This window comes from Lytechinus variegatus, chromosome 1, assembly GCF_018143015.1.
Source record: "Lytechinus variegatus isolate NC3 chromosome 1, Lvar_3.0, whole genome shotgun sequence".
Classification (NCBI taxonomy): Eukaryota; Metazoa; Echinodermata; class Echinoidea; order Temnopleuroida; family Toxopneustidae; genus Lytechinus; species Lytechinus variegatus.
In genome coordinates this window covers 53606214-53678302 of record NC_054740.1, presented here as the reverse complement: position 1 = coordinate 53678302, position 72089 = coordinate 53606214, and the positions used below count along the sequence as shown (strand labels likewise).

The 72089-nt window shown below is 36.2% G+C and overlaps 2 protein-coding genes and 1 long non-coding RNA gene across 7 annotated transcripts in view; 2 read left to right on the top strand and 1 right to left on the bottom strand.

The window, feature by feature from the left end:
• LOC121416773 overlaps positions 1-4491 on the top strand; it is a 23965-nt gene extending 19474 nt beyond the window's left edge. For all 3 annotated transcript variants that reach the window (XM_041610262.1, XM_041610255.1, XM_041610248.1), the window contains 2 exons: positions 1632-1800; positions 3005-4491. In XM_041610262.1, coding sequence (XP_041466196.1) covers positions 1632-1800 — 169 coding nt within the window. In that variant the 3' untranslated portion in view covers positions 3005-4491. The remainder of the gene's footprint in view (positions 1-1631; positions 1801-3004) is intronic.
• A 4099-nt stretch (positions 4492-8590) lies between these two features.
• LOC121416769 lies at positions 8591-9518 on the top strand. Its single transcript, XR_005970250.1, has 2 exons — positions 8591-8632; positions 8703-9518. It is a non-coding gene; the product is annotated as an uncharacterized LOC121416769 (long non-coding RNA).
• A 3502-nt stretch (positions 9519-13020) lies between these two features.
• Positions 13021-51655, bottom strand: LOC121416754 (ras-related protein Ral-A-like). 3 transcript variants are annotated; one of them, XM_041610227.1, is made up of 5 exons: positions 51588-51655; positions 27237-27411; positions 20213-20421; positions 16029-16212; positions 13021-13796 (listed from the first exon to the last, which is right to left on the bottom strand). In XM_041610227.1, exons 1-5 carry the CDS (start codon positions 51638-51640, stop codon positions 13671-13673), a joined length of 747 nt encoding a protein of 248 aa, XP_041466161.1. In that variant the 5' UTR covers positions 51641-51655; the 3' UTR covers positions 13021-13670. The 3 variants fall into 3 exon arrangements, with proteins under 3 accessions (XP_041466161.1, XP_041466148.1, XP_041466155.1); XM_041610214.1 differs by lacking the exon at positions 51588-51655 and adding an exon at positions 35795-35904; XM_041610221.1 differs by lacking the exon at positions 51588-51655 and adding an exon at positions 27644-27687.
• Between the last annotated feature and the right edge of the window lie 20434 nt (positions 51656-72089).

Here is a 72089-nt window from a genome sequence, read left to right as displayed (position 1 = left end):
CCCATTGCACGCATACACATTCATTATTTGTATACCATTGTGTGTTGAATTAAAAAAAAAATCTTCTTCAAGGTCTCAAACATTCAGTCAGTGAAAGAAAGAAATGTTTGTGATGGAATATTTGGTAAGACTTCCTGCAGTAATATATCCTAATATACTTATTAGAAATTTATGAGTGAAAGAAACAAAAATATGTACAATAGCACGTAAGATGACAACTTGTATCCGAACAGCATCAAGGTTTTTTTTTTGCTTCTTCACATCCATTTTACCAGTCGGCATTGCATTGAAATTACATTCCTTTTAATCGTTGTAATCCATAAATGGCGCAAATTTCGGCAAAGTGTGACTTCTAATTTTACTGAAAATCCATTTTACCAGTCGGCATTGCATTGAAATTACATTCCTTTTAATCGTTGTAATCCATAAATGGCGCAAATTTCGGCAAAGTGTGACTTCTAATTTTACTGAAAATCATAGTATTCTACAGCTGAAGAGTATAGAGAAAGACTGAAGAATAGTTTCAGTCATTGAATAGAGTGATAAATAATGTTCTTAGAATCCCAATTTCATTTTGATAAATAAAAACATATGGAGTACCGAAGCGATGACATCAGTTGCCATGGTGTCATGGCAGCCTCAGGGGCAGTTTCATAAAGCTGTTCGCAAGTTAGGAGCGACCTCAAGAACGACTGGTGATCCTTTATTATACCACATGAAAGGTTTCCCAGTCGTTCCCAAAGTCGCTCCTAACCCACGAACAGCTTTACAAAATGGCCCCTGGGCTCCCTGTTCTGACTCTCAGAATGATGGTAACAACCAGGGACAAAACACACATCACCATTTTCGCAAGTACAAATGTGTATAGACGATCAGGCAGCTGTGGCTCAATTAAGAACCAGCCGGTTCGTTGTTTGGACATGACGTTACACTTCGGTACTCTATTAAAGGTAAAATAGATCCCGGGGGGGGGGGCACTTACATTACGATTGGCGGATTGGATACCATGGCATGCGCGACCAAAAAAACACGTAAAAAGGATGTCTTTTTCAAGATAGGGCACGTTATGTAATAAGGGTGTCAAATACACTTAAATAATAAAAAAAGGGTATCTATTTCGCTAGGAAATTTATGTGTTTAGGGTCAAATTTGCGAGAGTATAAACAATCAAGACTAAATTGTTTTATAAAGGATGTACTTTTTGCCCCAGGGGTCAACACTACGTGTTTAGAGTATACGATTAGTGCGAGTTGGGCTGTACTAAACCCAATGATGTAGGTAAAGGTAAAACCGTCGTCCGTGTTTGAAATATCACTGTACTTGTTTAGGGGTACAATTCAGGGAATATTTGCCAATAGTATCGTTTTGTTTCCAATACGTGTTAAGGGTAGGATTGTACATGCCAATCCTTGTTAAGGGGTGCATTTTCAGAATATGGAAAATACGTGTTTAGGGTACTTTTGGGGATCTCATGGTCGCGCATGGTATCCACTCTTGAATGGAAGTGCCATCCCCCCCCATAGGGTTAGGGTTAAGGGGCCCTGATCATTTTCCATGCAAACCAGCCATAAAGTATAAATCAAATCAAAGTGAGTGAATTTTCATTTCATGTCTCTCTTTCTGACTCATAGAAAAGAGGGTTTGCAAGCGAATGTGAACTTTGAAATACATTTCACCCAACTGGATAACGATAATAGCTCTCCACCCGATGCGCACTCGGTACTCTCTAACGCCCTCCAGTCTCCGCAGGAGTTTGGCCAGATTAGAATTCTCGGTGGAAATGTGGATTTCCAAACCTAAGTGAGTATTCCAGATTGAAGGGATGTGGGGAGGGGGAAAGGTAGTTTTAAGAAAGATTGCTCTTGAGCCATCTCCGAACTGTCTTCTCAGTTGGTGGGGTATGGGAAAAATTGTCATAGGCCTGGGGTCTGTTTCATAAAGCTGTTCGTAAGTTAAGAGCAACTTTAAGAATGACTGGTGATCCTTTTTACGCTTTAAACCATCGCCAATGAATCTACCATTTACCACAAGAAAGGATCACCAGTCGTTCTTAAAGTCGCTTTTAACTTTTAATACGAACAGCTTTATGAAACACTTACCTGTACTCTGGTTGAGCTATTTCAGACCAACATATACTCCTATATATAAGTGGGCAAGACACAAAATTGCTTTTGCCTCGTTTTAAAGTATTTAGCTTTCCATATCTTTAACAATGGTTTCGACAATGGTTTAAGTTAAACTAGACTTCAGATTACAGGCATTGTACTTTCAAGTAAAAGCTAATAATAGGACAAGGATTTTTTTGATGGAGCTGTGGACAAATGTATTACAATTTATGAGATTACAATTAGTGAACAGTCATATGATTTTTTTTCTTATTACTTGGGCTATTAATTAGGAGCATCTCTCTGACTCGAATCCCACCCCCAAGCTCCTCACCACAGCGGCGAATCCAGGTGTGAAGGGGACGCTTATCCCCTATACAGTTTGAAATTCACCAAGGAGTTTGCCAACATTTCCTCCATTTTCCGAAATTGCTCTTTTCACCCAATCGTTTTCAAAATCTCTCTGAGGGCATCATCTGATATCATGTTCTGTGTTGATTGTATCTTTAGCTTTTTGAAATCCACTCATCTCCCATTCGGTGGATTGGCTCTGGGTTAGGGATTTTCGGGAAATAGAGCCTTCTATGTCTGGCTACATGTAGAGCCGAAAGAGGGCATGTAGCATTTAAAATCTGAATATTATGCTGTAGGGTATTAGTGAAAGGAAATTAACGATTTTTCTACTTTTACATGCTAGAATATTTGATTTGATTTCTATATTTCTGGAAGAATCGTAATCATATGTTTCATTGAGATAGATAGATAGTTTATTTGGTAAAACTCATACAACATGGTGGCCAAGCCAAATAGTGTTGCATTTACATATAAATCAATACATTAAAAATGGAATACATGTCATTATATCTCATTGTATCTCTACCGCTCTTTCTCTTATGCAGCCTGTTCCTGAAAACCATCTGTGCCAGAATTATTTCATCAGTCCTCAATATGGAGAGTCCACCAAGAATAAAGCAGATGAAATGTAAATGTTCTAAAATATGCAGTGGTGGTAAAAAGTTAGTGAACCCCCCTAGAAAATGAACATATTTTAAGTGTTTAAGTTCTGCCATGATTTAGATATTTAATTGTGAAGAAATATTACATTCAATAAAGTTTGTTTCTCTGGGCTCTCTGAACATTGTAGTATTGTTGTCTCCATTCGATACTCAGCATGGAGGAGTGCTTTTTCCGTTGGAGTTTACTATTTGTTAGCACCACTGTAATTACCATTTGTTGAATAAGATCTGAAGGAATACAAAACCCAAGTTACAATATTTTTATATTGTAAAATTTTTAAATTCTCTGTTCATGATTTAATGACATCAGCGTCATCCACACGGCGGGAGAAAGGGAGAATGATCACTCAAAATCTATAAATTTGCACCCTTCATATCACTTTTCATCTGTTTCGTATAGATGGTTGGTTGGTTATCTATGGTCTATTTTTCAAATAAGGCCTGTTTGAGAATTAATCTCTGAGCCTACGTGTCACAGACATTTAAAAAAAATATGCAGTACAAATAAATGGGATGCCTTTCTTGCCTGTTAGTCTTTATGGTCCATGTTCTGAAGCCTGGCTTAATTTTAATACACCATGGGCTCTGTTGCACAAAAGTTATTATAATATTTACTTTGCCATCCGATGTTTATCCCCTGAAATCCTTGATTCTGATTGGCTGATACGCATCGTTACCATGGCAGTTACCATTGGATGGCAAAGTTACTGTAAAAGTAACTTTCATGCAACGTAGCCCAGTAGGGTGCTTCATAAAGCTGTTCGTAAAAGCGACTTTAAGAACGACTGGTGAACATTTCTTAGGCGCGAAGTAATCACCAATGAACATATTACCACAAGAAAGGATCACCAGTCGTCCTTAAAGTCGCTCTTAATGTACGAACAGCCTCATGAAACGGCCCGCTGGTCTAACTCTGTACTAACATTACAGGAAGCCAAAAGTGTCAATTTTTTTGGCTAACGATGTTTGTTTCTTATGTTCTCTTTGCTTTTTCATTATGCCTTAATGGTGAAGAAAACTAATTCCCTTTTTTATTATTCCCAGACATTTATGAATGATCTGAATAACTGATGAGCTGATAACTAAACCTGCACTGTTATAGATTTATGCCACTTTTGGCTAGCCATAGTTGAACTGCAACTTTAAACCAGGGATGAAATCAAAAGTTCTGAATGGCTCATACTCTCAAGTTCAGTTTTACTAATATTATGGGAAGCCAAAAATGTCAGAATAATGTTAACATTGTATGTTTCTTAAGTTTACTTTGCTCTTTCTAAAGTTTAGTTTGCTCTTTCAGGGCTCGAATTAAGAATTTAAAGGGGCAAGGCCATTTTTTAATAGGGCACTTAAGGGAAAGGGCAGGCAGTTTTCACTTTATGGGACATCCAAGGCCACCAAGAAAAGGGCATCAATAATAAATGCACTTTTCAATGGGGCACATGCACTGGATTACCGCAGGGCACCAAGGCCACAGCAAAAAAGGGCAGTTATTTTGGCCTTAAGTCTACAAATATTTGAAAGGGCATCAAGGCCATTTCTGAGGGCATCTAAGGCCATGGCCTTGGATTAATTCGAGCCCTGCTCTTTCCTATTAAGTTTACTTTGCTCTTTCCTAAAGTATTTCATGGTGAATACAACTATCTTTATGATTCCCAGACAGTTAAGATTGATTTAAGAGTCAAATGAGCTGATAAATTGAAACCTTACTGTCTAGATGAGTTTGTCACAATCAGCTCTCCATAATTAAACTAATGTTAGACCAGAGTTTAATTGAAACTCCAACTTCAGAATACCGGCCAATAAGACAACTCATTTATTTAAAAAAAATGCATCTCAAGTAGTAATAGTGATGTCACTAGGAGTACATTCTCCCGTATCAGACTTTACATGTAAAGTTAATTGTTATTAGGAATAGTATTAGATCATTATTGTGCAAGGTTTTTTTGTTTTCTTGTAGTTCAGTGCGCTTGTAAATAGCAGCTTATGGAATTGATCTATCCACCATTATCAGTAAAATATCATGTTTTCATAATTAATAATGATATTTAGGTATCATTGTAAGAGTTAATACTACTACATCAATGATAAAATGATATTTTCTAACATGTGCTGAAGATCATGGTGCAGTGGTTCTGTCTACTGCGTTTTGATCAGAGGGTCATGGATTCCAATCCTACTTTATTACCTGGATTTTTATTGACCCAAAATACATCCATTTCATTGTGCCAAATCCACAACTTGAATGTACTAAGTGAGGTATGTAGGAGGATGATGATGGGCTGAAACTGGTTAAAATATATACAGTCCTTTTAATGCTCAGAATTATTGCATCATGCGGAAATGTGATGTGAACAAGGTAGAAATTTTTTTTTCATTATCATTAATACAATATGTTTCGTATAGATATGAAACATTGATGTACATGTATGACAGGAAAATGATATTAGACGTGATGGCGCGGGTAATTTTCTTGCCTTTTTGTGCTGCGCTTGTGGTTAAAATGAAATTTGAATTCTTGGAAATGTGATATGCACAATGTAAAAATAATGATCTTTTTGTAATCATTAATGTAATTGATATGAAATATTAATGTATGACAGGAAATGATATTAGATGTGACTGCGCAGGTAATTTTCTTGCCTTTTTTTTCTGTGCTTGTGGTTAAAATAAAATTTGGATTCTTGGAAATGTGATATGCACAATGTAAAAAGGTTTTTTTTTTGTAGTCATTAATATAATTGATAGATATGAAATATTAATGTATGACAGGAAAATGATGTTAGATGTGACAGCGCAGGTAATTTACTTGCCTTTTTTTCTGTGCTTGAAATAAAATTTGAATTCTTGATGTGGAATATGCATTATCCAGCATAAAAGTGATGTCTCTACACTTGTACTGCTGTAAAAAAAATGCTCAAAATATGGTTAGATTTGCGATTGAGCTCTCTGAATATATATTGCTTTTATATTCATTTCTTTTCCATACAATCCCAAATTGGACTTTTGATAATCAAGACATTTTTTTTTGCATGAGAATTTACATTTTGAACACATGATTTGTTTGTGATGGCATTTATCATGTAAAGTTGATTTTAGAATAGAAAAATATGATCGCTGCATCGGCATAAATTGATATCTTTGTAGCATGTAACATTGAAATTCTGATTAACTCTTGATTTTTTCGAGGGAAAATCTGGCTTTATTTTTACTGTATAAGATCTTAAAATGTGGATGTGAGTGTATACAGGGCTTGGAGAATAGCTGCATGATGTACCTTACGTAATCATGTGGAACCATTTATAATAATTAATCTATCATTCATAATATTCAAGATAATGTATTTTCAAGTTTTGTTTTCATGTATTTGACTTTGATATTCATTTTTATCTTCCTTAATTGCTTTTATACAAAAACTATGTGTATTTGTTCATATACTGCATGTGCATGTATGAATTTTTATTTTGTTTGCTGATGCTATGTATGTATTGTTATGTGACCTTGAGGCAAAGAAATTGCATGTAGTTGTATAAGTGTAGTATCATACTTCAATGTATAATAAATTGTGTGGGGGGGGAGTGTGTATGATATAATTCATCAATGTAAAAACAAAGATATTTAGGGTGTTTGTAAGGTGTCCATGTTAACATTGTATTTATCAAAATTATTGCGAATTTTTAAACTCTTTTGCCTGAACAGAAATGATGGCACTTTAGGGAAAACACATTGAATTTTGTAATAGTTCAAGCAGCTTTAAATCACGATTTGAAACACTTACCAATTATATGTAATAGAAAATGCTAAAATGTCACAAACTGGATGCTCATTCAGCCCCCTTTCACCGTTAGAAAAGAATTGAAGTGCTGCAATTATTTGTTACTAAATTATTTTCGTAAACTTACTTATCATTTTGGTTAACTTAACATTAGCACTGTACATGCAGTTATCATTATAAATTGTTTGTATTTATTTTACATGTATATAATATTGAGTTCTGTTTCTAATGTAAGTGACAAAGTGTCATCACACAAATGATTGTAAAGAACTATTGATGATTATACTTTTTTTTAATGATATGGTTAGCAGCGGGAATGAAGACAATAGCTTAGAAAAATAAAGAAAAAATATGTATATTAATCTTAAATATAAATCTGTTCAAGAATTACATTTCTAAGATGTGTCAGGTAGTTTACGAGTTCAGAATGGTTAATTATTCACCATTATTTTCTTGACCGGAATTCAAGTTTAGATTTACAATACGCTTGTCTGAAATATTATAAAAAGGAAGTTTTTACTCATTTTGTTAGCGTGTTTGAATGCGAGAGGATTTTTTTTAGTGTAAGCAATTGTATTGTTTTTGTTTTGTACATTGTAAGACATACAATTCTTTGCATAGAAGTTTGTTACACTGTACTATCCACTTGAACAACATTCTGTAAACTATTGCTTCTTTATAGTCTTCAATCGTCTCTATGGAAGTCTATCACATTTTGAAGATATATATGCTCTATTATCAAAATAGGAAGAAAGAGACAATAATATTCAGTATACTCTCCCTGGTGGGTGTTTCATAAAGCCATTTGTAAGTTATGAACGACTTTACGGACAACTAGTGCTCCTTTTTTGAGGTAAATTTTGCGCACCACGTTTCATTGGTGTGGATTCAGCTCTTAACTCATAACTTAGTTTTATGAAACACCCACCAGGATCGTGTATCTTGTGCATGATATTATCATTAATCTTTAAGACTTGAAAAGTCAACTTGTGTACAATGTTAAAAGAAAGTTCATAGTAATGTTCATGGTCATCTAGCCCTGGGAAAGAAAAACTTCATATTTAGCTTGGAGCTAAATAAGCAACACCACAGGGCCCTGTCTTACAAAGGGTTGCAATTGATCCAACCAATCGTAACTCCATCGGTGTCATAATTTTTTCTCCATGAAACATGCAAAATGTCCTTTGTAAACAAAGGCAAACACAGAATTGTCGAGGCAACAGTGATTTTTATGTAAAAAACATATCTAGAAAATATTTCAAACAATCATGCATTTTAGATGTTGATCAGTCTTACAAAGGGTTACAATTGATCCAACTAATCGTAACTCTATGGAAATTCATTGGTGTCATAATTTTTTATCCATGAAATGTGCAAAATGTTCTTTGTAAACAAAGGCAAACGCAGAATTGTTGAGGGAACAATGTTTTTTATTTTGAACAATTATGCATTTTAGATGTTGATCAGATCGATCGCAACATTTTGTAAGACGTTTATATTCACTTTTCTACCACATGGGCTAAACCCATTGGCCCGTATTCTGAAGTCAGGTTTAACTTAAATGATTGTCTTCAACATTGATGAATCAGGGAAGAGCACAGTAAACATAAGAAATATACGACTTAATAAAAATGTTGACACTTTTTGCTTTCCATAATTTTAGCAGAGTTAGACCATGGTCTAAGTTATACCCGACTTCAGAATACGGGCCTCTGAGTTAATGATCAATATACATGTAGGTCTAATTGCAGTTTAGTCTACTTCTTAGATAATACCAAATGGGCTAACCCTTGGTCTATGATCAATAAGGTCTAATTGCAGTTTGGTCTGCTTCTTAGACAATCTTATACCACATTAAGTCTAAACTCTATGATGGACAAGGTCTAATTGCAGTTTAGTCTGCTTTGCTTCTTAGATAATCTTATACCACATTGGTTAAACCCATTTAGTCTATGATGGATAAGGTCCAATTGCAGTTTGGTCTACTTCTTAGATATTCTTATACCAAATAGACTTACCCTTAGTATATGATCAATAAGGTCTAATTGCAGTTTGGTCTGCTTCTTAGTCTTGTACCAAACGGGCTAAATCCATTCACTCTGTGATCAATGTGGATCTAATTGCAATTTGGTCTGCTTCATAGTCTTTATGGACTAACCATTCAGTCTATGATAAATAAGTTCTAATTGCAGTTTGGTGTAAACCATTTAGTGAAATTTTTATTTAGTCTTTCTGGTTGGTTTAATCTTTGTCTTATTTTTTACATTGTAAAATCAAAATTTGGCTCAGAAGGACATCTAACCACAGACTATTGTTTTTAGACTAGGTGGATATTAGACCAAATGAGTATAGTCCAAATGATATAGACAAAATGACAAATGATTAGTAGATGAACTGGTTGTTGACATAGCCGTTTGTCATGAGGAAGATCCAAAATAAAGTAATTGTACCCCCCCCCTCCCCCAAAAGAATTAAGTGTTAAAAACTAGAAATATATATATATTGTTTTGATGGGGGAAGAAATAAAAAGAAGACATATGACCATGGACAATACTATGAGCTTCCTTTGAAATAACTAGTATTGTGTGTTTTATTTGCATTATTAAAGTTTTAATTGGGCTAAGAGCTTTCTTGAAAATTATTTGTACATTTTTTTCTATTATGGTGATGGTGATAATAGTGGTAATGTTGGTGGTGGTGATGGTGGTGATGGTTGTAGTGGTGATGATGATGACGACAATGATGGTGATGATTATCCCATAGCCTAAAATTGCACACCACAAGACATCAAACTTTATGTTAACTTCTGTATTTTTGTTTATTTTTCTTCAAAATGATTAGCATATCACATTAGGATAGAATAATGAAAGAAATATTCCTAAATAATTCATAAATGCACATATTTGTATATCTTCAAAAGTATAATTACATGAACATTATTACAAAATATCAATAAGTGCATAATAATCAAGAGAGACCACCTGTTAAGATAATCATACAGTATACATAGGTTACTATTTCAAGACTCAGTATCTCAGTTCTTCTGTTAGAAAATCATTGATGAGTTTATTATACCTGAATTCTTGAATACTACTATTTCCTTCAAAGAAAAAAAAAGTTGCTTGATATAAAACATTGCCAGCCAAAATATAAAAATTGTACACAGAATTACTACAAAAGTGAAAATTGGTTATTATTGAGAAAGCGTTAAGTATTATTTGATTTTAGTGAAGAGTTAGTTGACGAACAATCTGTAACCAGGGGGAGGTTTCACAAAGAATTACGACTTATAGTCGCACTTAAACGCCTAGTTGCATGCGTAACAAAAGGCATGACCACATTGGTCAGATCATGCCAAGAGGACTCGCACCACTGCGTAATAACAAGATTGCGTGTTGAATATCATGTAGGCGTCAGCATTTAAATGCAACTCGTAAGTGACACTTAAATCTTTGTGAAACACCCCCCTGACCTTTCAATCACAATTGGACTTGGGTTTTCTGAAGTGAGCATGTTTGTAAAAGAGAGACAAAAAGCGGTAACCATTCTAAAAATCAAATGTGAACTCAAAGCCATTGTCACAACATGTATACACATACAGTCCTGACAATGAGTTGTATCGAGGAAGGCATCACAGGACATTAACATCACTTATTCAACTGCTATGACTTCCCAAAACCAGTATATGGCAGAGTTTTCCCTGTTGCATAAAAAAAAATCTTTCTGAAAAACAAAGAAAAAAACTTGGGTCAGATAGTGAAACTCTGCTTTTATAGAAAAATTCTGCCACTGACTTAAGCACATGAGAAAACTGAAAGGCTATCTGGAGTTTTCTTTTTAACCAAAAAAAAAAAACATTCTTGAATCTCATTCTAATTATTCACATATGCATGAATGATTGTGACTTGGAGGTGATGGATGAAAAGAATAACAAGTGTTTCATTTACAAATAAAAATAAGCGTGACCAGATGAAGCTCAATTATAAACCATTCTGTAAGCTTTCCGACAGAATGCAATGATCATGCAAGATAAGGCTATAATGAACTATTTACACAGATACATACAAGGAAATATAATAAACAAACACGGTAATTAACATGTGAAGGTATCAATTTATATAGAAAAACATATGAGCAACCTGACCTGAATATTCATAAGGTGTACAACGTGACATGAATATTCATAAGGTGTACCCCTGTGATACAAATTTCATGGAAGAAGGAAGCATGTTCCAATACATGTATAATCATAAAAAGTAAACAAAATTAAACTAAATACATATAAATGCATACATCAATACGTACGATGCTATTGACTAGCACAGGATTAAGTATCTACACCAAGTTCTTGCCTACAGAAAATATTGCGATCGTACTTCTTTTCCTAAAGATGAGCTTTTGATAACTACGGTCCAAGATTTAAAGAGCATATATAGAAGAAAAATACAAAAATGCAAAGCTAAAAAAAACCTGTATTTTATGTTGTGTATTCAAGACTGCATGTAGATGGTTAGAATTCAAAATTCACATTTTCATTCCAGAAAACAATAGGGTAAGAACAGAACAACTGTACCAACACTTAAAAAAAAGGGGTACTTTGGAACAATATTTCTGGCCTTGTTTTTCCCAGACAGAGGAACTATTGGTATAATAATGTGCATATCTATTTAAGATATATGAATAAAATAAATTACAAAATAAATACGTTATACAATTTGGGACTTGAACAGATTCTTTACAATGGACCTCCATAATTCCTATCTGAAGATTTTTCTTCTTTTTTAAATGTTAGAGTGTGTCAATGGGGTAAAACAACATACATATGGTAGACTATATGCATGTCCCACATACTGAAAATTGTGTATTGCTCATGAGAGTTGGTATGCAGCACTGCTTCTTATACTTGAACGCATCCATACACCATTCTACTGTATAAACTCTATTACTTCATAGATGGATTTAAAAATAAAAACTAAAAGTAAAACAATATTTAAAAAAAAAAAGAAAACACTTAGTTACTACATGTACATTGTCAAATTCCTAGATAACTCACAGACACAAAAATGTCTAGAATATTAAGGAAGGCCATTACACATACAACGGCCATTCTCTTTTAAATGATAGGTTTCACATACAAATGTATCACATACATGTACACAAAGTGAAACAAATTATTCAGATCTATTTCAACTATTTATATTTTATGTACATGAATATAATAATTGTCGGTATAACATAATTCTCCTCATTTAACACTCATGTTAGTATCATATCAATTAAATGAAAGTAAACCTTACATTGAGGTGTACTCACAGTTCTTCTTTTACCAATCGACATCTCCAAGTTCCACTGATGAATTGGGTAAAAAAGGTGGTTTCTTCATTTTCTTATCTGGGTAAGAAATATTCAGTTTATTTTATTTAAAATATTTTTCTAAAGGTCTGAAACATTAGTCCCCTGTACACAGAGATAAATCAATCCTGTAACTGATGGTAACACATAGACAATTAAACTTAAAACTTGAATGTGTGAGTCAGTCACTGTGGCACAGTGGTTAAGAAGTGTGTCCCACTTGTGAAGTCCATTCATGATCTTTTCACATTAAACGAGAGTCTCTGCACGGTCCGAGTTTCACAAAGCTGTTCACAAGTTACAAATGACTTTACAAGGGACCAGTGATCCTTTCTTAGAAACTAGATCACCACCGATGAAAGTATGAAGTGTATCATTTATTACAAGAAAGGAGCACCAGTCGTTTGAAAGTCAATCATAACACGCGAACAGCTTCATGAAATGCCCACTTGTACTATGATTGCTGTGAATATACCCTGATGTACGCTCTTATCACGGTCTATATCACAGGCAAGATGGATATTCATATTCTTAATAGGGATACTAGTAAAAGAAGAAAACAAGAGTCATACTATTAGAACAAGACCGGGGCCCCGTCTAACAAAGAGTTACGGTTGATCCGATCAATCCTAACTCTATGGAAATCCATCACTGTCATAATTTTTCATACAGGAAATTTGCACAATGTCCTTTGTAAACAAAGAGAGGCACAGTGAATTTTCAAGAAAACAATGAATGCATGAATATACATCACAGTTAGAAAATATTTTGAATAATAGATGTTGACATTGCTGGCCGTCCATAGTTGTGATTGATCGTATCAATCGCAACTCTTTGTAAGACGGGACCCAGGATATTGAGAGTATCAGTAGGGAAGTTATCGTGAAATTGGCAATAAGGGGCCCCTATATATTTCTCATCCTCTAGCAATTTCTATTGTAAAAAGGTTATACAGCAATACATACCCAGTATTTAGAAAATATCTGTTGCCTACAATGCATTCAAAGAGCTTTATACACCCTTATGATGAAATCTCATTCCTTATCTAGGGCCTGTTTCATAAAACTTGTTATAGTAAAAAAAATTGGATTAACAGTTGAAGTCCTGTTGCATAAAAAATCAGAGCTTGAAATGAAACTCCTTGAAAATCAATCATTAGTCCTACATGAACACTTCTGACTGGCTGATAATGAAGTTGCGCTTGATGTCCTCAATTTGCAATCAAATTTTAGTGTCATGCAACTCGCCCCTGATCCTTACTACACCACAACCCGACTTTCCCCATTGATGCCTGTGATATAGACCAGCTTCCACCATTTGCATTACATCATTAGACTGTATATATATATATAAAAAAGAGGCGAAATAAATAGACCATTACAAAAAATGGTCCGTTAGTTGTAAACGTCTACGTCTCTCGCAGTCTCACAATATGATACATTTTCTCTTTCTCCTGCCCTCTGATGTTTTCTTCTTGATCTTCTTTCCGTTTTGTTTCTGCGTCTCTAGTGCCTTTTGGTCCCGGATTTTCCTCATGAGATCGTAGAAGACCTGGAAGATGTGAGGGGGTGAGGGCAAAGAAAAATAAAAGGAAGGTTGTGATTACTGTCAAAGAAATCAACATTATACACTAGATATATAATATGAGGGGACTGCCCATATGTTGAGTTCAATGCAAAATGTAATTTGAAATTTTAAAAAAAGGTAGAAAATATAGCCACTTAAAGATTTTCATCTCCCCCCACCCATCAACATGATTCCGGACTTTAAATACATCAGCGGTATTCCATATTTCAATTCCATATTTTAACTCCTGTTCCCTGCATTATACATTGTCATGAGACCTGTATTTGGCAATCAGAGTTACCCTGACAGCCAAAGAATTATTCTCAAAAAACGGTTCTATTTTTACACTCTTAATTAGCAATCCAATTATCTCAAATCATCCTAGGATGTAGTGATCGCAAAGTGATTAATAGCCCTCAAATTAACCTCATTATGGTGGAGAATATGAGAATACATACATTGCTAGGCACATCCATAATAGTCTGCAATGCAAACCCTTCACTCTGGTTAAGGGGTCTGAATACGCAGCCTACAGAGTCTTGTGTACTGAAGGCCCTCTTCAAATAGTTTCATGTGCTAGTCTTATGTGAAGACCTACTTCTTGATCACAGGGTCTGTGCTTGCAGACTATATTCATATCAAACTTGAACCAGCAATTTGTGTATGGTATGGGTGAATATACAATGTAGCATATCCCGAAGCTTCATTTGCCCTGGTGCGTAGCCGTAATATTACATGTAATGTTCAACACATAAAGGGAGATCCATAATCCTAACTCTAACCCCCCATACACTGAATGTTTCATGAAACAAATGGTTCAGGGGGGCGTTTCATGAAAGGACTTGTCGGACGTTTTATCCGACAAGTCTAATTTTATCTGACAGTTACCATATAGGAACAGTGCCTCTCAGCCAATTAAAATCATGGAAAGATGTCAGATCTGACAACTTGTCGCATGAAAATATTGATGAAACGCTCCCCAGAACACCATTTGATAAAAACTTGTTGAATACCAAATGCTTCATTCGATGACAATGTCCTCCCTGATAAATCCAAATAGTGTGTTTGATTTATTTCCAATTCGTCTAATGGCAATTCATCCAACTGCCAACTTGTCTACTATCATTTAGTCTATCATCAGTTCGTCCACTCACCACATGGTCCACTTTCATTTAGTCTAATGCCATTCCATCCAATAACCAGTTGGTCCAATAGCCATTTAGTCCATATACCATTTGGCCTAATTGGACTCAAGTGTTAATTGTGCAAAATGAATGGAAATGAAATAGATATTAGACCAACTGGTTATGAGACGAAATGGTGATTAGACCAAATTATCATTGGACAATGGTTATTAGACGAAATGTTGATGGATGGAATGGCATTAGACTAAATGAAAGTAGACCATGTGGTGAGTGGACAAATTGGCAATTTACTGTGTTTCACATGCATGCCATTTGAGATCTTATCGTGATGTCACTCTTGGTTCAGGTAACACAAAGGTTAGTGCTTAATCACACGTTTAATTTCCACGATAACTGTACATTGGAGTCAATGCATGTACCGGTAATCATTCATGAACAAAAGAATAATCTAAGATGATTGTTAAACTTTGTATTCTGGGACCCTGGCCTGACGTGTCAATCTTGAGAGATTGGCTGACAACATGAAATCAACACCATGTTTTAATCAACATGTTCCTTTTTCTTGAGTGATTACAGATCCCACATACAAAACCACTACAGTTTTCCAGGAACTCACCATAGAACTGATTAAGGGTTACTATTCCTTAGGCTGTACAGGATTCATTGTTCAGTTTTTCTTTTTCCGATAGGCCATACAATAATGAGCATAAAAAAAATACAGATTGGAGCACGTCTGTAGCATGTAAAAGCTACCTATAGCATGCCATTGATATCGTGTCTTATGAGGAAATGCCTAAAACAATTGCGGTCAGAGATTTTGTCAGGTTCTAAAACCTCCACCAAGGTTTGTGAAAAAAAAAATTTACCCAGTTATTTGGGGGTTCAAATGTTTTTTTAACCATTTTAAGAACATTTTTTATCAATAAAAATCATGTTTAACTACGCGTTTAAAATATATTTAAAAATGCATTTCAAAACACCTTTTTAAAATGCATTTAAAACCGTTTTTTTTTTAAAGAACTGAATGTACAAATGCACCCACATCCCCTAGAGCTGTGGTGCCTGTTCTTACTTTATCAACATTTTCTCTCGTCTTGGCTGACGTTTCAACGTACGGCACGTTCCACGTCTTTGCTCTTTCCGATGCTTCCTCTTCGCTGACTTGCCTCTTGTCTGCCAAGTCTGATTTGTTGCCGACTAGTAAAAAGGGGATTTGGTCATCAGTTTTGTCGTGCTTCACTCGAAGAATCTGCTCCCTGGGGAAAATATGGGATGTAAGAAAGGTGGAGAAGATGGTATACCGGTAAATGAGAGTTCATATTAGACACATTCCAGTCAAGTTCAACCCAAACCAGCGACATATCCTCCAGCATCAGATCTTACAAAGCATTTCATGGGCCCAATTGTCTGGGGACAATAGTGACTATATTATGCTTGTGCATGGGCGCATACATTTCTTTGTCATAGTTGATGCAGGATACATGTACGCTATGCCTATGGCATACCAGGGAAGAAATTTTTCAAGATAGGAAATGATTTGCTCTGAAACCTTGTCAAATTGGCAATTATCATAAATGTTCTTACCCTGTTTACATAGGTTCAAATACATGCAAGTATGGACATCACACAGGTCAAAATTAACAATCAATTTTTAAAGTAAAAAAAGTTGCCAATTTGTCTTCTCAAAGATAAATGCCAGTTTGGGGAGTAATGATTTTAAATTGCGTTCGTACAAAATCCAATGAAACAACTACATGTAACCGAGTGTCTGACTCTGGCATATTGTGTTAAAAGATTCTGAAAGAGATCGAGTACAATATAATTGCTGAGAAATTGGCAAAATAAGCATGGGATTTGGGTCACAAGTCTGGTACTTTTCCAAGCAATAATAATACACTGTGGCCATACAGCTTATATATTTCAAGACCAAACACCTGGGGGGTGTTTCACAAAGATAATAAGTATGACTTAGAGTCACTTAAAGTGATTGGTTAACATTGGTTTGACTTTTAAAAAATCTGAGAAGGTCACACTTGTCACCTGTGCCTGTGATATGTTACAAAAATAAACCGTTCGAAAATCATTATCAAGTGCTTCAAAAATTGAAATACAAAGTGACCAGAAACACCATCTTAATTTCATCCCATACACTTATGTGTACTATTTAGGCGTCTATAAGACGCCTATTTACATTTACAGGGTATGCCTTGTAGTTTTAGCTTTCATTCTCAATAATGGTTGTTTTCAGGGTTTATTAGTTCTATTGAATACATGCACTTGTACGCATGTTTCATCTTTGTTTGAGAATTTTTTAAATTGGCTGCTCACAAAGTTAAACAATACCTTTAAATAACGAGTTGCATTCGGTATGAATGAAAGGCTTGACCACATTGGTCAGATCATGCCATGAGGACGTGCACTACTGCATATCTATCAATAAGATCGCGCGTTGCATATCATGTAATCGTCGGCATTTAAGTGCCACGTAAGTCATACCTAAATCTTTGTGAAACACCCCCAGTTTATATCTGTATCAACAATATTAGGCCTACATGTACAGTGTCAATTAATTTTAGTTTCACATACTTTCTTGTATTAAAAATCTTAGTGCAACTACTTTAAATTATCTTCAAATATTGGTTGATCACCGTTTTCATTGAAATGCCAATCAACGTCATAATAATCAGCACTATCTAGCTCCGATTCTGGAACAGCACAATGTACTGTAATGGAAATTGCATTTTTGTAAGTACATGCTTCCCTTCAAATAATATTTTACTAGCGTTCAGGCTGCATAATCCTCTCCAAAAGGAGATACTGATACTGTAATTAGAGAAAGAAATAGAGAGAGAAGGGGGGGGGAGGGGAGATATACATAAATGTAGGGGAATGTAGGACTGAAAGGGGAAAAGGAAGGATGCGATTAAAAGCTGATCGAAGAGAAAACTCATTCAAGGCAAATGAACGATACCAAATCAATCATTACAGCTCAATTAGAATGTAATACAAGTTTCTCTCATTACCTATCTTGCACCAGAGGGATCAATACGGAAAAATGAAAATCCATTCCCGTCTCCAGAGTTGGATATGAAATTAGAATACTGATGAGGATAGAAGTATCTCCCTGATGGAGTGCCCATTTTACCTTTCATCATCTCCTTGTATCAATGCTTGGATTCTCTATAAACACCCTTTAATTAGGGCATAACCACGGGGAGAAAGCCCTTCCCCATCATTTACATATATATTGGCTTTTTTCATGCTAGTGTTCACACAGCAAGCTTGCATAATCATGCTCAAATTCATATTTCTGAAATAGAGTCTAATACAAGCCTATACCAATTCATAACAAATATAAATTCCTTTCGCAAGGGCTGTTTTATAAGTTCACCTAATCTGTATTCAGTGATTCGATTGTGATTCTTTTATGCACTAAGACCAATGGGCAGAAACGGGTCGGAAAGTATGTTGGGCTATTTTTGTCACATTGGGGCATTTTTTAAAAATCAATTTATCTATTTTTTGGGGGGGAGGGGGGCATTTACATGTAAATTCCTTTCAAGTGCTTTCTTGCTCAATGAGCAATTACATGTAAAAGCATATATTTATCCTAATGTACAGGATGTAGAAAATGGATTTTCTAAACTTTCTGTAATATTTGTTTGAAGCAGATCTTGGGGCAATTTTATAAATGATTGACACACTTAACAGCCATCACTGAATCTCTCATTTCATTTTTATATCTGTGTACTGAAAAAACAAACCAAATCAAAATGTCATAACTGCCTTATTTTTGCTCGTTTGATTTTTCTATTTCCTTCGATCATTCCAATAATTTTTTGTAGGGCATACTCCTCCTTTAATCATTTTCCAATTGAAAACACAGGAACTGAGACACAGGGCTTAATCGAAAGTCCCATAATTGTGCAGATTCCCAACCCGACATAAATCCTTTCTAATGGGGGAAAAAACCTGCCATTGACACTGACTCAATGCTACCCAATCAAACGGGATGCCTGCTGCTTCAGAGCTTTAGGGGACATTCACTGTGGATAAGACAATTAATTAATCTCATCACACTGAATATTATACTGCATGCATTCAGGGAAGACACGGCACAGGAAGATGAAATCTGGAAAGCCAAATTATATCAAAGGGATAATCAAATCTCCTGTGATAAATTAATTTATAGATTTTCATTTCAATGGCAATAATATATATCCATAATTTCATTGCATTAGCTATGGTTATGCATCCATTATTTTTATTTTTATCTTTTTTATTATTTCTTTTTAATAGAAATCTGTTTAATAGATGAAATCTGGAAAGCCACACCAAATCAAAGAGATAATGTAACATTGAAGTGATCAAAAATAGATTTTTTTGGTTCATTTGCAAAAAAAATCCATAATTTTTATCAAAATTAAAAATAAGACTGTATAAGATGAAATCTTGCTGGCAAAACCACCTTACAGGAACAATCTAATTTTCAGGAATAAAATGATAACAGATTTTCACTATATTTGCAATATCATCTTGATAAAGAAAGTATGTTTTTCAAAGACAATAAATATGAAAGTGGACAAAACAGTGCAAGTTCTGTACAATATATATTCCAAGAATGCAGAAAAAATATGAATTATCAGAAATGGCTATGGAGCATGGAAATGCAAATTTGCTCTTGTTTTCATAATACAGGGATACTTCAACCACTTTGAAACAGAAATATCTGAACATGTACATCAGAGTGTCTATTAAGTGAATTACAAACAGTTACACTGTTAAGATACACTGTTCGGGACTATTACTAATAATACTTTACTTCAATGTAAACTCTATAGACTCCAAACGTGCATGTGACTTTTCTAATTAATTACTACCAATACTATATAACATGAAAATAAATGCCCAATTAACAGTTATGATGTGGTAGATGTATAAACATATGTTGTTACTATTTTAATTTGCAGCTTAAATGTTTGTAAATATGTGAAGTATAATGTCTTCAATATGTGAACTTATTGAAAATATAGAAAACCTCATATTAAAATATTCCTTTTAATAGGAAAAAAAAGGAATTGCTATTTCTCATGTGGATATTATCTACATGTTTTATTACATTTCAATTAGTGTTTTAAGAAACTTTTTATCTTTGATGAGCTTAAAATATTTCACTGCTTGCTCCAAGGGACAACTCCAAAAATATGAGAAAGGATGAGGAAAGAATTACAAGATACTTTCAGTGAGAGAACAAACCTGAATTCTGTTGTCGTAGCAAACGATTCTTGCTCTGTTATACTGAAGACACATAGAAATCCTTCCCCGGATCTGAAGTAGTTGTCCCTTATTGCAGCATAATCCTCCTGGCCCGCCGTGTCTAGAATATCTATTTGAACCTCCTCTCCATCTACCGTAACTTTCTTGCGGTAACTGTCTGCTTTCGTGGGTTCGTAGTCCTCTACAAACTGAGTGTGGTAAGGCAGAAAAGAGAAAGAAACTCTCATCTAGCTATCAATCAAGATGTCTGTTTTCATGATTAATTAACATACATGTACTGGCGACATCATGCTCTCTTAATGTCTTTAGTGAGAATTTTTAAAATCTATTATAAATAATGATGATGATGAGGATCATGATGAATTTTGATGATGATGATGAAGATGATGATGATGATGAAGATGATGATGATCATGATCATGATGGAAATGATGATGATGACGATAAAAGTCTGATATTTTCTGATTTTACTTAATTAAAATAATAATAAACAACTGGCACTGGAATACACAGTCAGATTAGTACACTGTACTAGTACTTTACAGTCCTACTTTAACACTTGAGTGTATTTGACCATTTACATGTAGAATGAATATAAAATGACATTTTTTTACAATCCTACACAATCAGAAATTACAAATCAAATTAATATTATAATAATCATCAATGGCAAAGATGGAAGGTGGTACTGATGGTATTACCAATATCATTCCATTACCACTTTTTGTAGGGTGTGTAATGGTGAACAAAATAACAGATTAAAATATGATGGATCATCTCCTTGGAAAATGTATTTCCAATTAAAAAAAAGATGCTTGATTCATTTAATTTTCCCATGCAGTTGTCAATTTTGGCAAGGTTACATACATGGGATGGAACAATTTAAAGAAAGGGGGATGGAACAATTTAAAGAAAGGGGGGGGGGGCAAATGAATTACGGGGCTCTTTCTTATCCAACACCAAAATAGAGTGTGTGTGTGTGTGTGATCCAATGTGACTTCACATCAATTTCAACTTCAAGCCATCCTCTCAAGCAGCTACGGAAATCAATTGAGGGTCGAAGAGAGAGAGCTGACATCACGATCTTCAAGGAGGGGAAAACACTCTGCAAGAATTCACTTTGAAAGAAAGAAAAAACCCAGCTCAGATCATATTTCCATGTGAGGCTTTCAAGATTATTCGGTTCTCCTTAAAACGTCTTCATATACAGTCATGTAGATTAAGACTTGTTTACGCCTTTTGAAGGTGTTGTTGGCAGAGCATCAAGAGATTGTGATGACAGTTAATATTTTACAATAAAAAGGTATCCACACGATACCGTTAATAAATTGTAGGTCTCTTCAGATGGTGAAGGAGGAAAATGCATTTCATAATTTCAAGATGCATTCTTTTGCACCTCTTCCTCTGCTTTTTCTTCCCTTCCTCCAAAATTCATCTATCCATTCTTCTTCCTCTTTATCTAGGCCAAGGGCCTATAACGCAAAGCTTAGCAACCACTAGAGCATTTTTTTTTTACAAATGATTGCATGACTACAATGTACAATTCCATCGTTAAAAATTAGGCGAAAAATTAATCGCTAACCTTTGTGTTATGATTACGATTGATCGAACAGCTCATTTTTACTGATAATTCACAGTAATCAGTGCAATCAATGGTAGAAATCAACCAAATGATTACCGGTAATCATTAAAGGGATGGTCCAGGCTGGAGATATTTATATCTCAATAAATAGAGTAAAATTCACAGAGCAGTATGCTGAAAATTTGGTAAAAAATCGGATATCAAATATTGAATTTCAAAGATTTGCATTATTCCAGTGAAACAGTTCTTGGCATGTCTTCATGAATATTCATTATGCCGGCTAATGATGTCATATCCCCACTTGTTCTTTTTCATTTTATTAGGCCTATATGACATCAGTTTTATTCAGAATTCTTCTACCAAAAACAAATGGATTGACAACTGATTAAGTGCATTAGTTATTTATTGCCGCAACTTATTTCACCATAATGGAGACACATCATTTTTAATATGAAAACAATTATGATTTCATGTAATAACATAAGAAAAAGGAAAGTGGGGATGTGACATCATCAGCTCACCTATTGAATATTCATGACGATGTGCATATAACTGTTTTAGAAAATATGGATAAACTGAAAAATCCAAAATCTTTGTTATTTGTTATTCGATTTTAATGAAACTTTCAGCATGTTGCTTTGTGAATTTTACTCTATTTATATTTTTAGCCCAGACCATCCCTTAAAGTTTTATGCCACAGGGCCTAGGTCACTTTTCCACCATATCAATCTCAATATTTGAATGATTTTAAAAAGCATTGGAGGAGTCACAGATACCCTACTCCCTCCTCCATAGGCAAATACTATGAGTGATTGAATGCCCTATCTGATGGTCCTCTCTCTACCTATTTTCAACCCTCATTCAGATAGGATAGGGTAATACCATTTAAATGAAAACCTTGCACTGTGGACCACTTTACATGCAACTGAATGACTAGTGCTCGGTGAAAAAAGTGAGAAAAGAAAGGAATCCTGTACTAGTGTACATGTACATTATGAAAACTTCCTTGGTTTCTCTACAATTCACTTGCTGTGATATGAATTTCTATTGAACATTTCTTGTCCAGGGTTAAAGTTTGAGCTCCCCAGTTAAAAAATACTACATGTACCTTTCATTACATTTATTACTTTTTTTTTAACGTAACATGCTATATATGAGATCTTTTTTTGTCGGGGGGGTGGCTTTTCCCCCAGGCAGGGTTTTGGAAAACTTAAAAGGCAAATTTGCCTTGGGTGACTGCGTCCCCATTATTATTATTTTTTCCTGCTATTCAGTATCGGTTCTCCATCTAAACAAAAAAGATAGTTTGCTTGGACTATCTTCATGCCTTTAATGCTTTGCTGAATTGGACAATACCTGGAAAGAAGACTTTCACATCTGTAGTCAAAGACTGCATGGTATCTGATGCTGTTCAATCAGAGGAAAATACTACTGACTGCAATGTATTTTGTTGAACCTAAGAACTACACTCAAGAGAGTTTGCCCATCTATAATTCATCACCATTGATTATTCAGAGTCAGGTTTGCACAGTGCATCTACATTTATGAACAGTATGCATAATTTCAGCAGCTTTCAGACCATTACAGTACATTATTATATCATCATCGATCATAGATTCCTAGGTGATTCATCCATATTCATGGGAACTTCAGACGCTGCACTATCTTTGCCAAATAATCATGAAAATCATCTTCCACAATCAGTGTCAATGATTGCTAAAGAGCATTTTCATACAATCCCGATTCAAGCAATAACAGACTCTTTTTTCTTACATTCATTTACATGTAACTTTTAAATATTTGAATAGTGAATTTGTTTTTCATAATGAATAGAGTTTTAATCGAAATCAATAACTCCCAGTGGTGTGAAACTCACAATGCAGTGATAGCCTATCTTTGTCACTCAATCAAAAGAAAATGAAACCTCTGGACCAAGATAGCTTGTGCGAGAACAGAAAAATTAAAGAAATAGATCAACAAAGTTTGAGAAAAATTGAATAATGCCCATTTGAAGTTTAGATCATATCGTATTGTACATGGTCCTCCAATTGGCAATGCGACGAAGATGTGTGGTGTCACATGAGAACAACTTGGCCATTACTGTTTGTATACATTTAACTTAACCAAAATTCTCCCGGGGGGGGGGGCATAATATATAAAAATATATGAATTCAGTGAAATTTACCAATGCAACTGTGGAGATTATGTCATTCTCTACCATCATGCAAATTTTCGTTGTGATCGCGCAATCCGCGGCTGAGATCTTAAGGGGGGGCCATTAAGCCCCCCCCCCTGGGAATGACAAGAATCAAAATACCCCAGGAGATTTAGGGTTAAACTGCCTCTTATATCACATCTATCAATAGATCATGCATTCTTTTTATAAGAGGGCATGTAATACAGATTTTCAAAGAATATATTATGGATAGAGTTTGTATCATAAGAAAGAGCAAAAAGAAATATTTTGAGGGCATTTTATAGTCCATCAAAAGGAAAGTCGTTCACATGTGATAAGGCACTTCTTTGTCACATTGCCAATGGGAGGAGGATCTTCATAGCAAATAGGTTTTCAAATGCTCATAACTTTCTCATTATTTGTCCCTGTTTTCTCAAACTTTCTTTGATGTTATTCTTTGATTTTTTCTGTTTCCATACAAGCCTACTTGTTCCAAAGGTTTCATTCCACTTTAAATGTTATCGTCAGGACAACAACGTATTAACATCACTGGAATGTCTCAGGTGCATCTTCCCTTCAAAAAACAACCCCCTGCAGCGGGTGAATTGCTTCATAATCTTTCTGCGGGGTGAGATGAGTCATTATGGCTTTACATAATCTAGCTGTGTACTATCTCTACTCATTATGTCACCCTCACACCCCACGACAGAAAGCTCACTGGAGTGTGAACAGAGGAAATACGATGGGTCAGAAGCCCAAGAGGGGGGGGAGTCAAATGTATTGCTGTACACATGCATGACCAAATTATTTCCAGACACCCCCTAAACAATTTTTTTTCTCTTATTGTGTGCAAAATAAACCCCTGAAAAAGTTTTTTGCTGGCTTTATTAACACAATTTGGCCCCCTAAACAAGTTGTCGCCAGAATATGACCTCGGGGGAAAAAGTTTGGGGAAAAAACATACCCCAAACGCGTTTGGCTAGTCTTTAAAAAAGAAAAGCTTTGAAAAAATAAATACCTTAACTATGTTTGACCCCGAGATTGACCATTGGCCAGTCTCAAAACCACCCTTTTTCTTGAAAAAATCTGTATTTTGATACCCTTAAGAGTGGCGCGTCCAAAACTGAAAAAAACAACCCCTTTAAACACTTTTTTTGGTCACTCATGTGTACAGCAGTATATTTGACTGCCCCCCCCCCCTCCCCGGGTCAGAAGGGCAGTAGAAAAAGAGTGGGTGGGGTAGAACACATATTAATGTATCTGACTACAACCAAAATTTCACCATTTTAAGTTGCACAATGAAAGGTACAATATTTACCGTTGAAAAAAAGAAATTGGATATCTAAGTACCCTTGTTTCAGGGTGAAATATATGTACATGTATGTAGGTCTACTGGTAAATTGCCAATTGATCTACTGCCAACTCGTCCACTCACCACATAGTCTACTTTCATTTTAATAGTCTACTCTAATGTCACTCTGTCCATCAACTGAATGACCACTTTGTCTCATAACTAGTTGGTCTAATGATCCAACTCATTTTCATTCATTTTGCACAATTAACACTTAGTCCAATTAAACCAAAAGGTATATGGACTAAATGGCTATTGGACCAACTGACTATTAGATGAAATGGTGATAGATTGGCAATTAGACCATGTGGATCGTGGACGAACTGATAGACCAAATGATAGCAGACGAGTTAGCGTTTGGGCAAATCGGAAATAAACCTGTCTACTGACTTTGATTGAGATGTTCAATGAACATGTAATTTTGTACAGTTGGAGATGGTTGTAATGACACCGTTTTCCTGCATGACCCATTTTTGTGATAAATGTAGGTTTAAACAAAACTGCAGCCAAACCTTTCAACAATTCATGAAATAATGCCAATATCATCCCAAGCTGTAATTAGCATCAAAAGTCTGTGATAGTGAGGATATATTCAAAATAATACCTTCCATTGCAATTGCTTGTCATCAGTGATTGTGAGAGATTATCCAATATCTGACAGATAAACGTCATGGCATAGAGTGGGTTATTGTTTAATTGTGAGTACCATAATGAATACATGGGAACAACATGTATGCAGGATGTGTGTACAAAAAAAGGTATAAGTTTGCAACTCTGCATTCTCTTCAGGTGGCGGCCAGGGTAGCAAAAAAAAGGGAAACCACATTTTAAACACAACTACATCACATATGTAAATTGTAGTTAACTCAATATCTAAATGATTATAATGAGAAACTACATGTAAACATCTTGAGTCCGTACGTGTGCAATGACTGTACACATAGGCGGATGATGCAAATATGATCTAATTGAATTCACATTGTGAATATTTTATTCACTTTCACATCTGGTTGTGATCAATAATTACATTACTTCTCATTTCCTTCTTCAAACTCATATTCAAGATGCCTGTGCAGGCTTCAGGCTACTATACTTGCATGCTCCATATTATAACTTTAATGTCTGTGCTGATTGAGTTGTTGTTCTGACAAAACACCAGTAATGCATGTACATTACATGTACTAACAAATCAAATTGTTGGTATCCCATTGACAATTTCAATTTGGTTTGAAACAATATTTTGCTCACTTATTTTATGTATTTTAATGCTAACAAAATCAACATCTTTTTAATGGTTCATGATGACCGAAAACATCCTCCTTATGTGACAAGTATGAAATGTGTCTGATGATACATGAACAGGTAAAAATGTAATACATACTATATGCAGGGAAGTAACACTTCCCTGCTGTATGTTAGCTCAGAGAACAATGTAAATCCATGCTAATAGTCCCCCTGTACAGAGATAACATAAATAATGATGATGATGATCCACAGCATTTTAATTGCGCCATTTATCTGTTAAAAACATTCAAAGGCGCAGTGAACATCTCCATGATTTTTATGACATTCTCCCAGTTACAATAATAACAATTACTCTTATTTACCAAGGGTAGCCATTTCAACCATTTGCTGTTTTCCAAGGGGGCCCTTAATAATAGAATATTTTATTATTTACCCTTATCCATTTGTCAAAGTCGGGCACTTGACAAGATGACGGAAGATCCCTTTTTTCAAGTCTTTGGTACCCTGTATGAATCTGACTGGGATTGAACCCACAACGTTTCTTTCATGAGGAAGGTGCTCTACTACTGAGCCACCATGCAAGGTTAAGTTTAATCTTCCCAAGTTCTGTTCAGACAAAGAAGCTCCCTAGTACACGCGAGATTCTTACCTCATCGTACATGAACTGTAGGGTGAGCGCTGATTTGCCAACGCCTCCGCTCCCCACCATGATGACCTTGTGTAGAGGGAGCTGCTGGCTCTTTGGCTTCGACATCTTGACCTCCGTTGGCTCCTGCTGAATTGGGTTCTGATCCTCCTCCGCAGCAGAATTGCTCCACCCCTTTCTGAAACGACAAAACAGAATTGACTCGATCAAATGGATTGATTGACATGATTGTAGGGATTTGCGTTTACCCACATTCTGTGTCTTTCGACAAGTGTAGGATAGATGATATGTATTTGTAGATTGAATACATGTAATACAACAATTTGGTTTCCTCACTCTTATTTTAAATGTTGGAGAGGAATAAGCTGATAGAACTTTCCTAGAAATACAGGCTTCTACTAGTGTCTTACCCAAAGAATTGTGAGACTACATGTATCATTGAACATGTAGCCTGAATACATGTAGATGGAAGACAATGTGGACAGGCCTCAGTAGGGCTTCGCCCGAGTTTCATTCAAACTCATTCTTTTATTCGGTAGAATGGCAACATGCTTTTCTATATCACATGATCATAATGAGATGAAACACAGCCGCAGTTTGCCACAAAGACACAACCAAAGTTCCTACTGGGATTCAGGCAGTCATCTTTAATGGGAAATCAAATCACATTGAGACTCTGCTTCGGTACACACTTAACACCTGAGAGGAAGAAATTTTGATTGAATACATTCAATGCCAAGAAGACTATAAAGCCTACAGCCTCCGCATTCTTAACTAAGTGAGACATTATTTCTGTAGACCTCTATACATCTATTATGTCAATATGACAGACATGAGCAAAGAAAAGTCATAATCCTTGTTATTTTATACAGCTCACCAACAAAACACATCCATCCCAATGAGCTGACCAGAATAAAATCACCAAAAATGTGTACAAGATTAAACTTTTATACACTAGTAAAACTGAGCATCAAATCAACCTACTAGAAATAATGACCAATATTAGTGGTATTCATGATGGTTATTTTGCCTGACTGCCAGTGAAAATTTCTTGAATCGTTCGCAAGGAACCAGGGCCCGGTTTCATAAAACTTGTTACATAGCAAATTTGCAATAATGGTTTATAGCTACTGAAATAATTCAATTTCATTGGATTTTTTTAAAGAGATTGTGCACCTTTTATATACAACAACAAGTCTTCACAAAGGACCCAGATGTATACTACAAGCTAGTAAATTTGAAGAGTTGTATACACGTAGAGTACCATTTGGTGGACCCACGGTAGAATTCATGGACACCTTTAAGCACAACTTGAACAACTTATTTTCTTTCTATCACAGAATGTTGAGAATGTAAACAGAAAGAATGGATCAGTCTATCAGGGCTTAACAACAGGCCATCATCATACACCTTGCATCTCTTACGGCCGCTCAGGAAAAAAAAAACAGATAGACTGTATCTTCGACACAACGTCACTGGTTTTACTGGTTGATGTCTGAAATTTGGTTACTGTTCAAACCCTGTGGGAAGCCCAAACTTAAGAAGCTACATGCAGACACAACCTCAATTGTCAATCCCTAATCATCCGTCTACTTTGCAAAATAAACTAATATTACAATATGAAATAGTCCAGGCTAGAGATGACATGATCTTGTTTTTCAATATATTAATGTTTTTTTTATGAATTCTCTTCAATTCAATAGATCTTAGTTTGCTTTGCTGCCAAATTATCGTCAATATCAAATATTGAGAGCATATTACTAAAAAGCATAACTGGATGCTGTCAACTATTACAAAATGTCTGCTAGTAATACTAAAACTAGTTTTCCGCCCTGTTTTTTTTCTTATCCATCTTCAATAAGCCAACTTAGAGTCTGCACATGGAGACTATTTCCCAGCTGCCTCCGCTATCACTGGATATAGCTGGGCTTCTTGCGATCTGCAGTAGATGTGGACGTGTCAGGGCATCCCAATAGCATTCCTGCAGTCTGACGTGATCACCACACAGCAAGCTGGCTCATGGATTACCAGTTTCTAACAACAGACTAGTCTTTGATTGCAGTCTCAATGTGCAAGTTCATTGGTATCTACAGATCGTTGTATTCAAATCAATGAATAGTTTACAGTTGAAAGGAGATGAACTACATGTAGTATGGCACTTTGGGTGCTCTTGCTGGAATGCTCAACAGGGAGTGAGGAAAACGCACATCTTAAGTGGGCGAGCAAGAATCCAATAACCAGATAAATGTGCTGAGAGATGCCTGTTACACAGAGGCAGAATACAGCCAGAATACTATTCCCAAGCAATGCTAAAATTATTAACCTCAACAATTTCACATCTCACAGAATAGCTGTCAGATGGGTGGGAGGCAAGACAACGGTAAACGCCTGGTCCCACTGACCGATGGACATAAAACGTACTCATAACAGACACAGTGGACAAGCAAAGTTTGTGGGTGGCTCTATTTGTTTTCATCCACTCCAGACAATGGACAATATGGGTGAACGATGAAATCACAATGGACGGATGCTTGATGGATAAAGAGCATATGAAACACATAAGCATGCAAAGAGTTCACAACGGATGCAAAACATTTTCCAACGGATGGCAAGATTCTTTTTCGTTTTACATCCTCTATGCATCCTTAAGTTCAGTGGGACCAAGGCTTGAGGCACTGTCAAGATAATGATATTTATCTAATTATCAATATGTACAAGAATTAGAAAGTACATTTTTAGGAAAGAGCCATGCACAAAATGATTTCTAGGCTACTGCCCCAACCCTGAACCACCAATGTGACTGGATTCATGTTACATGAACAGTTTTGCCTCCCTGAATAAATATTTGTGAAATTCATTTCAAGTAGGGTCTGAACTTAGTGTTATAGACTAACTCTTGCATGAAATGAAGTGTAGGTATTTTACTACAGCTGTTATTAATCCTGACATGATCGTTATGCCACTGGTCTAATATTTGTCAAACCAAAATGATTTGATTTTAAAGAGTGTTCAGTGAATGCTGAAAATATGGTGAATGCAAATGTATATAGTACTGTGGGGACTACTTACGTACAATAAAATTTTAAGATGATTTTTTTTCCAAAATGCATGAGCAGCAACATCCACCACCTAAATTTGTAAGGAAGAAATCTTATTAGAGTACCAGTACTTTTAAAGTAATGTAAGAAACGTTGCAAAGTGAAATGTACGTACAATAAACTACTTTCCGTGCAAATGCATTGCTTACTTTTTCTTAACAATTCAAATATTTGAGAATGATTTCCCTCAATAATTTTGCAGCTTTTCAAACACCTATTTGCGATATGTACTCCCGATTCACACACACACACAATCTTTCGTCTTTGATTTATTGCCAATTAAAGGATTTTAAAACACGGTCAAATCAAAATTTAAAATCACTGAATTCAAAACATCAAATTCAATGAACATTTGTTTTTCTTCTTGTCTACATCAGATGTGAAACATTTATGCTCAGGAATCTTAGGACTTCACACTACTCTGACACCGTGAATAAATAATCCCGAGTGCATCTGTACCTGCAAATTAGCAGGATAATTCGTAAAATAGCGCGCAATTTTTGACTAGGGATTGCAATCTCGAGATTAACACTACGAACTAGCCCGATAATTGCGTCTCCATTACAAATAATCTTGAGATTGTTCAGATTTGGATAATTTGCCGGATCAGAAATAGTGCGCTTATTTGAAAACTCGGGCTTGTGCAGATGGCCCTATTGTGAAAACAAAGTAGCTACATGTAGTTTCACGCACTCCATCTTATCTCGTTTGTTACTATGTATCAACTACATACACATTTTTTTTATTTTCATTTTTTGAATGATCAACATTGGTTTTCTCAAATTCAAATTATGTGCAACCTATACCCTTTCAGCTATTTACTTGCTAGCACTACGAGCAAGGGGGTCTGGAATGAAAGCCTAAAACCCTCTAAAAGGGGGCTCAATGGATATGAAATCAAGAGGGATGGATGGTATAATGATCCCCACACATTGATTTTTTAGCATGCATTACCACTATGAGAAAATGAGAGATGACAGGACTGGCATGGAAATGAGGGATCCAGAACAACAACAGGCCTAACGATGAAGGACGGAAAGAGTTCTTTAGCATGGAAACACAAATCATATGAAACAGAATGAAGACCTGTGTGAATTACCAAAAATTATACACAAAGTACATCACTCAGTCAGCAAGCCCTCAATAAGTAGCTTTTTTTATCCAAGTGATATTCATGACTAGAGGGTTTTTGCATTGGTAATGAGCTTGGTGCGGACAAAAACACCTCTTTTTATTCGACCATTGCTGCTCTAAATATTGAACGAATTTCATGTTTTGGGTATCTTTATAAAGAAGAAAAATCTAGCTACCCGGGGGGGGGGGGGGGGGTCATATATATTGCTGTGTACACGCATGACCAAAAAAACGTGTTTAGGCACCAAAATGTGTAAATAAAGCTTGCAAAAAACTTGTTTATGGGGTTAGTTTGCATACAGAAAAAAACTTGTTTAGGGGGTGTTTGGAAATAATTTTGCCACGTATGTGTACAGCAATACATTTGACTGCCCCCCCCCCCCCCCCCCCCGGGCTAACTACATGCAATAAGCTACACAGTGTGCATATGACTTATTTTACCCAATGATAAAATCTAAAATGTACAATTTTGTTCAATGTTTGAATATGCTGTAAGCCATTATGCAATTAGGCATGAGAAAGAGCTTGTTGGTGGGGAGGGAGGGGGGGGGGTCGAGATTGCAAGTTGGCAGCCATATTCACATCATCACATGATAATCAAATTTGCCTGACTCGTTTAATAAAAAAAAATGCAAGATACTGTATAGGTTACCTGAACATGTGGACCCTGATAAATTCAATTTGCCTTGTGTTTTGAGTCAGTATTCTATAATTAGGGAGAGCACTATTTATGTGAGGTTCAGTAATCAGCAGAGACCAAAGCACAACCCACAATGTACTATGACTCACAGGCATACTTGTAAGTAGCATTATCACATCACATTTACTCTCATACGTAGTTTACACTGTACATGTCGGTGCAACAGAAACCATCCTTTTCGGGAAGAGGGTGTGGGTTTGAGACTTTTTCTGCAGTTTATTTGCAGTTCATTACACTTCAAATACATGTACAACTACTTGAATCAATACACTGGGGGATAACATATAAAAATACTGTCTACACGAATATGTACAATGCAGTACATGTATCCCCTTATAGAACTTGCATAAATCTAAAACTGAATGTTTACAAACTTGGCAGCCTACAATGTATCAATACATGACTACTACTGTCACTATTGGTATGCCACGACATCACAATAAACCTTTAATACTCCTGAACAATCTCAAACTCAAGCTGATGATGAAAACATATGTGCCCCTTTCAGTCTTACAGTGTTTTATAGGCAGGAGGACTCTATTTGCTTTAATTACTCATGAAAGAAATTAATAGGAGTTTGATAGCATCCTGGATGTGATGTTATTAGTGGTTTGCTGAAGTAATCTTTTATTTCCTTTACGACATGCACTAATTTAGTTTTAGCATCATCACGTGATTATGAAAATAATATTAAGGCAATCAAAATAAGATTTTTAATATTTAGCATTCATGATAAACTCACCTCCCCCCCCAAAAAAAAATCAACTATTACTATCATTTTTTTTTAATTTAAAATCTTTGATTCCAACTTATGTCAGTGGGGCAATCTTCTATCCCTGTAGATACTCTAGAGCTGCATGTTCATGAAAAATTAGATCAAAATATGGAACATTTCATCAATTTAATAATGTAGTGAATGCAGACACCATAATACTGAAAATGATGAGTAAATTGAATTGATTGTGAAATACCATTATGTTTATTTGCAAGCAAATTTACATGGTATTTAAAGTCAGGAAACGGGTCAGCTTTGATGTCATAGATCTGGGAAATGCAGCCTAAAAGTCATCAGTTGTTTCTCCTTTTTATATAATTATATGCACATGCCCAATCAATCTAATGACATGTACTCAAAATCAATAACAAATTTGAACCGATACGTATATGTTAATTGCCCTAATATGCACCAAATTAATGCACAAACAGAAGATTACTCAAAGAACACTGGTGACATTTGTGCAGCTACATCATGCACATGTACCTCACTCGCCTCCCCACATGCCCTACATGCTGTACATATATGTACTAGCAAAAAAGAAATAATGATGAATTACTACATCTATATACCAGTAGATATTGGGGACGCATATCCTCCCTTCATGTACATGTCCCACATTTAGGCCTTAGTGAATGGAGAATTAGAGAAAATATATAATTAAGTACTTTATCCCTAAAAATACTGGGGGCATACATATGTAAACCTTCTTGGTCTACAGTGGACCATGGCATAAACAGATCTTTATTTCTTTATAATTGATAATTTCTAATGGTCCTAAATCTACATTAGGGCTGTCTGCACCAGCCCGAGTTTTCAAATTAGCGCGCTATTTCTGCTCCGGCAAATTATCCCTATCTGAACAATCTCAAGATTATTTGAAATGGAGATGCAGTTATCGTGCTAGTTTGTAGTATTAATATCGAGATTGCAATCCCAAGTCAACTGTGGATTATTTGCAAAATAGCATGCTAATTTACGAATTATCCCACTAATTCCCAGGTGCAGACACACTGGGGATTATTTATTCACGACGTCAGACCACAAATGCATCGATGCCTCGCTCGAGCAGGAATCGCTCTTCTTGCGATGGTGGAGACGGTGTTTCTTGAATCTCAAGAAGAGAGATCAGGCTAAAATCTTGAGATTGTACAAACTCGGGCTAGTGCAGCACCGCCTACTATGTCTCCACAGAAAGAGAAAGGGGAATTATGTGCCAGAATGCGTGCTACAAATACAAGGGAATAAAAACAGATATATCCCCGCCCGCCCTACAGCTTGGAGGAAAGATTTACAAATTAGCTGCGAGAGAAGCTAAATATAGCAAAAACTAAAACCCTTGGGGAAAAATAATCTGAGCATTAATCAGGCATGAATGCTCCAGACCTATTACATTTCCCTCATGCCCACAGGGCACCAACTGCTTGCCAAAGCTTATTCTTTCCATCTACATCATGTAAAAAATGCATGTTATCCACGAAGGCCAACCACATCACAATGATGGTGGAAAACTATCAAATCCACACAGTGGCATTGATTATAATCGACTCCACGATCACAAATAAATATATCCAATTCATTTGCATGAAAATTGGAATGAAATTTGTCACGCGTTTCAGCAGCATCCAAGACAAGGCAGACCCATTTTCTGTCAACTCGTATTTTGACTTCATAAGGACTGCTGCAAACAATATTGCTTTTGGTGCATGGGTATTTCCAGAAGTTGAAATTAGATCGGTCTTCTTCCACAATGACACTACAATTTCTCTTTTACAATTGCCATTAACCTCAAGACTCATCCTTGAGTACACTTTATTTTTTTATATTGTCTCCAAATGCAGAAAATGCCCTTCAATTATAAATTCATGATTGTAGGCTTTCAGCTCAGTATAAGATCCATTTTATAACTTGCAAATTAATGGAAGATTTTAAATAGAGACATCCAAGTACAGAAATCATATCCATAGATTGAGCACTAGCTCAATCTACAATGCTTTTTCTTGCTTCTCTCACGGGGGGGGGGGGAGGGGGAGGCAGTCAAATATATTGCTGTACACATGCATGACCAAACGCATGTTTAAAGGGGTGTTTTTTTTCAGTTTTGGACGCGGGCCACGCGTGCACTCGTTAAGGGTATCAAAAAAAGATTTTAGAAAAAGGGTGCACTGGAAGACTGGTCAATTGCGGGGTCAAACGTATTTAGGATATGGTTTTTTTTCCAAAGCTCTTTCTTCATACATGTAAGTCTAGAAAAACATGTTTAGGGTATGCTTTTTTCCCTAAGCTTTTTCTCCGGAGTCATATTCTGTCAACAAATTTTTTAGGGGCCAAAATGTGTTAATAAAGCCCCCCAAAAAACTTGTTTAGGGGGTTATTTTGCACACAGAGAAAAACTCGTTTCGGAGGTGTTTGGAAATAATTTGGTCACACATGTATACAGCAATACATCTGACTCCCCCCCCCTCGGGGCTTCTCTGCCAATTTAAGCTCATGAACATGCACAAATAATGAGAAATGGGATTGATCAGAACTAAGGGAGTGCATCGAATATCAACAAAAAATTTACTCAAGGCATGAAAGTAACAAAGACATATGACAGCAAACACAAAAAATGAGATCCCTGGACCATGTTGCATAAAAAGGTCATTTTATGTAACTTTACCATCCAATGGAAGGTCACTGGGAATCCTTTATTTTGATTGGCTATTGAGCATCGATACCATGGCAGTAGCAACTGGACGGCAAATTAAGCATGACAGAAACTTTTATGCAACAGGGGGCGCAGAACTCAACAGTAAATCTTTTAAAAAAATGCATAATCATATCATGATGTTACAAAAAAGATTGGACATACTCTGTGAGAGGTTGATCAGTCACGCCCTGCATGCAAGGAAGTATCTCAAGACATCGCAGATGGCCATCAACTCGGTCCTCCTCTGAACTGCTCATTGTGAGATTCAAAGACAACCAAAGTCGCTTAACACAAATCAAATTTTCCACAACGTTTAATAGTGAAGTCCCTGAAGGACTACTGAAGGGTGTCCTGGGCTGGATGACTGTTGAAATGAGAGTCCAAAAAAAGGGCATGTGACCAAGAATTCCTCAAAGATAGGCCAGAGGTTCCAGGAAGAGTTTCTCAAAGATCAAGTGAGATTTTACAATATGACTGGTCACATTAGATCTTGTAGCCTGCTTTCTTCTGCTTTATAAATATACAATGTTGTATACTGATAGTTCCGAAAAATTCAAGTTCAGTTACATGTTCCAAATCAAAATGACTATTGAAAAGTATTTGCGCTGATGTTATTATCCTGTTGTATTGATAATTAAACACATAGAGCAAAGACAGAACTTTCACACCATATTCTGTGACTGAAGTGACTACTCTTCCCACACTATAAGCTGGAACACTCCGGGGGAACACTGCAATCGAAGATAGACAGAAACTTAAAATCTGGAGCTTTGTGTAAATTCTGGTGCAAACACTACAAGCAATTCATAATCCATCAGGAATGGTATCCAAGTTTTAAAGAAATATCCAATGATACTACCCAAAGAAAGATGTATATCAAGAGAAGAATACAAGTGTATCCATCCCTTCCTTGTCAAGGTTTAAAGAGATGACTGCACTTTCTCTCTCGCTGCTGACTTCAGTGAAGCTTTGAGCATGTCTGATAACATTCACACAACACACTTTACACAGTCATTCTGGCGTGACAATTCGTCTGGGTGTCCTGCTAATTATGGAACATTGTGATCATCCCAAGTGATGACGGGTCAGGATGACAAGATGACACAACTGTTCCCCATGAAGTAGGTTCCTGTATATTGCACACCTGAAGCTTTCACTCTATCAGGCAATCTATATGCTGATAAAAATCATTGACTTTGAGGAACTCCAACAAATTGGATGTCACTCGGCCAGTCAAAGATGTTTCTAAATTCACAATGTGTACATTTTTATCAGGAATATCAAAAATATGACCAAGGATTATCAAGTCGGATGAAGTGCACATTACAAAATGCATTCCATCATGTTTGCTGATTTTAATCCTTTTCTATCCACGATCGCTTGACAAAATCATTGTTTGAGTTCAAGTGTTTGGTTCTAAGAATCCACATCAGCCTTCATAGTTGTCCAAACTACATGTAGTTTTACTCCGCACATGCATTCATGCACATGCATTCAATGTTCTGTCAAGAATGTTCTAGAAGGAAACGTATTCCTGTATGCATCAGTTCAATCTTATAACCTCTGAAACAAAATAATCATTCAAGATCAGTCTAACCATGTGCCAACAGCAAATAAAAACCTTTTGTTGATGATATCGACACACATGAAGCAAATGTCCAAGGCAAAGTGTTTTTTTTTCAAGCACAAAGCTCCTGCTACTGTATTATAAGATGTTGGAGATACTAGGCAAGCATCGATAGGCCAGACACACAGCTATCCACACCCTGTTTGCTAAGCAAGGCTTGTGATCGACGAGAAACGATCGCCGAGAATCCAATGATTCATGAGGAAAGCTCCTTGCTGTTAGCAGGTATATCAATAAAATATACACAAGAATGCCTGGATTCACATAAATCATTCCTTGCACATCCTTAAGCAATATCGAGCCAGAGTCACAAGACAATTTTAATACATCTGGAAACTTGTATTTTCAAAAAGGTCACAGATTCAAGCATCTATCATCGGTGATTACGAACCATTACTGATGAAATGTATGGTTGGCACAACATACGATGACTCATATCAATTCAAAGCACTGCACATGAAACTATGAGACATTTTGCTGAATGAAACGTCATCGGCCCGTAAAATCATCCCAAATCTCCACAGAACTCCTGTGGAAATTCCCTATCCAAGATGCAGTGTTTGTGAAGCGAATCCAACAACTAGAGTTGGGAGTAAATGATGTGTACATAATGTGCAATAATGCACTGCTCTGAACAACACGATAGTGTTAATAATCACGATGATTATTCATTCAAAATGTCACCAGCATAAATTGCCCTCTCTGTTGCCTATACCCTTTGGTGATGTAAACATTCAAGAAAAAGAATTGTGATCGATCAAACCGGTTTGGTTGAAACTCTACCTCAGGCATGGATTAGAATCTGATCTGGAGTGATCGTAAGTGTTGTAATCCTTCATCATTATGCTCAGCATATCCCGAGTCGGCATTGATTATGCTGATGTTTCACAAGGAGGGTGTTCCAGAAAAACCTGGATGGGCTGGCTATCATGAGTTGATTGCTGTTCGGTGATGTTTCTTGTAACCATTTAAAGCAGGATTACATGATACTGGGACTGAAATTTAGCTTGAATAAATAACAATGTCCAAAAACCTGAGAATTTTGCATAATTATTTGTCCATCAAGATTGATCCAGGTATAAACATCATTCACTGGGGCCTGATCAGGTATTCATCAAACAGTAGGCGGTTTCAAACCGCCTCGATCACAAGAATCCCCGTTAAATTACGAGAACTTTTTAAGGCTAAAAAATACCCGTTAATTATTCCTGCATTCACACCGCCCCGAAACACATCCTTCGGGATAAGTTCCCGAAGTTACGAGCATGCGCAGTATGGTCTGATAAACAGGCAAGGCGCGAGATTCAAAATCACTAGCCCAGCAGCCACCCACGCCGCCGCACCCAACGACACGCTGGGCTAAAAGTTCCCGTAATTTGCTTTCACATCGCCAAAATACCTGCGACCTTGGAAAAATCCCCACGAAAGTTCTCGTAATTTCGCCAAGTACCTACTATTTAGCGGGTATTTTCTTTCGGGGATATTACGCGTAGTTTGCTTTCACATTACCAAAATACAGGTATTTTCTGATCGGGGTAAATTTCCCGATCAGAGAATACCTGGAACTGGCGAACTTCGAGGCGGTCTGAAACCACCTTTTGTGGGCTATGTTTATGTGGGCTATAAGCATTCTAATCTGTTCACCATCAAAGGGGGGGGGAGGGCACTGTCATTTAAAAGATGGACACCATGCTCGTCCACAAAAATCATACAAAATGGCAGTTTTTTATAAATAACGAGACAGGGACGAGGGACAATACATGATCTTTTAATGTTTATTTTTTTATTTAGATAGAAACCTTTGATTTTGGATCTAAATAAAGCTCATCCCTTCATCAATATCACCACCCTCCCTCCTTTTTAAAGGGTTGTTGGTAGAATGGTACTAGACTGACATTGGCACATTTTGTATGAAAATTCTGAATGGTATTTCAAAGAGGCTTTTTGTTTCAATTTCACTTGAATTCGTTATACTGATTTCATATGGAAGCTTGAATTTTATATAAAAGATTACCCTTACGTCAAAAATACATGTTTTTTCAATAATACTTCAACAACAAACATGGTCTTATTTTTGGTCATGCTGCTTTTCTCTTAAGCAGCCAATTGCCACGCCCCACAGAGTATACAACTGAGATTATCAGACTACATGTAGCAGCATATACCACACTATGAAAGCAAAATTGAAAGTATACAGCTACATTTATGTTGATCATTGAATATCATACATCACAATTGTTTCCAAAAATATCTTTGCTACATTTCAAGCACATGACAGGATAGATTTTTTGCAATTTTTTTGTTGTTGCAAAGGTTACCAAAGATATAACTGCTCAAGCAGACGCAACGAGGTAGACAGTCGAGGGCTCATATCAACCAGCGGGATGATTAAATTTAAAGATGAGGAGAGAGTATTCCCAGGAGAAATGAAATATAGACCTAATTATTAATCTGGGAGAACTTGAATGATTAGGTGGTTTCAAACCGCCTCGATCATAAGAATCCCTGTTAAACTACGAGAACTTTTTTTATTAGGCTAAAAAATACCCATTAATTATTCCTGCATTCACACCGCCCCAAAACATACCCTTCGGGATAAGTTCCTTGAGGTTACGAGCATGCGCAGTATATATATGGTCTGATAAGCAGGCAAGGTGCGAGATTCAAAATCACTAGCTCAGCAGCCACCCACGGCGCCTGCACCCAACTACATGTACACGCTGGCCTAAAAGTTCATTTAAATTGCTTTCACATTGCCAAAATACATGCGACCTTGGAAAATCCCCGCGTAAGTTCTCGTAATTTTGACAAGTACCTACTATTTAGTGGGTATATTCCCGTAATTTGCTTTCACGTTGCCAATATTACCTGGTATTTTCTGATCAAGGTAAATTTCCTGATTAGAAAATACCTGGAACTGACAAACTTCGAGGCGGTATGAAACCACCTACTGCTAGATATATATGGGAGAGGGAATAATAAGAGAGCAAGACAACTTTTTATGATGAATTGATTTAAATCTATAAAGAATAATAAACTGACATAGGTAGATGTACATGAATTCATTACTGTGGTCTGCCAGAGTGAGGCGGGTTGGATTATGAAGAACAAGGGGACATTTACAACAACAACAACAACAACAAAAGCATTGTAAACAGCACCATCAGTATTTACAAAGGACCACTACAAACATTTTACACGAGATATAATTCATGGTCTTAGTTCATACAGCTAAAGCAGGGAATAACACTTCCCTGGCTAAAGCATGGGTAATAATAATAGCAGGGCCCACTGGGAGAACAGTTTTCAGAACTGAAGTGGCTACCCTGGGTAAATATACCATATAAATATTATAATTATTATCATCCACTGGTGCAATGACTAGTTTATCAAGACAAAAGGTGTTTTGTTCAAAGTCCATGATTAACACCTTGGGTTTTGAGTACATACATGTACATGTAGGCTATTATAAATCATGTAAACATAGGATAGGCATTGCATGTACATCAAGTGAATGGTGTCCCAAACTCACATAAAATAGCCACAAACAATCACATACTGCAACATGTGCAAGCACTCGAGTTGCAAAAACATAGAACTTGGCAAACACCTTTAAATTGTTTAAAATTTGTATTAAAATTTATTTAACATTTCTTGACAAAATCATGAGGATTACTTTAATGCAAGATTTCAGACTCAAGGTCCCAGTAACATAAAGCACAATGATTGATCACAACCGCGTAGCCAGGATTTCATTTTGGAGGGGGCGGTAAATGCACGCGAAGCGTGCCAACACTTACAGAGCGCGCGAAGCGCGCTCCCTAGGGGGTGGGTGCAGGGAGGGGGAGTTTCCCCCTCCCGCGCGAAGCGCGAAGCTTTTAGTGTTTCATAAATTAAAATGAAAAGGAGCCGTTTCTCTTGTCTCTAGTACCTCCAATTCGGTTGACTATATTGCGATTTTGAACCTTGTTTTCAAAAGTGATTGTGAACGCACAAAAGAGGTATACAATGGAGGAAATTAAAATGATAATAACTCTGCGCGAAGCGCGGAAGCTAAAGTGTTTTATCAATTTTTCTTGCCATAAAAAGGGTCCCGAGAAAAGGGTATTCTCAAAGATATATTGAAACTTTCTTTGGAAAGATCAGATTTGATTACAAACAATTTAGCATCAGTGCATATTTTTAACTAGCAAAACAGAGAAGATTGGTAGAGGAAGATATTCCTCCCCGTGCAGAGCAATGAAACTCTGAAATTTCAAAGAGCGGACGTTTCATCAATATCTCTAATACCCAATCGTCTCTAATTCAATTGAATTTCTAAGATTATTGAACTTCATTACAAGGAAAATAGTGCGCATAAAGTTGAAACTTCTGTGATTTATTGAAATTATCTATCTATATAATAAAGGATGATTAATTTTTTTGACTTATCCTGAAGCGCTTCATTTTGAATATAAAGAAACTTAAGTGTCATTCAAAATTTCAAACTGAGGGCGCAAAACAGGACAGGAGATGAATGTATACAGGGAAATGACATGAAGTTTAATACAATTTGATAAAAAAATATTGTACTTTTTTATTTAATACGACACGAATTCCATACCTTCCTCTTTTTAAATTAGGAACCTGTTTGCCCCCCAAATTATGGTTGTTTATAGTAATGAGCTGAAAAGCGGGAGAAGCTGACTTTATGGAGATGACGGTAGAAACTGATATAAAGATTTTACCCGCTCGGAGCCGACCAGACCAGAAGTTGCGCGATCAATTGAAAAAAAAGATAACTTCATATATTTACTTCGGCCTAACCTTACTCAAATTCATGCCCTAATGTATACAATTTTAACTTTAACTGGCAAGAAGCACATAGCTGAGGTGGAAAAACAGGGTTAGAGAAAAGGTGGGGGAACAATGGAGAACTTCAATATTGTCATTTAACCGCGCGCAGCGCGGAAGCAAAATTCATATATGAATTTAGAGCAAGAAGAGTGAAGGAGTTTCTCTTTTGAGAAAAAAATAAAGAATAAAAAGAAAAAAAACACAAAGCTACCTTTCTTCCCTTTTCCTTTTCTCCTCTCTTTTTTCCCTTCTTTTTTTTCTTTTTAGGGACGTTTTGGGGGGGGCGACCGCCCCCACCGCCCCCCCCCCCCTGGCTACGCGCCTGATTGATCATGGGGTTGATTTCTATGATTGATTACATTGAATAGTGTGTACATGTATGATCAACTGTAAAATATAACTGCATCACAATCAATTGATAAGCTGTATGTTGTTACAGGGTCCTGATGATGTTTAATACAACCATAGAGCTATAGCTCTATGATACAATGGTATTTATACCAAGCACTCATCTCTCATTTAGGGATTTTCAAGTACTCTAGAAGGATGGGCCCATGAGATCAACTATGATGGATGTGTTTATATTTACAATCATTCACCCCCTTACATCATAAACATCCAAAGTATTTTGGAGAATGGACAGACACTCACAGAAGGCACATCTACACTCTGGTATCTATAGGAATGTTTAATAAATTTTCATGCAGTTTCTCTCTCTGTCTGCACCATAATGGTGTACATCAGCTGATGTGAGGTACAAGACAGCTTTCACAGCAAATTGGGAAATAATCAAATACACTTTATTGTTGGTGTACAATTAGGGATAAATCAGTTGTGTAGGGATTTATTCCACAACCAGAAAGTCCTTGAATGAAAGAGCAGCTATGGAGGTTGAAGTTAAAGGCAGCATTTGAGAGAGTATTCTCAACGTTTTGAGTTACGGTACTTCTGGATAAAGAAACATCACATACTAGTAACCTAATTTTTTTACATCCAATAACATCTTGCTTGTACATACTGTACATGTACTTCTAGGGTCTAGAGCAAGATGGCATGAACATATGCATTGATTTTTGCTATTTGGGAACATTCAATATCATTTTCAACACCTATTTTTGAGATTGTTTCATTAAATTATAAATAATTTACTGTTACAAAGTAACAAGGGAACATGTATGGAGCTCTAATACTTTATTTGACCTTTATACAGCTCTCTCTCTCCAAATTGGTGAAAAATTTTCTATAAAAATGGGTATGTGATACATGTAGTCCCACTCATGCATTTCTCTGCAATTCATTGTGAATACATCATTTTCAGTTCAGTGGGTCACAGGTAGTGGATAGAGTAGAAGATAGGATCGATTGAAGTTCCCTCCCTCGCACCTGCGTCTTTGCAATGAAACGCTACCCTTAGGAAAACACAGGTTGACTCAAAATGGGGTTCGGTGAACTTTTGGCCCAGGCACAAAGTCAATACCACACTCCCTTTAACCAATTTATTGCCAAGGGGTAGTGTTGCTGTTAGATATTCTAAGGGCTGGTGCTCTCTCTGGATGTGAGAGGGTTAAGCATGATCGCATCGATCTTTCAAATGAGTTCTGAAGCGGGATATGCAATTTACAAAATTGGAAAAGTTGAGCTACGCCAACTCCTGACTGGGAGATAGGGCTCCGAACTGGACAGTGAACCCATGCACTACTTCAAGGGTTCTGCCTTTTTTTTGGGGGGGGGTTCTTTTTCTTAATTCCTCCCATCTCTTTCCTGTATCAAAAAAAGCTTCCAATACTAAATATGAAATGGGTAAAATTGTCAAATTGAATGCAAATAAGATGCAAACCTAAAGTGATCAGTACAAGAAATCTCACTATTGCATATGATTATGATACACTTTTATTTATACCCCTTTCACCATACGCAGCTGAATATATTACAATTTTATGTGTTTTTTTCTTGGGGGAGGATTCACCTCCAGCCCCTCCCCCCCCCCTTAAAAAAACAATGAATAATCAATGTTTCAGAAGCAAAGTAACCAGCTACATACAGTAAACAGCAAAATGCATGAAACTGATATTCTAGTTAATCATGTCTTCAGCATGTTTTTTTTTGGTTTTGATGTGGTCTTTTGTGATGATGAAATAAACCCTAGTTTGATATTTCATCTAATTATGCTTTGATTACAGTGAAAGCCTTGAAAAAAAAAGATCCTACAACCTATTGCACCCCCTCCTGCCCCAAACTGAAACATCTCTAAGAAAATCGTAATCACTTTATATCAGTTTAGTTTCTCAAAAAAGCAGCTCACTACAGTAGATTACCATCAGCGTCAAGTTCAAACCTACATTAGGAGAGAACTATCTATTAGCCCCATCAAAGCTTCATACTACTATAAACCCAAGAAATCAAGATTGAAGAGGCATGCAATGCAAAAGGTAAATGCCATGTTTGTGTTCCATGGCACATGTTTATCAACATGCATTTGTCTGATGATGCTCCATTCACACGACAGAAAACTTTAATACAAACACAGTAGAGACATGTAAAGTATGCAGATACGTAGCACATGGCAAGGTATATATATATATATATATATATATATATATATATATATATATATATATATATATATATATATATATATACATGTATATATATATATATATATATATATATACATTGCAATTTTCTATCGATCATGTAATATGAACAATCCCCCCCCAACAGTTATATGCACATCCTCGTCAGTATGCAAATGAGAAGACTGATGATGTCATCCACTCACTATTTCTTTTGTATTTTATTATATGAAATATTCTAATTTGCTCCTCTCAGTGTCAAGTGAAATACGATGAATTCCTCCCTGAAGATGTTGTATTAGCATTGTTAAATACAATGGTTCATTTAAGTTGGTCCTTATTGTCAAATTTGTAATAGATGAAATATTCAAACAATAAAAAACATAAGAAATAGTGAGTGAAGAACATCAACTGTTTCATTTGCATATCACAGAATTGTGCATATTACTGTTTTGTGAAAAATAAGTGAAACTTTTAAATGTCATAACTTACTTATTTTACATCTGATTTTGATGAAATTTTCAACGTTATGCTCATTTGATTTTTCTCTATTTATCCCAATCAACATTTTTCTGAGGTGGACTTGACCTTTAAAAAACGTTTATGCAATGCATAAAGCATTTGCAATATTTCAACAAGAATTGATTTATAGTTCTAGATTAAAGTGGGTGCTAGTGTAGCGCTCAAATGTCAAATTTTGAATGCCACATTTGGAGAAGGCAGTACCCATTTTACATACATGTATGTATGCCTAGGATACCTCCCCTGGGTGGAGTGAGGCACATAGGTATATCACTGCATTGCTAAAGGACACATGCTGCTCTGGGGTATGAACACCATGGCATGAGTGTCATTCAAAGTCAAGATACTTCATATCCACTGGGACTAAACACTATGATAAAAGGAATACAGTTTTTGTATAAGAAACATAAAATACATGAAACAGAAAATTTGTGGTACATCTCCTTGAACAGCATTCATGAGGGTTACAAGGTGAAGTCGTTTTTAACCAGGGCTCGACATTAGCAGTGGCCCAGGGCAACCACAAATGAAAGTTGGGCCACCAAAGTTTTGATATATTCTGTTGTTTTCTATCGTTTTTGGGCCGCTAAATTTGCTTTACGGGCCATCAATAATATGACATTGCTGATTTTGGTCGACCGATCAGGTAACCAAGAAAAAAGTTAACATGGAGCCTTGATATAACCATTTAAAAATTGTATCAAATGGCCCTTGGGCTAGATACACTTCACAACAGAATAAGGATTTACAACACCAAGATTGAAATCATGAGAAATACATCTCCCATGCAGAAAAGATCATTAAAATTAATGGTGATCCCAGTTTTATTCCATCTTTCAATGAGAAGAGCTTCAAGTTGATTACTTAGGTAATCAAATCCCACAGTTCTTCAAAACTGAATGGAGGCCCAGAATCGATAGAACATACCAAGGAGAACAATTTTACGTTTCACAAAGATGTGCACCTGGAAATTGGGTGGTCCTTTTCAGGACCAACACTTGCCCAGGAAAGATACATGGTGTACTGTGAAACCTACTACACTATTCTTCTTCGCCACGGAAACCTTCAGAAGTTAGATGTGCAAGCACCTTGCGGCGAACCCCCAATGCTTATCTTCTTACTTCCCAGAGGAAATCTTTGGGATTTGCCCTGAAATTGCTCAACCTGTCTGTATCCAAGAAATTCTTTAAGGATGAACATACAACGGCCATGACACTTGATGGCTGAGGGTGTCACTTTACACATTGATATAGTAGAAGTCGTACATTATTCATCTCAGTGACTATCAGAATGTAATGTATGCATTAAGTATTCACAGAGAATTCATTCTACATCAGAGCTGCCAACCTTTGAGAAGAGTTTGGAGACATTGCGAGGGAGCGAAGCGACCAAGCCCGAGGGCGCGGAGCGCCCGCCCGAGGGGGGATGGTGTGGAAGGGGGTGTCCCCCCTTGCACGGTAGGGAGCTTTTACAATTTTGCAATTTAAATGGTGCAATCTGGCACATACTTTTAAAGGGGAAGTTCACCCTGACAAAAAGTTTATTGTAAAAATAGCAGAAAAATTAATGAAAAATATTGCCAAAGGTTTGAGAAAAATTCATCAAATAATTAAAAAGTTATTAGAATTTCAATTATTTGATTTGTGACGTCATATGCGAGCAGCATTCCTACATAGCGAATGGTAAAAAATCAATGAAATGTCATTTTCTCAGAAAATTGAAAATGGTTTTCACTGTAACTTTTGTATATCAATAGACAAATCGTTTCACACCCGATCATGAAAAGAAAACAAAATTAAGTCATCAGGAACCATACAAAATTTGAAATTTATGCATTTTATATTACATAACACATGGGACAGCTGCTCGTTTATGACGTCACAAATCCAAAACTTTGAACTCTAATAACTTTCTTACTCTTTAACGGATTTTCCTAAAACCTTCACCAATATTTTTTACTATTTTTTCTGCTATTTTTACAAGAAAGTTTTCTTCAGGGTGAACTTCCCCTTTAACTCTGATTCCATAAATACATAAGGCAGGATTCAAATAGGTTAATTGATTATTTTTAATGAAGTTCACTTACCTTGAAAAAAAATCCACATTTTTAAGTGCATTATTCCATATCAACTCTCTTTATAATAGCAGTGAAACCTCAACCTGTGATTATCTGCTGCTCCCCAAGACGATACTAGAAAAAGTGGTCATTATGATGGCTGTCCATACTGGGTGTCAATTAGAAAAGCCATTTCCCTACCTCTCATCCAGTTAAATTATTTAGTAATGGGCTTTGTTGTAACTGGAGGTTGCTCTCATAGCACTATATCAATTTATACAAGCATCCTTCCAAAGTCATTCTTACTATCATAATAATGGCATATAAAGGATCTGATCAAAACATATTTTCAAGACAAGACAAGAGACAACTTACCTACCGGCTGAAATCTGAAGTAGAAGTATACTGAGTTGCGCGGCGCGGCATCTCAGCGCCGTGCCGGTGCCGGCCGGGCCGGCGGGCTATCGCATGGCATGGCTGCTGGCATTGCATTGACACTCGATCGCTCGTTGTGCCTCGTGCGCACAAAACCCCCGCTTCATAGTAAAATTTCGACGCCACCCGCACTCCCACGCGGAATACAGTAAGCCAATCGCAACTCAATATCTTGTCTTTGCGCGGGAAACCGAAACCAATTTGCATTGATGGTATATTAGCTTTGCGCTTGTGTGGTTAAAAACTTTGAAACTTTCGCCTGGCCGGGTTATAATGTTATTGAATATCCGATATAGGCTAATAAACTTTTTTTCTCTCTATTTTCGGGGTTCAGCGTGAGAATTCCTATGATCAGCGTGAGAGTGTGAGGATCGGGTGAAATGCGTGAGACTCACGCAGATTGCGTGAGAGTTGGCAGCCCTGCTACATGTATCTCTATACTTATGCTTACCCTCTGAATTTCAAGGATTTAAAATAACCGGCTCTGAATTGTGAGTGACCAGCCCAATATCATACTCAAATTGAAACTTTGACAATTCAAATTTTAAAGCTAATAAAAAATCGAATCTTAAGAGATTTCAAGTCCACCTCAGAAAAATGTTGATTTGAATCAATAGAGAAAAATCAGACAAGCACAATGCTGAAAATTTCATCAAAATCGGATGTAAAATAAGAAAGTTATGACATTTCAAAGTTTTGCTTATTTATAACAAAATAGTTATATGAACGGGCCAGTTACATCCAACTGAGAAAGTCGACGATGTCACTCACTCACTATTTCTTTTTTTTTTATTGTTTGAATTATACAATATTTCAATTTTTACGAATTTGACATTTAGGACCTCCTTGCCTGAAGCACAAAATGTTAAGATAATGGAATTCGACGTGTTCAGGGAGGAATGAAACTTCATTTCACATGACAATGACGAGAAAATAAAAATATTTCATATTTCATATAATAAAATACAAAAGAAATAGTGAGTGATGTCATCAGTTCCTCATTTGCATACCGACCGAGATGTGCATATAACTGTTTTGTGAAATGAAGCGAAAATTTAAAGTGCCATAACTTTTTTATTTTACATCCGATTTTGATGAAATTTTCAGTGTTATTCTTGTTAAATTTTTCTCTTTTTATTCAAATCAAGTTTTTGTTGGGGTGGACTTGTCCTTTAAGATTTGATGTAATCAATATTCACAGCCAAACTACAGTACATTCATTATAAAATCCATAAAATTCAGAGTGTACAAGCTGCCTTTGAAAATTAGTGAAATGAAGAATTTTAGTAACTAATTGGGTTATTTCCCCATTGCTGTTCATTTTGGCAATGACAAGTTGTTTTCATATCACAGATATAAAGATATACATGTATATTATTTGCAAAATAGCGCGCTATTTTACAAGATGCACTCGGGATTATTTATTCACCGCGTCAGACCACAATGTATCAATGCCTTGCTTGAGCAGGAATCGCTCTCCTTGCAATGGTGAAGATGGGGTTTCTTGGATCTCAAGATTAATCGCGAAGAGGGCCGATCGGGCTAAAATCTTGAGATTGAGCAAACTCGGGCTGGTGCAGCACCACCTAAATAATGTTGTAACCCGCAAGTGAAAACCCGAACCGTACCGTCCCGTATAATCCAATAATTTGCAAGCGGGACCCGCTGACCCGTCGGTTTTAACCCGCAAGTCAATTTATCTTTGAAAAATGAAAAACATTATTTCTGCAATCCCCACACTATACAGGCTCAAATCAGGAAAATATATGTCTACTACTACCTAGCCTAGAGTTAATTTACTTACAATATGCAAATTTGCCTTTTATTTCGGAGAGAAAATGTTTTTTGGGTGACTTTGTACCACGAAATTGGTCCGCTCTGATCTTGAAATTGAAAGCATTACGCAATTAACGCCTCGGATCGATCAGAGCTAGCGAGCCGCAGCTCAGCGCACTAGCTAGCCCAGGCTGCCCATCAAGGATCGGCAGACGGCAATGTTGTTTTTCAGTCCAGGTCGGTCGACACTGCGACTCACAACAATCATAATTACAATATTCAATTCTACGGGACCTCGTCTATAAAGTGATCAAAATTGCAATAAATACCTGGATAATGATACAGTCAATTTTTTCTTCTCGTTTATCTCTATATTATTTCCTTCTGTTTTTGTATTTCATTCGATAATATGGCCGCTAAAACTCGATGTTCAGTTTCCCGTCGCCCGCGTTATGAAATTTGGCCCGCGTTTGAAAATCAAATTCTGAAAATAAACTATTTGGATATCTAGATTCAAAACTGATTTAAAACATTAATATAAGCTTTTCAGTAAGACAATTACTTGTATATCTTGTAAATACCTGCAAATCTTTTCTTTCTTTCTTTTTTTGTGAATGGAATGACGCTGCATGCTCAACCATACCTCGAGGGATGTTCGTGCAGGCTCCACTCAACAACCGTAGAAGTGGTGGAGCCTGCACGAACATCGCTCGAGGTACATGGTTGAGCTACCTCAATAAATCCCAAAGTCTAGTAACCTCGCGTTGGTGAGTTATCATACGGCCTAGTACTCATCCAAAATAACTTATCTTATTTGCTAATTATTACTTAAAAATCATTTGTTTTATTTTGCCAGGGGATGAGTTAAATATCAGACAAAAAAATCATCAAAGCTCAATCTGTTACAAGGCCGACGGGAGACTCACCCACGTACGCATTGGCGCTTGTGCTAGCTAGTCTGAGCTCTGTCTCTCTGCCAGAGCTCTGGGGGACAATTCGCTCTGTAAAGGCCTCAATGATGGTGATTTTCTGCTTCAGACAGAGTTTATATTTCGGGTATATTTTTCAAAACTGCCAATGAAGTTTGATGATTTCTTCATTGTCATGTATATTTAAGTTATTAATGAGTTCATTCTCACCAAATTTAGACTCCCCCATAGAGAAATACAATTTTCGTGGAGATCTGCGTTTTCAAAGAACTTCAGGAAAAGTAAGGGTATGTGGGCCTTTATTACATGGCCAAGTACTGGAATTAGATGGAGTAAAAATTAGATATTAAATTCATTTATATCAAGTTCAACTCACAGTCTCACCCACACAAACACACCCACATCCAAGATTCTAGGCATGAAAAAACTTTAAAAATCATACAATATTAAACAACAAGTAATAATTAATTTAATAAGTGAACAGGTATTCCTCAAAATACAAAAACGTAGCATTTGAAAAGAGCCCCTGAAATATTGCAAAAAAAAATGAAAATGGAGCCCCCCCCAAAAAAAATGATTAATTTTTCCCTGGCTTCAAGTTCCAAGGAATAAAGTGCCATAAAAGGTTACAAAAGGTCAAACTTTCATCTTCTGAAAAATAATGAATAATGAAATCGGTTCCTCATTATGAGCTGGAAAAATGGGACGGGAAACTCAACATCGAGTTTCATTGGCCCATGCGGTTGCTTTTGACTGCGCTGCATGCACGCACTGGCGCTGGCCTTTGAAAGAGAGCAACTCGATGTATTTATCATGTTGAACTGTCTCAGACTCAGTCCTGTTCACTATTCACAAGACAAAAATACGCCGGCATTTTTAAAAGGAAATATCTACGTCTCTAAAAGAATCTGCCACGTAAGAAGCACATGATCTTAACTCAATTTTCACTGTGAATGTTTTTATTATGCGTCGTTTATTCTCCCTTTTTTTTCGCATGACGGTCTGCGGGTTTGAGAATGAACTCGGCCCGGCCCGCAACCCGCGATCGGAGGCATACCGGCAGGTTAACCCGTACCGCAACGGGTGCGGGTTACAACAGCACCACCTAAAGACTTTCCACATGATCCACTTCCGCCTATGTCCACACCACCATGCAAACCTTCAAACATCATTTGTTTGATTTGTTCAAACTTTCACTTACAAGTAGGTGCATCTTTTCCAATTTTTTAATTGCCTTTTAAAACAGCCTTCCATTTGGGTTCCATTTCCCTTCAAGTATAGATTTTTTTAAGGTTACACATAGACATTACTAGATTTGTTCCTGTGGTGTCTATAACCTTTATTCTCACCATGTGTGGATGACTCAACAACTGATACTTTGAAATGTCAGGAAACACCAAAATTAGCAAAGGAAGTGAAAGAATAGAGGAGAAAAACTTGAAAAGACCAAAGATCCTGCATTAGATTACACATGTACACTAACCTCACATTGACATTCAGGAGAATCAACGTGGGCTATTAAACACGCAGTTAAAAAAAACAGCTAATAGATAAAATGCTTTGTTTTTTTCTATCTCCAAACATGTACATGTATTAAAAGGACATAGAATTTTAACCAGGGAATAAAAACATGGACTATAAAGATGATTTCTTGAATAATTTTGCTTCATTCTACATGTTTACTTTTGTAATATTAACCAACATTTACTTATTTTCTGGGAGAGGAATAAGGTTACAAAAAACAAGACCTACTTTACAAGTTAAAATATTCTCCTTTTTCGACATTATTGAAGTTTTTGAGTGTGTGTGTGTGTGTGTGTGTGTAGGGGAAGACTTTTGGGACTTCCCTACAATGCAACTCAAATCACTTCACTTTCTCTCTTGTCTTTCCTTTTTTCTTTTGCACTCCAGGACCCATTTCATACAGAAGATTGTGGTAACTGCCATCTGATGGAAACCTTGATTTTAATTGGCTGCTGAGCCCTGTTGCCATGGTAATTGCCAAGAAGGTAAAGTTACAATTGCATGGTGAAACAGCCCCAGGACTTTAATATTTCTTGTTAATCTCAAGAGGTCTATGGGTCATCCAAGGTTATCTGAGTACATTGTTACACCACTGTGACAAGGCATAAAAAAATCAACAATAAGGGTACAATATAAGCACCAAAGGAATAGTGCCTCTTTGAAACATGGATTGTTGGAAAGTTTCAATGAATTTTTTTTAAAGTAGCTCTTGGAACACTGAAGTGGTAAAACCATAAAACAAACCTATAAAATTCAGCTGACTTAATGATTGCAAAACGACCATCAAAGCATCATTACTGTACATGTATGTGCGTGATATAGATCAAACATGATTTTAAAATCATTGTTCACTCCAACTTCTAAAAGCTCTGGAGTTTATGAAGAGAAAAGGCTCAACTAAATTTTCTGTAGTAATACCTTGGTTACATTTGCTCTACGGCGGCCGTACAGCGAGTCGAATACAGTTGTTTTATTAATTTTAACCAAACCACCTATAGCTGGTAAAAAAAAAATGTTAAAACGGCCGTTTTTGACTCGCCGTACGGCTGCCGTAGAACAAATGTGACCAAGGTATAACTAGCAATGAAAATCCCTAATCCATCCACTTTAGGAGCACTGAATCTTGAATATAAAACTCTGGTCAAAAGTGGTATGATACATGTAAGAACTGTGAGATGTTCTCAACAGAGACATTACCTGTTACACCATACACATGTAATTTTGTTCATTTCATCTAGGTCAGTGTGTGTGTGTGTGTGAAGAACCATTATGTTGAACTACATACATGGCAGGAGCAGGTGAATGAGAACCATATGATCAATAGTAAGCTTGGATGACACTGATGTAATCTACACCAGATAGGAAGATACAACCCAATTCTATTTATTGGTGGGTGGGAGGATAGATGTCGATCTATCTCACTTGTATCTGGCATGCCTCGTGTGTAACTGTCAGACAAACCAGATTTATTTCAAACCCTATTCTCAAAATTAGCATGAGCAGGTTGGGCATGCCATGATTTATGTATACACATTGGCCCGTATTCTGAAGTCAGGTTTAACTTAAACTCTGGTTTAAAGTTGTGGTTTAAGTATGGATAGCCAATTATTACATACATGTATATCACTAACAGTAGAGATATCACATTTCGGCTCATTTGGCTCTCAAATCATTTATAATTGTCTAGGAAGTATAAATAGATGATTGTCTTCACCATTGACAAATCAGGAAAGAGCACAGTAAACATAAGAAACATACAACTAAATAAAAATTTTGATACTTTTGGCTTCCCATACTTAATCATAACTTTAAACCTGAGTTTAAGTTAAACCCGACTTCAGAATACGGGCCATTCCCTTTTTTCATCTTTGCAGAACATTCCCTTTACTTGGGGTTTAATTTAGGGTTCATGCATCCACTATGGCTAACCTGTGCATCAAAGGTCAAGTCCACCCCAGAAAAAATTTTGATTTGAATGAATAAAGAAAAATCAAGCAAGCACAAAATTTCATTAAAATTGGATGTGAAATAGAATAAGAAGTTACATGTTTAAAGTTTCGGTTATTTTTCACAAAGCAGTTATATTCACAACTCAGTGATACGCAAATGAGAGAGTCAATGATGTCCCTCACTCAATATTTCTTTTGTTTTTTATTGTTTGAATAATACAAAATTTCATTTTTTTAGCAACGTGACAATAAAAACCAACTTGACTGAACCATAAACTGTGAAACAATGGCAACTCTTCATGTTCAGAGAGGAACAAAACTTTTGTTTTCCATGACAATGAGGAGAAAATTAGAATATTTCATATACTAAAATACATAAGAATTAGGGAGTGGGTGATATCATGATAATCATCAGTCACCTCATTTGTTTACCAACCAGGATGTGCACATATCTGTTTTGTGAAATTAAGCAAAATTTCGAAAAATTATAATTTACTTATTTTATATCCGATTTTGATGAAATTTTCAGTGTTACGGTTGCTGGATTTTTCTTTTTTCCAAATCAACTTTTTGTTGGGTCAACTTTTCCTGTAACTGTCAATAGATTTACATGTACTTCAGGCCATCTCATTCACCAGAATACCCGATTTTGTTCATGCTAAAAAAATATCCAAATTACTTTTTCCATCTACAGTATCTTGAATATTGTGAATATGGTTTTTAAAACAAATTTTTTTTGGAGAAATTATTCCTTGAACAACAGATGAAGTATCTAACCAATAATCAACTACTTCTGTAACTTGTGCTAATCAAAATTGCTTTCTACTTATGTACATGTAGGCCTACAGATTGATTTATTTGCTAAAGATTACCGGTAAACAAAACAAATTTGTTTATCAGAGCACATTATTATTTCACTTTATATATTATAAAACGAAAAAGTATACATTTCAAGGAAAATGTACAAAATTTGAAGAAAAAAAATTATTTTCTCACACACAAAAACAAACATTGTCAATGCTCAACCCGTTTACACGCAGAACATCCATGTAATGCATGCTTCACTACATTTATGTATATTGACAGTACAATTCAGTATCATGCATGCAAGTCCTCAGAGAAGTTAATCATAGGAATAGCAAATTGACAATGAACAGATTTCTCTCTAATCTGTATGCATGAGTCATTTAAATCCACCAGGTCTGGTAAGACAGAAGTTAGCAATCGATTGCTAATTGTATGCCTTATTTTAACATGTACATTGATGTTAATGCAATCAATCGCAACAAGAAATGTTCTATGATGACTGCTATTTATATGCTTTTCACTCTGCACTTTTTTTCCTTAACCCTGGAAATTGGTGGGGCTAAGACCCCCCCCCCAGCCCCACCAATTTCCCGGGGTTAAGGTGAGCCCACTTCATTTTCACACTATGTTATAGTGGGCTAGCACAGTAAATAGTACAGTTATATCGCTTATTGTGGTGCTAAGATATGCAGTGTGAAACAAAACTGGGCTAAGGAAAAGTAGGGCTAAACATTAGCCAATCAAAGAAGACGAAATTGCACATTAATCGTGCTCTGTATGGTAAAATCATCAATATCCATGAGCTGTGTGATATTACAGGGTTAAAATAACCCTGGCTAAGCAAATAGTATGGGGTTAAGAAAGACAGAGTGAGTCCCCCAAAAAAACGATAGTATGGGGTTAGGGATAGTAAAGGGTTAAGGAAGTGCAGTGTGAAAGCATATTAGTTGCTCCCCACAAGTTATTACTTTGTACTGCTCAGTATGTGTTTCACATTCTTACAGCGTGTGTTTGCAGGGTGAAAGAAAAATAGAAACAGGAAGTTGGGACGGAATATACTGGAAGTAATTAGTAAAGAGGGTGCATGGGACATGTATAAACACTTGACAAACTTTTTTGAGGCACAAAACAAACAGGGTAAGACACGAATTGGATTGTTCATATCCTCACAGTTGTACCCACGCATGGCAAACTTAAACACATATGTGTATATACAATGTGGAACAACAAATTCACAAATTTAAGTTATTGTAGGCCTAGAAGTTCTTGTAAAATTTAATGGGAAAAGTGAGAAAGTTTGCTTTGGGCATCTAGCCATTTGTCATCGATGAATGAAAATGTCTTAAAACATTGGTGTTAGATCCTCAATTCAAGACATTGGTGATATTTCTTTTTTAAATGGTTCAGAAAGGCTATGTAAAAACATTGCCAATGAGTCATGCATGGAATCCCTTTCATTGCTGGTGATATCATACGATATGTGTGCACTTGTGAAGTTTGTATCATTTCATGAAAAAAGGGCTTCAGCGTGACGCGATTACATAGTGGAATGTCAGATAATGTCTCACATGGACATTTTCACAGAATTTGGGCAATTATGAGACAATCAGTTTTAACTTTTTAATACTTGAGGAAGAAATACATTGATCAAACCCTTCACTTAATATTTCACAGAAAGAAGAGTTAATCATTGAACTCAAATCTAACTAGAAAATGAATGATTGACCAAAAAAAAAGAAAATCTGACATATTGAATTTAACAAACAAAATACAGTTGCTCATCTTGACTAAAGATCAAAGGTCTAACAACGACCCTGACTGACTTATAACATATATTCATGGAGGGCATTTCATATCATAAAATAAATAGTGATTTTCCCAAGCAATTGTCATTATAAGCTAATCGAAATCCTTGCATCTGATTGGCTGACAATAAATTAGCAAGTGAAAATCACATACTACACATATTGTTAACACTCCACCTACGATAAAAAAAGTCAATTGAAACCTTAAAACAGACTGGTGTTTTACACAAGGTACAGTGCTAATGCAAATGTGACAATGAAAACTATATTATCTCCCATTATGCTCATATTGCTTTCTTTAAAGTAGAAATATATTGAAAATCTTAAAAATGGAGAATCATATATCAAATCAAGGGTGAAAATAAGGAGAACACGATGGTGTACATCATTTATCATGGAGACCGAAGAAACTCAGTTAATTGATACTTTAAAGTACTCTCTCTGAATGCTTCAAACACGCAGAATTACGTCCGCGAAATTGGGGATTTTTTATGACGTCACTGTCTGTACGAGAGGCGTGATTGGCTCTCCCACGTGAAGCTCCACTTGCATACAAAACCTGTTGCGTGGGTACGTTTTCTCCACACTTCATGTCACTGAATTCTTCGATCACGAAATGAAAGAAAACCCAGAATTTTATCTAGATTTGGATTTTCAAATTGTGATTTTGAAGATGTAGAGAATGATGAAGTGAACAACAAAGTGACGTAGTTGGAGGTAAATTGGGGGAATTACGCCGATGATGATGAGTCGGACAATTCAACTTGCAACACGATCACCTGCATTCGCTACCAACTCATGCAGCGCTGTTACAACAAGTGCTAGCTGTACCGCGCGGGCCAAATTAAATTCATGAAAATGAATAACCACATCCAGTCAGACAAAATTTACTATGAAGAAGAAAAATAATGATATAACTGTACTTACAAACAATATAATCCGAACCTGAAGGCAAATCAACTTAGTGAATAGCAGCCCAGCAGCAGACGATATGCACCGACGATAAACTTCATGTGGCTGGGATAGATTGTCACTCATTCTGTTCGATGAAAGTTTTATCTCATTAATTTGACAAAATTACGAAACTCAGGGAATTATTCATCTATATAAAAATATAGTAAAATCTCGTATTATTTTTTCAAATTACGATAAAACCTTTTTTGAAGGAAAATGTTGAGGTAAATTAAAATTAGATGTAAAAGATCACCCCATCATGCGTAGCTCGTATATGTTATCGTAAACAAACGATCACAACACATGCCGTGTAGCTTGCTCGCCTCAGTGGCTGAGAGAGTAGATCTAGATGCAAATGTTGCACAGCTCTCAATCAGCAAGGCAAGGAAGGAATACCGGCACATGTGTTGTGATGGTTTGTTTACGATAACATATACGAGCTACGCATGATGGGATGATCTTTTACATCAAATTTATAACCTCAACGTTTTCCTTCAAAAAAGGTTTTATCGTAATTTAAGAAATAATAAGAGATTTTACTATATTTTTATATTGATAAATAATTCCCTGAGTTTCATAATTTTGTCAAATTAATGAGATAAAAATTACATCTTACAGAACGAGTGACAATCTATCCCAGCCACATGAAGTTTATGGTCGGTGCATATCGTCTGCTGCTATACGTTGAGTTGATTTGCCTTCAGGATCGGAATATATTGTTTGTAAGTACAGTTATATCATTATTCTTCTTCTTCATAGTAGATTTTGTCTGTCTGGATGTGGTTATTCATTTTCATGAATTCAATTTGGCCCGTGCGATACAGCTAGCACTTGTACCAGCAAGGTTTTGCATGCAAGTGGATCTTCATGTGGGAAAGCCAATCACGTCTCTCGTACAGACAGTGACGTCATAAAATTCAAGTCAATTCAGGGACCGATGCGAGGCATATTTCGGAGAGGCATATCACAGGGATTCGATTTTTAAGGCGCGCGAGAGCGATCGCACGCTACATGCGCACCTTAATCCATTTTTGGTAGCGCGATTAATAGCGTGCCTCGCGATCGTTGACCTGCGCAGAAATGCCTAAAGTCGCCCTCGAAATCACCCAAAATCATGCTTATTGCCGAGTGAATAACAACTCAATATGCTCGAGCTCCGCTTACCATTTAAAAATCATCCAAAATCCAACACTCAAAGTCATGAATAATCCTTAAAAATAGCGAGTAGCGCAGTTTCAAATTCCGACGTTGCGTTATTTTTTCTGTACCACGTATTTCCATACACATGGTACCAAGTACGGAAAAAAAAAATCAATGCAACGGTCGGGAAACAGTTGCATGTATAGGGGTCCATTATAACTACCACCATGTGCAATTTCGAATGCACATGTTTCCCCTACAGATATCACGATTCTGTGATTAAATAATTCGAATTACACAGGAAATAAATCCCTGAGACTTGTAACCTAGCATTGGTGAGTTGTCATTCGGCTTTGCTTTTCAAAACGGCTTATTAACTTCCAAAATAAGTTACCTTATTCATTAATTATAACTAAAAAATCATTTATTTTCTTTTTCTAGGGGATGAGGTATTATATCAGACAATAAATCATCAAACAAAGCTCCATCTATTTTACAAGGCTGGCGGCAGGCTCACGCATTGGCGCTTTTACTAGCTAGCCAGTTAGAGCTCTGTCTCTGCCAGAGCTCTGGGGGACAATTCACTCAGTAAAGGCCTCAATGATGGTGATTTTCTGTTTCAGACAGAGTTTACATTTCATGAATATTATTCAAAACTGCCAATAAAGTTTGATGATTTCTTCATTGTTATGTATATTTAAGTTCTTAATGAATACATTTTCACCGAATTTAGACTCCCCAATAGAGAAATGAAATTTTCATGGAGATCTGCGTTTTCAAAGAACTTCAGGAAAAGTTAGGGGATGTGGGCCTTTATTACATGTACATGGCTGAGTACAGGATATTGTACTGGAATAGATGGAGTAGAAATTAGATATTGAATTCATTTATTTTATTTTTTTTTTTTCATATTGTTTTATTCTGATTCCATGAACAAAAATATATAACATTTCAAATTAACATTTCAAAACACATAATATTTTACATTTCATATTTGGACATTTTTCACTAACTTAATACCAGCATAAATCATATATAACTTAAAGGAGAAACAATGAAATCAGTTATAAAAAAAAAAAATAAAAAAAAAAATAGAAAAATTCATTTATATCCAAGTCCAACTCACAATCACACACACGCACTCACCCACACACATCCACCCACACACACCCACATCCAAGATTCTATGCATGAAAAATAACTTTAAAAATCATACAATATTGAACAAAAAGTAATAATTCATTAATAAGTGAACAGTTATATCCAAGTCCAACTCACAGTCACACACACACATGCACTCACACACCCACATCCAAGATTCTAAGCATGAGAAATAACTTTAAAAATCATACAATATTGAACAAAAAGTAATAATTCATTAATAAGTGAACAGGTATTCCTCAAAATACAAAAAAGTAGCATTTAAAAAGAGCCCCCGAAATTTGCCAAAAAAAATTAAAATGGAGCCCCTGAAATAAAAATTGTTTGTGACTTAACTTTAAGCCAAAGTCAATACCTAACTCAAACAGGTTTTGATAACACACAATCTAATTACAAAACATTGTAAAACAATTACAAATACTTCCTTTGGTTGATGATTGTAACTTTATAGTACATACATTTCCTCCATCTGTTTTGTTAATTGGACAAAAAGCTCCCCTTGTATGTTGAAGAAGAGCTTTTTGCAGTGCTCCTATACCGCTCTCCTTAAAAGATCTAGGAGAGCTATTTATTGCTTATTTCTTCATTTCTTTAACATGATTTATATGCAATCCAAGTGCACCTCACAGTCACAATCACACACAAACACTCACCCACACCCGCGATTCTAACCATGAAAAAAACCTTAATTTTTTTTTCTAAATTTATTATTTGATCTGAATTCACTCTTTCTCCATCTCTCTCTTTTTTATATGTTTATTTTATTCATTTATTTAGATTTTTGGGGGGGTTCATTGTTTGTGGTTCATTAAAGATGAAAAATGAATAAGCCCATGTGTGTGTGGTTGTAAAGGGGATGTGGAGTGAGGGTGTCAAAATACACTTAAACATTTAAATCTTCATCTGATTTCTTAGAATAGATGTTTGAATAAGCCTATTTCTTAGCATACTATTCATGTACTAATTAAAAAATTGCAGGAGCTGTGCTTACTATAAACAAAGAGCTTGGTTCACGGTTATATTCTTTCTTTTTTTTAATTGCCCCTGGTTCCAGAAAATTGCCCCCGGTTCCTATAAAAAAAGCCCGTGAGCCGGGGGCAATTTTTCAAAAAAAAAATGCCCCGGCCTGCAGCTGCTTATTCAAGGCTTGTGCTGCACTGCCAACAACAATAACATAACACCTTCATGAACATACAACAACAGACAATTCGTTCTTCTCCACATAAACGTGCTCACTCAGATTTCAGAATTTAGTCAGATCTGACTCTGACGACATCCGCCTACGGGAAGATCAATGGTTCCACCCCGAACATTCCCCGTACGCTTGACCTCACAGCCCGATGGTGGCCTCGTCTTTTTTATCGGACAACACTTATCAACAGCTTCGTTATTTTTCTATTAGAAATCATTTGCAAGAAATACTGACCTTGACTTTGTATGTGTTCTGAAGAAATCCCTCCTTAGTTGGCAGAGCTAGCAGCCTTTAGACTTTTCTCCAGTGCGTGTAGTTAGTCTCTCAGGATGAGATTTATTTATCTTTCGAGTGACAGGAAGCGAACCCGTCGAATTCGTTTCGAGATCCTCCCAAGATGGCCGCTTCCGCAATTAAAGAGGTAGTGGGCCCTCTCCGTCAAAAACATTACATAGAGTGCGGAAAGAGAGTAAAAATTTTCATTTTGTTTTACGGATCATTATTATTTTCAATGACTGTATACAAAATTTAACAAATTTAAAAAACAAATAATGCAAACTTGGAGCTCATGCTTAATCTTTTTATGAACCATAATAACCTGAAAAAGTGCGCTGCAATATTCCGCAAGAATACATATATTCACTGGCGTAAATCCGGGGGGGGGGATCCCCACACTTTTCGAGCAGGGGGGTGGCCTGTACAAACATCCCCCCCCCCCCCACTTTTTACGGAAGAAATGGAAAAAAAAATCACAAGAGATAATTGTTTTGTTGGTGAAAATTCTTCCAAAAATACCGCCTGACAAATAAAACAATATTATTGGATCATAAAATGCAAACAAAGAGCCAGTTCACCATTTGCAAAGGAAATACTTCTGTCCTTATTATAACATTGAAGAGAAACCCTCGTTTTTCCAATTCATCAATGTTGGGGTTTGGGGGGAGGGATTAAGATGGAATGTCAAAACATTTTGAATGTAATCTCTAATAAAACCATTAAACCATCATGGGGTAAAAAAGATAACAATATCGGAGGGGTATTTGCCATATGGACATACAGTGGCGTAACTACTGGGGGGGCATGGGGGCATGGGGGACCCCCCCCAAAAAAAAAAAAACGGGGAAAAGGAGAAATGAGGGAGAAAGGGAGAAACGTAGTGGGAAAGAAAAAAATATTATTCATTATAATGTTATATTATAATTATTATGTTACATTACATAAGAAACATTTTTATCATAACTTTACGAAACATAAATTGCACAGGGAGGGCCTACGTCTTCATGGTTCCTGGTGCTTGCATTGTCAAGATATAATATAATCCTGTTGTACTAAAACATCACGTTTTAAAGTCAATATAAACCAAATATATTTCCTAGCACTTGAGTTATCATATAGTGTCATTCTTCTTTTACATGACTCAAAAAGTGATTGCCCGTTTTTAAGGTCTTCGTATATAAACATTTCCTGTCCGTGATTACGTTCACATTATTGGATTGGTGAGATATGTCTGCTCTTCATGAATTCCTAAATTTAGTCCTTAAAATGTCCCTTCTTCTGATCTGAATATCAAAAGTTTCCAGCTCGCGCTTCGCGCTCGCATCATTTGGTTAATGAAATACCTATGTTCAGATGTAATTCTAATAAAATCAGCAAGCGCTTGGCACTCGCATTAGATGACTATATGGTGAGATATGCATACTCTTAATGGATTCCTATAATATATTCCTTAAAATCTCGCTGTTTGGGGTCAAAATATACCAAAATTTCAAACGCTTGCTGATTTTTTTCAGAATTACATCTAAATACATGAAGCACTTTTTGTATGTTGTTGTTGTCATTGTATATAATCAGGATTATGCGCATTTCACTAATCAAATATTGCGAGCGTGAAGCACGAGCTGAAAATTTAGGAAAATCACACCAGAAGAGGGGCATTCTAAGGTTTGTTTGTAGGAATTCATTATGTATGACGCGAATTGAGTGCGAACTGAAAATTGATATTTAGATCTAAAAAGGGACATTTTGAGGACTAATTTTAGGAATTCATGTAGAGCAAACATAAATCTCACTAACCCACTAATGCGAACGTAAGCGCGGAATGGAAATGTTTTATATTCAGATCTTATAGGGGGGCAATCACTTTAAGTAGTCATGAAAAAAGAAGCATACGTCAAAAACAAGAATAACTCGAAGTGTGAGGAAATATATTTGGTGTACATTGCCTTGAAAACATGTACAACAAGATTATCCATCTCGTTAAACAGACAATGCGAGCACCCGGAAAGATTTCAATAATTTCTTATTTCCCATTTCGCTTCTCTTCCTTTCTCCCTCTTTTTTCTCCTTGCCCCTTTTTTTGCCAGCCGATTGGGAGGGGGTACGTGCCCCCCCCCCCCGGAGTGACGCCAGTGAACACAGGAGCAGTGACAGAGGTAGACAGGGGACCCCTATAGTATAAGCCCTACCATTTTTTTAAGTACTGAAAAATAATGAGAAAGAAAGAAATCAACCTTCCTTTAATTCGTCTTTTTTTCTTATCCTTCACTTCCGTTTATTTGGCTTCCTTTATTCACTTTTTTTCACCCCCCACCCCTCCTGAAGCTTTTGTGAGTTTTCTATAACTTTAGATGTAAAAAAGATGTCACTCTCGTCTTTAATACCTTTGTCGGCTCAATATTGTCTTTACTCGGTTTATGAAACCTGCATGTGTTCGAAAGAAATTATGATGTGCAAAAAAAGGATGAGATGGAGAAAATTGATATGATTTCCCTCCCTGCGCGAAGCACACACAATAAAACGTTTTATCCAATATTTCAAGAAACTAGGAGAAAGAAATTATTGGAGTCATATTTATGATTAAGAATTTAATCTGTGCTTGTTATTTTGTATATTTATACCTATTGTTTGTAACTGGGGACCTTCTAACCCACAAGTTTTGCTCTTTAGATCACACTTTTTTCTTATCTATACTATGTTATTGTACATGAATTAGTTTGGATTTTATTTATTACCTGTTGTAAATTTGCCATGTTTAATGATTTGAAATGCATTAAAATCCTAAGTTTTTGCAAATATGTAAGTTTTAATGATTTGGGAATTAACACATTTAATTGAATAAAAATGAGCATTGAAAGAAAAGATAATCCAGGGATGCATACAACTATGAATATTATATTTCGGTTTACTAGAACGCAATGTGATCCAAGTGTGTGTGTGTGTGTGTATTTGAGTTTTGTCAGACGTGTATCAATCAGATATGATTATTTACGTCTGGGACCGACCTTTAACGTCACCATCCGAAAGACGTGACCAGGGCTCGAACCTCGAACCTCTGCATCAATTTGTAACTTCCCCACAGCTTGGATTACAGGCGCACACCACAACGCCCAAGTGAGACTATAATGTTCGTAATGAATAGAGGGCGATATATAGGAGAACAGCCATGAGCTAGACATGGGGTTTATTTACTATGCCAATTTGTCCAATTACCAACTCGTCTACTATCATTTGATCTACCATCAGCTCGTCCACTATCAGGGGCGGCGGAGCCAGGCGAGGGGACAGGGGGCACTTGCCACCCCCCCCCAAAAAAAAAAATCCTCGTAGGAAGAAAGTGCCCCATTTCCAAAATTCCAAAATGGAAAGTGCCCTTTTTTAAATGAAATGTGCACTTCTTCAAAATGAATTTTGTTTTTTGAAGCCTAAAACGTACTACATTTTAGGTTACAAAATCACAAAATTTTGGCTCGCGCTTCGCGCTCGCATCAATTATTGTTTAGTGAGGTACTAATTATGTATTGGTTACAAAAATGCTTACTAATGTCCAGTTTTCAGATTGGAATATCACAGATTTCAGCTCGCGCTTCATTAAGCTCGCATTCTTCGACGGTGAAATAATTATGTATCCTATTAATCAATCACTAAATGCAGTCCTTAGCATGTCCCTTTTCTGGTCAGTTTAGAAATTACAAAAAAAAATCAGCTCGCCTCGCGCTCTCGTCAATCCCTTAGTTAGATACACAACTTTGTCATGATAACCAAAACTCCTTGAAATGTTTAATTTCATGTCTTGTTAATTCATCGGAAGGAGAGCAGCAATGGACATCTCTACTCGTTGGAGCAAAGTAAGTAAATAAAATGTCCAAAAGTTAAAGCTTGCGATTCGCGCTTGCAACATCCCGCGAGGATTCACTTTAAACATTAATTAGCGCCATAATTGACCAAAAAGTTTCACAACTTCAGGATTGAATTTTTTTCAAAATCGCTTGCTCGCTGAAAAAATAAAGCCTATATTTTATCAATCAGAAAGAACTCACTTAAAAACTTAATTATTACAAAACATGCACAACTACTTCACGCAGATGATAATCTCAGGGTAAAAATATCCGTTTGCACCAAAATGCAAAAAAATTTAAGAAAAGATATGTGCCCTTTTTGGTTTTCGCATGGCTTTGTCCCCCCCCAAAAAAAAAAAAAACGAAAATACGTTCCACCGCCTCTGTCCACTATCCACATGGACTAATTGCCATTTTGCGTACTCACCATTTCGTCTATAACCAGATGCTCAAATAGCCATTTAGTCCATATACCATTTTGTCTAATTTATTGGATTAAGTGTTAATTGGGCGAAAGGAATTGAAATAAAATGGGTATTGGTTATTAAACGAAATGTTCATAAACGAACTGGTGATTAGACGAAATGATGATTAGACCAAAATGATCGTTAGACGAAATGTTGATAGACTGAATGACATTAGATAAATGCAAGTAGACCATGATTGTGATGAGTGGACGAGTTGGCAAGAGATGAATTATAGCAATTTACCCATGGGGTATCCCCAGTCCCCATGCACTTGTGCACCAGTTAAGGGTGGGGCAGTCTTTAAGACTGAAGTTTCAAGTACACGTGAGCTTTGTTTTACAAGACTACATGTAATCCCTACAGACGATTGTAATAATGTGTGCGCGAAGCGCGAGCTGATATATTTTTTTTATTTATTGACCTAAAGATGGTAAATTTTAAGGATTGCATGCATGTCGTCATTTTTTTTTTTTTGGGGGGGGGGGGTGGTGATCATACAGGCCATCTATCCACATATTGATTGATGGATTGATGGATGGGTGGATAAATAAATTGATTGATTGGTTTATTTCCATTTATGCTCTATATTATACTGTTGTTTTTTTTACGAAGTAAGAATGCCCTTCTGTAAAATTGTACTTAATTTGTATTGTTTTATATTACTTTGTATTAAGTATTGAATGGAAATGAAATAAACGAATTGAATTGAATTATTGATTGGTTGATTGATCGGATGAGTGCATGGGTGATTGAGTCCATCCACCAGGAATATTGAGGGATATATTACAACACCCTCTTCCACGGGATCGACAAGGGCATGGGGTCGATACTCATATGCAGATTATAGGGACCGGTGCAAAATGGAAAAAAAACATGAGAGGAATATAGGCAAGCAGAGAATAAGAAGACAAATAAAACAGAGGAAGAAAAGTGAATAGGGATGATGTGAATTTACAAAACTCTCAAAATATGTTAAGGTCAGTCACTGATGCTCCTGGCTGTTTTTGGTTACTTTTGTGAGAAACCAAAACGTTGCTGATTGTTCAGATGAGAGTATGAAAACTGGGGTGACATTCGTAATTCCTAATTCCGAAGGTTCGTTAGTCCGAAAACGCAATAAGATTCGTAATTCTATAGGTTCGTCAGTCCGAAAAGGAAAAAGGGTTCGTTATTCCGAAGGGTTGTTAGTCCGAAAACAAAATATGGTTCATTTTTCCTATAATGAAATTGCAACAAAAACGGCGTTGTAATTAAAAAAAAATAACAGGATAGTATGCAGTAATAGTTTCAAAGGAGGATTATACATGTGTATGTTGTGGTCCACGCATGTATTGCACCAAGAATTGGCGCTTGGATCAAACATCTTAATTTTGATTTTTTTTTCTATGAGCTATTGTTGCCTGATCGAGCGAATGGATTAAGATATTTGTGACTGTGTGTTGGACACAGTCACGTGACCTCAAGATTAGGGGATTTTTTTAGGGGAGGGATACGTCATCTTAACAACGTACGCTGGTTATGATAAAAAAAATCCCCGTAAAAATGTCCTTCTTTAAAGGTCAAGTCCACCTCAGAAAAATGTTGATTTGAATCAATAGAGAAAAATCAGACTAGCACAATGCTGAAAATTTCATCAAAATCGGATGTAAAATAAGAAAGTTATGACATTTCAAAGTTTCGCTTATTTTTAACAAAATAGTTATATGAACGAGCCAGTTACATCCAAATGAGAGAGTCGATGATGTCACTCACTCACTATTTCTTTTGTTTTTTATTGTTTGAATTATACAATATTTCAATTTTTACGAAGTTGACGATTAGGACCTCCTTGCCTGAAGCACAAAATGTTAAAATAATGGAATCCCACGTGTTCAGGGAGGAATGAAACTTCATTTCACATGACAATGACGAGAAAATCAAAATATTTCATATAATAAAATACAAAAGAAATAGTGAGTGAGTGATGTCATCAGTTCCCTCATTTGCATACCGACCGAGATGTGCATATAACTGTTTTGTGAAATGAAGCGAAAATTTAAAATGTCATAACTTTCTTATTTTACATCCGATTTTGATGAAATTTTCAGTGTTATGCTTTTCTCTTTTTATTCAAATCAAGTTTTTGTTGGGGTGGACTTGTCCTTTAAGAAAGGAAAATGCCTTTTAAATACTGCTTTTGAAGTATAGCATAATACATTTCAGGTTAGAAAATCTCTTCTTTTTTTTTGCTCGCGCTTCACGCTTGCCTCAATCATTAGGCCTATATGTAGTACGGAACTCGGCCCTTTTCTGATAAACAATGCTTATATAGTTTCCGTGTTTATGGTTGGAATATCATAGATTTTCAGCTCGCGCTTCGTGCTCGCGCTAATTATTTGGTTAGATAAACATCTTTTTTATGATAACGAGAATTACTGCTGGAATGATTACTTTTCATTTCTTATTGAAATTTCCAAAAGTTTGAGCTTGCGATTAGCGCTCGAGTCGCAACATCTCGCGCGAAGAGTATGCATGGCCTATAATACTAATAGCCCCATAATTGACCAAAGAGTGACTTTTATAACGTCAGATGTGAAAATTTGTCCAAACCGCGTAAAAAGCCTTAGTAAAAAAATCACTTCAAAAAGGCTTTGCTCAACTTAAGTACTTATATGTATACAAAACATAATACAACGACAACATACAGATGATAATCTTATGGTGAAACTATCGAGGCCCATTTTGACATATAAGTGACCCTTCTTGCTTGCCCCCCCCAGGAAAAAAGTTCGGCCACGCCCCTGCCTTCCCATCCTCATTACGATTGAAAATGAAACGGTTTTTCTAACCCCCCCCCCCGTCCACCACGCTTGCCCTTCCGGTATTCCTGGTTTCGCCACAGCTCGGATTAACTAACCTCCACTTTCGGAATAACTAGCCTTATTTCGTTTCCGGATTAACGAGCCTTCACAATATCTAATCATTTATTGTTTTCGAATTAATGAACCTTCGGAATAACGAACCTTATTTCGTTTTTCGGATTAACGGACCTTCGTAATAATGAATCTTCGGAATAACGCCACAAATATTCGGATTAACGAATATCGAGGTATTTACGTGTTTCGGAATTACGAACCTTCGGAATAAAAAGCCTTTGGAATCAAGATCCTTCAGAAAATGACAGTGCACAGATCTTCAGAAAATGACAGTGCATAATTACAATGAAAAGTTTAAAGAAATCAAAAGTCAAATGACTGCATGGTTGAGACGTTACCTGACGGTCCTTGGAAGAGTTACGGTTGTCAAGTCATTGTTTGTGTCTAAATTGAACTACTTAATTCTTTCTCTCCCGAATCCAAGTGAGTTATTTCTAAAAGATGTAAATTCCCAATTTCATAGATTCATATGGGGAGAGAAACCAGATAAAGTAAGTAGAAATCAAATGTCTCAGAGTTATTCTGAAGGTGGAGTAAAAATGATAGACATAAATCTGCATTGCCAGTCATTGAAAATTTCTTGGATGAAAAAAATGATAAACGGTTCCATTGACGGTAATATTATTTGTCTTCTCCACTCTTTTTTGCATAAAACTAAAAACTTGGATCTTTATATGGGAAATAGCTATTTTTTTAGACTGGCACACGAAATTAAAAATACTTTTTGGAAAGAAATGTTCTTAGCGTATAGCACACTGTTATCTATGCACTGTAATGATATACCTTGCATGCCAACCCTTATGGAACAATGATTTTATCAAAATAGGTAATAGCTCAATTCACAGTAGATCTCTAAATAATAGGGGTGTTCGTTTTGTTAATGATATTTTAGATGTACATGGCAATTTCCTCTCTTTGAATGACCTTCAGGAAAAATACAATGTTCAAATAAATTTTCTTTTTTACCGTGGATTATGTGATGCTATAAGAGACGGTTTTAGCAATGGCACACACTTTAGCAAGTTCCAAGAACCTATTATCCCTGATACAATAGCACTTGTTATGAAATATGATAAAGGTTGTTCACACATATATATACGATTCTTAAAAAGAAAAGTGGAGTGTAAAAGTTTTCTTAAGTGGAAGTGTATATTCGATATGAATGACAAGCAATGGCAGTCGTATTGCTCTATTGGATTCAGTTGTACTACCGATGTGAATTTACGTTGGTTTCAGTTCAAAATAATGCAACGCATTTTATATACAAATGAAATATTGTTTAAAATTAATTTAGCTCAACAAAAAGAATGTACTTTTTGTAATGTACACCGTGAAACAGTCACTCATCTACTTTGTGAATGTACATGTATTAAACATATATGGGACAAGTTTGAACAATGGATATTTCTTAAAACTGGAAATAGAATATTTTTCTCTAATAAAGAAAAATTATTTGGCTTAAGAGGTTCAAGTAATCATGCATTAAATTGTTTATTGATAGTGATACGGCAAATGATTTACACTTCCAGAGTAAAACATCAATTACCTGTTTTTGATAATATCAAATTTGCACTTCAGAATTATTTCAAGAATGAAAAATATATCGCAGAGTCAAATTGTAAAATGGTAAAGTTTACAAAGAAATGGTTTCAATTACGTGCCATGTTTACATGAGGTGATCTGTTCAGTTCCCTTTCCATGTACAATTATACATATGAATATTATTGTTCATTTACTCCTCGCTTGTTTCTTAAATTGTTTACTATTATGTGAACCTGACAGTTCAATTTATATATTTGTTGCAATTACTGTTGTACTGTATTTCGCAACAGCAGCTACTACTACTACTACTACTACTATACTACTACTACTACTACTATTACTACTACTACTACTACTACTACTACTACTACTACTACTACTACTACTACTACTACTACTACTACTACTACTACTACTACTACTACTACTACTACTACTACTACTACTACTACTACTACTACTGCGTACTACTACTACTACTACTACTCCTACTACTACTACTAAGACGACGACGTCGACTACTACTACTATACTACTACTACTACTACTACTACTACTACTAGTACTTAGATCAGTCGGTAGAGCGGGGGTTTAGGATTCCGGTGACCCGGGTTCGATTCCCAAATGGTGTGCTATAATAGTGCCCTTTGGTAAGGCATTTATCCTCATTACTAGGTATCTCGGAGAGGACCTTAAGCTATATATTGGTCCCCTAGTTGCTTGCTCACAGGCATTCGTGCTTTCTTAGCAGTCAGGTAAAAAAAAACTTGGTATAACTACTACTACTACTACTACTACTACTACTACTACTACTACTACTACTACTACTACTACTACTACTACTACTACTACTACTACTACTACTACTACTACTACTACTACTACTACTACTACTACTACTACTACTACTACTACTACTACTACTACTACTACTACTACTACTACTACTACTACTACTACTACTACTACTACTACTACTACTACTACTACTACTACTACTACCATTACTACGTCTACTACTACTGCTATTACTACTACTACTATACTACGTACAACAACAACTACTACTACTACTACTACTACTACTACTAGTACTACTACTATACTACAGTACCACTACTAATTCTACAACAACTACTACTACTACAACTACTACTACTGCTACTACTACTGCTACTACTACTACTACTACGCGGCTTATACTACTAAAATTTCTACGTATGTACCACTACCACAAGCCTATCATATACATCTACTCCTTTATTCTATCGTATAGAGAAAACGGGAAAAGAAACAAACACCCCGCCACCGGGCCGTACATACACGCATCCATACACACACACGTACACACTTTGTTTTTATGAATTTGTTTACGTATATCAAACTTCAAAGGTAGTAAACACCGATATCCGGTCGAGGAACCTCACAAGTGTGTGTACGACTGTTTTCGAACACAAACAACCGCAGACGATGGTATGCGGGTTTCGACCAATGGAAATTCGTCTTTCCGATGAGAGCATGCACCACGTCTTTTAATAGCACGTGGACAGTTCACGGTGCGGTCGATCCTCATTTTATAATCATAACAACAACAAGACGGTTTACATCGTGCGATACGCCCTAGACAGAGACATACGCTCTTAATAAAAATCTAACAATCGATTGTTGTATTTTAGGGTGTTTTCAATAAAGATTTTCGATAATTAGACTGGTTTGCATCATAAAAGCAACGACTCCTTTGATTTCTATTCATTTTTAGTAATTTAGGACGAAAATACCACTAGTTTTCATTCCATTTGCGGATGGATAACTGTTATCAGTAATGTGATCCGGTCATAACAAATAACATTTTTCTTCTTTCATTCATCCTTCCTGATAACGTACTGGGACAGAGCCGTTTGTCGGACGGTGTACTCCCTTCAAAAGTACTAAAATCCGAACTAATTCGCCAAATTTTACCAAAGAAATCATTGCCAACATGCCGTCTGTAAGTGGCTCTACCTCTGAATCCACAGTTCAACCTCGGGAAAGCACGTTTGGAAGCGGAGAAATGGAGGATTTGATGAGGAGAATTACAGACTCGTTGAGATTGAAAGCGAGTTGTAAACAAAAGGTGCATGCACAGAGAGGAC

What these genes read in the sequence shown, in the direction of transcription:
- LOC121416754 (XM_041610214.1), bottom strand. Translation starts at nt 35,889, where the DNA reads ATGAGCAGTTCAGAGGAGGACCGAGTTGATGGCCATCTGCGATGTCTT. An exon ending in TACAGTTCATGTACGATGAG is followed by an intron (nt 20,422 to 27,236) that starts GTAAGAATCTCG and finishes TACCACACTCAG; the next exon opens with TTTGTAGAGGACTACGAACC. An exon ending in GCTACGACAACAGAATTCAG is followed by an intron (nt 16,213 to 20,212) that starts GTTTGTTCTCTC and finishes TATTTTCCCCAG; the next exon opens with GGAGCAGATTCTTCGAGTGA.